Raw genomic sequence first — 60,948 nt, forward strand, 5'->3', positions numbered from 1 at the left:
CAAATAGTGTTCCTAATATTGAACCAGCCCTGCATTCCTGGTATAAATCCCACTTGGCCATAGTTTATCATCCTGGGGAGGGTTTTCTGTAGTCTTTTGGATAATATTTTATTTAAGATTTTAGCATCATTAGGGAGATTGGTCTATAATTTTGTTTCTCTGTTTTCAGCCTACCTGGTTTAGGTATCAGTACCATGTCTGTGTCATAAAAGGAATTTGGTAGGACTCCTTCAATCCCTATTTTTTCAAATAGTTTCTATAACATTGGAGTTGTTTTTTTAAATTTTTGGTAGAATTCACATGTAAATCCATCTGGTGCTGGGGATTATTTTTTCTTAGGGAGTTGGTTAATAGCTTCTTTTATTGCTTTTTCAGACTATTTCCTTCTTCCTCTGTTAGTCTGGGCAAGCTTATTTTTGAAGGTATTTTTCCACTTCATTTAAGTTATCGAATTTATTGCCGTAAAGTTGGGCAAAGTAGCTCCTAACTATTGTTCTAATTTCCTCTTCATTAGGGGTGAGTTCTCCCTTTTCATTTTTAAGACTAACAATTTTTGTTTCAAATACAGACAACTACAGGCACACAGTAGTAGACAGAGTCTAAAGTCGAGTCCTGACTTCTTTTAATCATCTTTTCTTTCTTAACTTTTTTGGATCATGGACTTTTTTGACTTACTGCTGAATGCCTCTTCTAGGAATAGACGTTTTTAAATGCTTAAAACAAAGGAACAGGATAACGAGGGAATCACTATTACTGAAATGCTGTTTTAAAATGTTTTTTTCTCAATAGTGTTTTATTTTTTCCAAATACAGGTAAAGACAGTTTTCGACATTCATTATTAAAATTAGTTTTGAAAATAAACGTGATATATCCCAGGTTGAGAACCTGTGCACTAGGAACTTGGAATTTTCCCCCTCTCTCCACTCCTGGAAATGTCTCCATTCTTTATGAGGACACTCTGTTCCAAGCTGAAGTTGCTCTGAATTCCTTGGGAAACTGAAGGAGGAATAGACCTGGCTGAGTCTCCCCAGGCCTACTCCTTGGTTACTTGAACTGTGGTTCTGTGAGGAACCCATACAGAACTATCAGCCTCCACCTTGGAGCTGGTGAAGAACCAGTTCTATTTCTGTGGGCAATGCCAGAGGCACTTGTTGCTTCTCTGTTGCCAATTACTTCTTTAAAAGCCTGGGTCTATTTATTAATACAGACAGAATAATTTCTCATAGATCCACCGAATGCACTCCCTGGGATGTAAGGCACACACAGACAAACAAAGGGAGGCCTTGCATCCCACAGCACCAAGCTCTAATCCCTCTTAGTCTGCAAACTCAAAAATTCCATTACTCAGGACAATCATGAAGCATAAAAGAATGGTCAATAATTGTAGGGAGTCACCCTGGCACCCTTTAAGGAGGGTATCTGCAAACAGCTTAGAGCCCCTTCCTCAACCTGGAAGGCTCTAAATCTTACCCATGCTCACTGATCAGAGAAGGAGCTCCCCGGCTGCCGGGATACTAGCATGGGAAGGCGCTGAGTGCTTTTCCTTCATTGTGCATTGCTTACCAGGAGATGTAGCCGCTCCAGTGTTCATGGCACACTCTTGGGCTTCACGGGGCAGAGACAGGTTACTGAGGGGAGGGGTAAGTTGGAGGTCTGAGCCAGTGAGGCAATGGTAATGTTCTTGGGTTTTAGTCACCAAGCATTCATCAAATGCCCAGTGCAGCAGACAGATCCCAGGCCTGAAGCCAGATGTGGCCTCAGGCTCACTGGCCTTGTCACCAAGGGAGAGGGGGCCCAGCTAGCTCATTTTTGAAAGGGGGAAAAAAAGAATACCTCCACTTCCAGGTTTGAGAGGAGGATCCAATTGGGATACATGCAAAGTTTAGCAGACATCCTGGCCTGTTCCTAGCCTTGGATTTAAATTGGTTGGATTTATTCAGGGAACTCGGCTGCTTGACGATTGGAACACATCGTTTTATTTCATTGAAAAGGGTCTTTACCCTACAATTTCTCAAAGCAAATGCTTCTGTTTAATGTGAGCTTCAATCTCTTCCCCCAGTTGTTGCAACATTAGATTTATTGGTGTATTAAGCAGATGTTGTTCTCAGGGCATGTTGCTCGTGACCTCTTCCAGACTTACTATCCTATGGATCTAACATGATAACCTTGGCCTAAGATTGGATGTGTCTTGTACAGACAACCCTGGCCTAATTAACAAAAGGATCCAAGATCTGCAGTGTTCAAATTGTCCAAGATGAAAGGTACCTGATGAAGAGGTCCAGGGACATAAACTTGGCCCTAGGCTCCATCCCAAGAGCAATATGTGGGCTTAGCTCCCTTTCCCGCTGGCTGCTTCTACTCATGTCCCCAGATTCTGGTCCCTGTGTCTTTTGTGACTGTATCATTCCTTTGGTAGTCCACCTCATCCATCAGGCCTTAGACTACTCAATAAGCAAAGCACAATTAAACAAGGAGCAAACATATATTACATATACTTACTAGGGGTCAGATATTACACTAGACCCTGGAGACATAAAGATAAAAACAAAATGGTCTTGCCCTCAAAGTTTATATATTATTGCGGAAAATGATGTCAACAAAAAAAAAGTAGGAAGAAAATCTCTGCATAAGCAAGATAATTGCATAAATATTTTTATATACATTGGATTTATCCTATATTTTCACATATATAACATGTAATAACTGGTCATCTAGGGAAGGAGGTGGAAGGAAGGAGGGGGAATGTTGGAACATGAGGTTTCGCAAGGCTCAGTGTTGTAAACTTGCCCCTTCATATGTTTTCTACATAAAGAGGTTTCCTAAAAAATATTGTTAAAAGAAAACTTCCGCATAAAGCCTGAGCACAATCCTCATCAGATGAGCAGTTGACTTGCTTACCTTGGCCATGGAGACCTCATTGTGTCATGCCCATTGTGACACGCCTGAGAACACCCAAGGTTTTCTGACTTAAAGGTGATGTTCTCTCCCCAACCACCCAGTTGGATCCTGACAGCAAAGGGAGTAGTACGTGAATAGAAGAATGGATGAGTGGACTAATAGACTGATAGACTAGATACATAGATTATTGGTGATGGATGGATGGGATAGAGAAGATAAACAAATAGATTGAATAGATACACTTAATGCATAGTTAAAAAGATAATGATGGATAGATAAGTGAAAAGATAGATTTATAGTAGAAAAGTTTATAGGTAGAAAAGTGATTTATAGGTAGAAAAGAAATTTTTAGATTAAAAAAAGGGATTTAGAAGTAGAAAAGAGATTTATAGGCAGAAGAGAATGAATAGCTGGATTAAAATATACATACACCCCCCCAAAATATTGCAGTTTGTGGATGGTTTTTCCAGTATATGAAATGGACACATATCTTTCACTTATGCTGTAACATTTTACCTTTTCAGGCAACCTATAAGCCAATACTGAAGCAAAGGATATACTGAAGTCAGAGTGACCAGATTCTGGCGATATTGCTACGATCTACTTAAAATGGGATTTAGATTGTTGTTGGGGAGTTTTGATCTACACTTTGGAGTTTATTGCACTGGTGGGGGGAAGGGAAGAGATGATGTTTCTGAGTTTGATTGTTGGGGAGTTTTGATATCTATACTTTGGAGTTTATTGTACTGGTGGGCAGAAGGGGAGAGATGATGTTTCTGAGTTTGATGTGGTTTTAAAAATAAAAAATGTTTTTTTTTTTTTTTTTCTGTTTCCAAAAGTGTCAAGTTGTCATTCTTTCAGCTCCCACATGATTAGTGATATTTCCCAGTTTCTTCTGTACTATCTGGTGATTACATTTGCCAGCTAGTTAATCCTAAAGAAATACTTCTTGGCAAACTTATTGGGTAAACTACCTTTTTCCCTTATTTCCAGCTAGCCCATACTGCTGATGGGTAAAGCTATGGGCTAAGCTGGCTATCCTATCTGGGTTTGGGAATAAGAGAGGCAGGCAGATTTGTTCTTCTTTGAGATTGTGAAAAAAACTGTAAGTAGGACCTTTGCCATCAGAGGCTGGGGACCATCTGAAAGTCTGGGAACAAAGAGGTAGTGGGGGTTAACAAGCAGCAGGGCTATTGTGTTCTAGCCAGAGAAGTTCCAGAGAAGCTCGGAACTGGCCCTGCTGAAGTCTTTTGGATCTTCCTGGAGGAGCAGAGCAGCCATTCTCCACCAGGAGGGCAATTCAGAATGACAAGGGACTGGCTTAGAGATTTGCATCCAGGTGCTTCCCCTCAGCTCTAGGGGAAGGCTGAGCCAGAAAATAATTGGTGTCCCCACAGGCTTGTGCTAGAGCCCCCCATTCCCCCTTTGAAGTTTCTTCTGCCTGACTTGTGCTCATTATAATCTATATAAGTGAAATGTCAAACTTCTGTTTCTGAAAATAACCTTTCTACAGAAGCTGGGAACCTAAATCCCCTGGATGAAGAAGAGGGATAGTAAGAGTGCTAGAAAAGCAAATGGGTGCTCTGGAGACAGCTAGATTGGAGATGGGAAAACCCCATCTGATTTGATTCCATAGATAGTGGCAAACGTCAGGTTAGCCACAAAGGATGTTTGCACTGATTGATAAAGCTGGAACAATACCTCTTGGGAATTGATGTACAGGCCCTGGCAAGAAAATGAAACCAAACTAACTCCCAAGCAGGATGCAGCCTTAATTGGCTGAAGGACCCCAGAAGACCCTGGACAAGCCAGTCAAGCCGGCTTCCAGAGCTAGTCCTTAGCTTGGCCTTGGGAATCCTCCCAGGGGGTGGAAGAGGAGGAGGTCTGGATTGCTCTCTGACAGCACCTTCTCATCCTCCATCTTGGGCTTTCCACTTCTGGGCTTGGGCTTGGAGGGTCTCATCTACAGAAAACCACCTTCTTGAGGGCAAGAACTGTTGGAGTTTTTCCTTGGTAGCTCTGCCATTTTTCCACTTCGAATCACTTCCGATTTACCAATATTTATTAAGGAAACAAGCATTTATTAAACTCTTTTGTACTAAGCACTGTGCTAAGCACTTTACACATATTCTCTCCTTAACATCACTGGGAGGTAGGTGCTAACTGAGGCAACAGGTCAGCAAAATAGAGGCGAGATTGAAACAGATCTTGTCTTGTACAGACAACCCTGGCCTAATTAACAAGGGGATTCTAGATCTGCAGCGTTCAATGGGGTGTTTTCCAAATTCTACATGATGAAAGGTACCTGATGAAGCGGTCTGGGGCCTTAACCGTGGCCCTAGCTCCTTCTGCTTTCCAGCCAAACCCTAGGCTCCATCCCAAGAGCAATATGTGGGCTTGGCTCCCTTTCCCGCTGGCGCTTCTCTTCATGTCCCCAGTTTCTGGTCCCTGTGTCTTTTGTGACCATATCATTCATCTGGTAGCTCACCTCATCCATCTTCCTTAGACTACTCAATCAGCAAAGCTCAATTAAACAAGGAGCAAACATACATTACATACTTACTAGGGGTCATATATTTCACTAGACCCTGGAGACATAAAGGTAAAAACAAAATGGTCTTGCCCGCAAAGTTTATATTCTATTGGGGAAAATGATGTCAACAAAAAGAACTAGGAAGAAAATCTATGCATAAGCAAGATAATTGTATAAATATTTTTACATACATTGGATTAAGCATATATTTTCACATATTTAACATGTAATTACCTGTCATCTAGGGGAAGAGGTGGAAGGAAAGAGGGGAAAAGTTGGAAGAGAAGGTTTTGCAAGGGTCAGTGTTAAAAACTTACCCCTTCATATGTTTTGTAAATAAAAAGCTTTCCTCAAATAATTTTTTAAAAGAAAAAACTCCATAATACCATGTAGCGTGTTGTCGTCTCCAGAAGCTGCTGGATCACTCTCTGGGAAGAGATCTGCTGTGTCTACTCACATCTCTCAGACAGATTCTTCTTCCTGTAGTGAACTGTTGTCTCCAGGTAGTTGCTGTTAACTCTTGTCCAGAGAAGTGACTCCCCTTCCTGCAGAGAGCTGCATCAAGCCAGACTTAATGCAGAGTCTTCTCCTTGAATCCTGGCTCTGAATCTCTTCCAGCTCTTATCCTTCTCCAGGCAGACTGACTTTCCAGGCCCACTGTTGCCTCTTTTATCCTCCCAGAGAAAGGGCGTGGCATAATGCAAGGGCTTCTGGGAAGAACCACTTTAGCCAATGAGCTTGCTCCTTCTATCAAGGCATCCTGAGTTCTCACCTTGTAATTGTCTAGACAACCTGAATTCTCACCTTGTCACTGTCCAGACAATGTGAGTTCTCACCTAGTAATCCTAACATCTCCCCCTTTCTTTTGATTTAGAACATAGGACAGTCATGACCTTGAAACCTAAAGCCATCAATATGGGAAGTATTACAGATAATTACATAATTTACATAAGCACATAGTAACATAGTAACATAACACATGCTAGAAGTATATAACATAATCAAATAATCATAAATTGAAAATTTATAAATGTCCATAAATCCATTGTCCATTAGTCTCATCTTGTGTGAGGAAGTCCAATGATTCCTGCTGGTTTTAAACTTCTTTAACAGTCTTTTTATTAGCCATGCTCTTTCGGTGTAAGATGTTTCTTAGATCTTCTCCTTTATTTTGAGGTCTTTCTCTTTTTCTGTCTCTCTCTGATGGACAAGGCGAATATGACTCGTTGGCACCCATCTGATTCCTTCTCCTGCTGAAGAAATACAAGCAAACCCTCTCCCCCAGGCAGTTAACCTACCTGGTCCCTTCCATTCACCACTTTCTGGATCTCTCCACATCACCTGGCGATTATCTAAGGACAGTGGAGCTGCTCGCACTGGACACTGCCCTTCTGGTGGGTTATAAAACCTGTCTGCCGGAGCCAGTGCATCTTTGTCAAAAATTAGAAAATTAATGGTATAGAGAACTAAATTTAGAAGTTCTCTAGGGTTACCTGTGGCTCCCCCTTTCTTTTGTTTTTGGAGGAGTGTCTTAATATCTCTGTTTCTTCTCTCTACTCTTGCCTGCCCTTGAGGATTAAAGGGTATGCCCGTGGTATGTAAAATCTTATACTGTGCACAAAAGTGTGTAAAATGTTTGGACGTATATGCAGGTCCATTGTCTGTTTTTATTGCTTGTGGCACACCCATAATTGCAAATGCTTGTATAAGGAATTCAGTGACCACTCGGGCTGTCTCTTTTGCTGCTGGCACTGCAAATGTGAATCCTGAAAAGGTGTCTACCACGACATGGATAAAAGATAGACGACCAAAAGATTTATAATGGGTCACATCCATTTGCCAGATTTCATTGGGTCTCAAACCACGAGGATTCTTCACTGGAGGGAGTGTAGGAGCATGGCAAGGAAGACAAGCTGTACAGCTTTTTACTATGCTCCTAGCTTCCTCTCTTGTGATTCCAAATTGTAAACGTAAAGCTCGAGCAGCCTGATGATATTTAGAATGAGATTCTTGTGCTTCCTGAAATAAAGGACTACTGGCTAACATCGTTAGAAGGCTATCTGCCTTTGAATTTCCAACAAAAATGGGACCTGGAAGTCCACTATGTGAGTGGACATGCAAGATATAAATCTTGCCTGGATGTTTTCTCACTTGCTCTTGAAGTTCCTTAAAGAGCTGATAAATATTAGAGGCTGCAAATTTTATTTGGGCTGTGGCAATTCTTTGTACTACACCTACAGAATAAGCTGAATCAGTAATTATATTTACGTCTCCTGGGTAATAAGTAAGAGCTAGCATGATAGCAAATAATTCATTCTGTTGAGTGGATTGAAAAGGAGTCCTGATTACTCTCTTTATGGTTAAATCATGAGAGTATACAGCACAAATATTTTCTTTGGAGGCGTCTGTAAAGATTGTTGGTCCTTTAAGAGGAACCTTGGAAACCTTTTCTTCAAAGATCCATCGCCAATTATGTAGTAGCCGGGTAATCTTTAATGGAGATCCATGTGCAAAATTTGGAGCGGTGGCCAATAAAATTTGCCATTCTGGGATGGTCTCACAGCATACATTAATTTGTGCGTTAGTATAGAATGTGTATATTTTTTCAGGACTTATTCCAGATAATTGTGTTACTCTCTTAATAGCCTTTAATAAAATCCTAGCCACAAGCACTGGGTAAGGTGTAAGGCTTTGTTCTGGTTGTGCTGGGAGGTTCATTCACTCAATCACTCTGTCTCCTTGATGAAGGACTGCTGTGGGTGCCTCTTTTGTAGCAAAAACTGATATTTCCAAGGGTTTTTGAGTGACTCTTTCAACCACATTTTGTGCTTCTTTTGTAAGCTGGCGTGGTGAATTTAAAGCACTGTCTCCCCTTAAAATGTCATATAGAGGTTGTAGTTGATTGGTAGTTAAGCCTAACACTGGACGCATCCATTGGATATCTCCTATTGATTTTTGAAAGTCATTTAAGGTGTTCAACTTCTCTGTTCTTAAAGAAAGCTTTTGTACTGTGAGTGTCTTAGGATATACTTGATATCCTAAATATTGAAAAGGAGCCTGTCTTTGAATTTTTTCTGTAGCTATATGCAGTTTGTAGTACTTTAATGTTTCCATGGTCCTTTGTAGACATGCTTCTAACATTTGTTCCTCAGGTACACATCCCAAAATATCATCCATATAATGTAACAATATTACTTTTGGAAAGGCTTTTCTTACTGGAGCAAGAGCAGCAGCAACATACATTTGGCACATAGTAGGGCTGTTTTTCATTCCCTGTGGCAAAACTGTCCATTCATATCTTTTATAAGGCTCAGCCAAATTAACACTAGGCACTGAAAAAGCACATCTTTTCATACCCTCCTTATCTAGAGGGATAGAATAGAAACAATCCTTAATGTCTATAACCCATAGAGGCCATTCTCTTGGCAACTGAGTAGGAGATGGAAGTCCAGGCTGAAGAGTTCCCATAGTTTCCATCTGTTCATTTACTCTTCTTAGATCAGTTAACATCCTCCATTTTCCAGATTTCTTTTTCACCACAAATACTGGGGAATTCCAAGGACTTAGAGAAGGCCGCAAGTGTCCTTGGTCAAGTTGTTCTTGCACTATGTCTAATAAGGCCTGAATTTTATCACTTCTTAAGGGCCACTGTTCTACCCACACTGGTGAATCAGTCTTCCACTGAATAGGAACTGGTGAAAGTGCAGGTAGGCCTTCAACAGCAGCCCTGCCTAAAAAGCTGAAGTGCTTATTTGTAATCCTATCTGCTGTAAAATGTCTCTTCCCCACAGATTGATGGGGATTTTTTCAACCACAAAAGGAGTAAAAGCTCCTGTTTCTCCTTCAAATACCTATCTCAAAGGCCTAGCACTAACTTCTGGGGCTATTGATCCTCCCACCCCAGACATATAGCAGACATGTCTGCTTTAATCTTTGGCCAGTGACCGGGCCAATTGGCACCTCTAATAACTGTACGATCTGCACCCGTGTCTACCGATCCTTCAAATGGTATTCCGTTTATATAAATAGTAAGCATAGGTCGGTCAGCTGTCACAGCTGCTGTCCAATATATTCCTGGATTTTGTTCATTGGAGTCAAAATCTAGGCGACTATCACGAGGTTGCTTATTAGGGGTACGTAACAATATGCCTGATGCTACTACTTCTCCTGGTTGATAAATCACACGTTGTCTGCCTGTGTTAGTGACTGGGATATTAGATACACGTTCTCCAGTTTCCCACATCAGTGTATGGATGGACACTGTTTTGTAGGCACTCTCAGAAGGTGAAATGGTCAAGCCTACTGTGCCTGGAGGCAAAGGATCCATAGGCTCAACAGGAACAGATTTCACTTCTCCAGGGAGTATCTCGGTAGTCTCTACTGCACACAAGTCTATTTTTCCTAATTTCAATCCCTTTCTTCCATCTGATTGCCTTTTGGCTGATTGATCATGTCTTAAAATTCTCTGGATGTAACCTCGGTTGCCATCATGCCCCACTTCGGGGGCTGAAGCTGGGCCCCACCTGTCATTTCCCTGTGTCAATCTACATTCGGAGGCCCAGTGGAGGCCCTTGTGACATTTTGGACATGGAGTTTTAGGTCTTCTCTCACCCTGTCTTCTCACTGTATCTCCATATCTACACTGAGCTCTTAGATGCCCAATTTTTCCACATTGAAAACATCGCCGAGTTTCTCTAGAAGGCCCTTGCCAGGAGGGACCCTGTCTTTCCACGTTCATCATTGTCCGGGTGTAAAAAGCATTTGTTCCCACTGTAGCACAGCGTCTTATGATCTCCTCTAAAGGAGCATCTTTGTCTAATCCCCATATAATTCTTTTGCAAATCTCATTGGCATTTTCCTTAGCCAGATGTCTGGTCATTATTTCTGTAGCTGAATTTTCTCCAATAGTTCTTTTGACAGCAGTTTGCAAATGTCCCACAAAATCTGCAAAAGGTTCATTGGGACCTTGCTGTATTTTAGTGAAAGCCTCTCCACGATCTTTCTGTCCAGGAAGGACACCCCAAGCTTTTATTGCAGCCTTAGCAATTTGCTCATATATTGTCATGGTATAATTAATCTGTTCTGAATTCTCTCCATAACAACCTTCACCAGCCAAGTGCTCAAAAGTGAATTGTGTGTTAACTCCTATTTCCAAATTGCATCTGTCTTGAATTTTACATAATTCATGAAATTCCACAAGCCATAATAAATTTTCTCCAGGTTCCAGGCATGTCCTTGCTATGGATTTCCAATCATTTGGGGTTAGGACTTCATAAGACAAACCATCTAGTAACATTTTAACATAAGCTGATGTAGCCCCATAAAGGGTACAACCTTTTTTCAAATCTTTAATTTTATTCAAATCTAAAGGTGCATATCTTCTCCTTTTTTGACCTACAGAGTCAATATTTTCAATCACAGGATATGCATGTATAAAATCACTTATATCCTGTCCTTCTCTCTTAGCTTTAACCAATGCTTTTTCTAATCTTGTCATAGGCTTAGGCTGCTTCACAGGCAATTCTGTTTGTGTTTCTGCCTCTTCCCCTCCTTCTTCCTCCACCTCTGAAGGTGGGGTGGATGTGGGCCTGCCAATAATCTGTTCTCTAGGCAGGGTTGAAGCTTCTTCAAGAGAATCATACCATAATTCCTCATTTAAATCCTCTTGCTCTAAGGCAAGATCTTGATCTTTCCTTTTTTCCTCACACTTCCTCCTCTGTTCCTTTTTAAAACTTTTCCTTCTCCAACAACTTGCTTGATAGTTTAAGGTTAATTGAACTATGTTGTAGATATAAAATACTTCTGCAGAAATTGAACGAGGCCCATTTTTTGCATAAAATTCTTTCATTTCAAATCCCACTAGCTTCCATTTATCTACATCTATCTTTTCTTCCTCTAAGAACCAAGGGGATGTGCGTCTTAATGCAGCCAAGAGTTTAGCAATCTGTACCCATGTTACAAGTAAACTCTGCTCCTCAATTATCTTGATTATACTCTCTATAGTACCACTCCTGAATGGGGGTGGAGCTGAGGTTGCTTCTGGGGCTGGGGATGAGTCGGCTGAGGTCCAGGGATTGAATATAGCTAACATCTGCCCCATTTCAGCTATAAGAGATTCCTGGTTTAGCCCTTAACAAGTTAAGTTCCTTATTTATCTATTAGCACGCTCACTTAATCTTTAACAAAGTTTCCTCGTTACTCACAGTTCTGGCTCAGAGAGACTGAGATCTGGATGGGAGGCTTTTCCACTGGAATCAGGACCGTGTCTGTCCCTGTTCGGGCGCCAAATTGCGAAGGTCTGGTCTAGCTCCTCTTGTCAGGATAAGCAAAAGTCCTTGCCCCACGTGTGGACGCCAAATGTAGCGTGCTGTCGTCTCCAGAAGCTGCTGGATCGCTCTCTGGGAAGAGATCTGCTGTGTCTACTCAAATCTCTCAGACAGATTCTTCTTCCTGTAGTGAACTGTTGTCTCCAGGGAGTTGCTGTTAACTCTTGTCCAGAGAAGTGACTTCCCTTCCTGCAGAGAGCTGCATCAAGCCAGATGTAGTGCAGAGTCTTCTCCTTGAATCCTGGCTCTGAATCACCTGCAGCTCTTATCCTTCTCCAGGCAGACTGACTTTCCAGGCCCACTGTTGCCTCCTTTATCCTCCCAGAGAATGGGCGTGGGATAATGCAAGGGCTTCAGGGAAGAACCACTTCAGCCAATGAGTTTGCTCCTTCTATCAAGTAAACCTGAGTTCTCACCTTGTAATTGTCCAGACAACCTGAATTCTCACCTTGTCACTGTCCAGACAACGTGAGTTCTCACCTAGTAATCCTAACAATACCAAGTGAGCACTACCCTCATCTGATGAGCATTTGCTTTGCTTACCTTCTCCATGGAGACCTCATTGTGTCATGCCCATTGTGACACGCCTGAGAACACCCAAGGTTTTCTGACTTAAAGGGGATGTTCTCTCCCCAACAACCCAGTTGGATCCTGACAGCCAAGGGGGTAGTATGTGAATAGAAGAATAGATGAGTGGACAAATAGACTAATAGACTAGATACATAGATAAGTGCTGATAGATAGATGGGATAGATAGGGTAAACAAATAGATTCAATAGATACACTTGATGCATAGTTAAATAGATAATGATGGGTAGATAAGTGAAAAGATAGATTTATAGTAGAAAAGTTTATAGCTATCAAAGATATTTATAGGAAAAAAAGTGATTTATAGTTAGAAAAGAGATTTATATGAAAAAAGCGATACATAGGTAGAAAAGAGATATATATAGTTAAAAAAGTGATTTAGGAGAAGAAACGAGATTTATAGGTAGAAAAGAGATTTATAGGCAGAAGAGAATGAATAGCTGCCTTAAATTATACATAGATAATGAAGGAGTCAATGGAGGGTTAGGTAAATCAGTAAATAAATTACTGGAGAGAGAGATCCATTTGGGCCCTCATCAGCATGATACCAAGGGCTGCTGTCATAGATTGAGACTGCCTTCACGTCAGTATTAAACTATTATATTTTATTCTTCAATATTATAGAAGCTAAAATGGTTGCTTTCTATCTGGCTTGGGAAATTGTTGACTTCTCTTTCTTCCCCTCTTCCCCCACGCCCCCCCAAAATTGCATTTTGTGGATGGTTATTCTAGTAGATCAATTGGACACATATCTTTCACTTATGCTGTAACATTTTACCTTTTCAGGCATCCTATAAGCCACTGCTGAAGCAGAGGAGATACTGAACCAGTTGTGACCAGATGCTGGCGATATTGAACGCATCTTAAGCCACGGGATCGACTTAAAACGGGATTTAACCTGTTCATGAAGGTAAAGCATCTACATAGAGATAATGTACCTGCAGCTTCCCTCCTGCAGTCAGTGTTAATAGGAGATCAAGGTAGGGCCTGGTTGCTGACTAGCCCTATATATAAACTAGAAGTACAAATAATCTGGGAAATAGAGAGCCTACACTTAAAAGCAAACAAACAAACAAAAGCAAATTCTTTTAGTTCGGAAACTATTTTCTTTTTCCTCATCCTATGGCTGGTTCCCAGAAAAAAGATGACTTGCTCATATTAGAGGTTTCATAAATGCTTGTTAAATTCAATTACATATAGATGAAGACTTTTTCTAAAATTATAGGCAGCTGGCTGGTTCAGTGGATAACACTGTTGGACCTCCCTTGAATCAGCAACTGATTTCAAACACCAGCTGTAGGACTCTGGGCAAATCACTTAATCTGTGTTTGCCTCAATTTCCTCCTCTGTAAATTGGGAATGATACAATCATGTTTGCTCCACAGAGGATAAGGCTCTGAGAACTATTTGTTTTCAAGTAGAGTCACAGCATCGTGGATTTTGAGCTGGCAGCAATATTTCAGGGTTTCTACTTCCATATTTTACAAAGAAAGTCACTGAGACACAAGGAGGTTTAGTATAGTTAATATATTGTTCAAGCGCATACAAGTTGTAAGTGGCAGAGACAAGATTCAAACAGATCCTGTTAATACTATCGTGTTACCTCTAAGTGTTCATTATATATGGGTGTATGGGTGTCCATATATGTGTGTGTATATTTCCATACTCCAATCTTCTAACCTATAACTAAACATATTTACTCTTAAAAAAAAAAAAAAAGTGGTGGGATGGGGTAGGGGAAAGACACTGTAATAAAGTAACATTAAACAAGTGGTATTTTGCTCTGCTGTTTATTTCTTACTTTCATGACTTTATATTATCACTTTAAACTCCCTGAGCCTCAGTTTCCTCACATGTTAAATGAGATAGTTGAGCTCCATGACCACTAGGAAACTACATTTCCAGTTCTAAAATTGTGATTCCACAGTGAAAATCTAGCAACATTGTGTCCTAATGTAAGATCTGTATTTGATCATTAATGAGTCATATATTTTCTCTTGGATTTTATATAGTTCATTTGTAGCAACATTAACCTGGCATTCCCTTCTGAGGGCTGACCCCATCCTTGTTGTGGTGACTGTTAGAGGTGGGCCGCCCTCATCCCGGTGACCATCCACTCCAGATCCTCTTTGTGGTTGGTGGGGTGACAATATCAGAAGCCAAAATGTTGAAAGATCTCGTTTCTTCCCTGAAGCCTGGAACACAGGTACCGAACCCGAAATAACAGGACATTCATCTCCCTGGCCCAAGGATGGGAGAGTCTGGCTGTTCCCACAAGACTTGGTCTGAGCCTTAGGGGTAGCATTTGAGGAGATGATCTATAGAATTCGGGAGATGGTGAAGCACTGTGTAAAGGTCAGATAATTCTCTTACTACTACCATTATTACTTGTACTCTTACCCCTATTATTATTACTACTATTTCTACTATTACTCCTCTTCCTACTCCTATTAGTATTACTCCTACGATTACTACTATTACTCTTCCACCAACTACTACAATTACTGCCACTCTTATTATTGTTATTATTCCTTCTAGATCTCTTCCTCCTGCTACTAGTACTATCATTGCTCCTATTACTATTAATACTCCTTTTACTACCACTACTACTATTATTTCTACTACCACTTTTACTATTTCTATTACTCCTACTAGTACTGCTACTCCTACTCCTACTCCTACTAGTGTCACTCCTATTCCTATCATTATTACTGTTGCTATTACTACTTCTTCTACTACTATTATTCCTACTCCTATTATTATTAATACTACTACCATTACTATTACTTTTATCATTACTACTCTTTTTACTACTTCTATCACTACTTTTATTCCTCTTCCTATTACTGTTACTACTCATAATACTCCTACTTCTTCTACGCCTCCACCTCCTACTACTGCCACTACTCCTTTGTCCGGAAGTCCATATGTTTTCTAAATAAAGAGGTTTCCTAAAAAATATTGTTAAAAGAAGACTTGCGCATAAAGCCTGAGCACAATCCTCATCAGATGAGCAGTTGACTTGCTTACCTTGGCCATGGAGACCTCATTGTGTGATGCTCATTGTGACATGCCGGAGAACACCCAAAGTTTTCTGACTTAAAGGTGATGTTCTCTTCCCAACAACCCAGTTGGATCCTGACAGCAAAGGGAGTAGTATGTGAATAGAAGAATGGATGAGTGGACTAATAGACTGGTAGACTAGATACATAGATTCCTGGTGATGGATGAATCAGATAGAGAAGATAAACAAATAGATTGAATAGATACACTTAATGCATAGTTAAAAAGATAATGATGGATAGATAAGTGAAAAGATAGATTTATAGTAGAAAAGTTTATAGGTAGAAAAGTGATTTATAGGAAGAAAAGTGATTTATAGGTAGCAAACAGCTCTATAGGAAGAAAAGCCATTTATAGGTAGAAAAGAGATATTTAGATTAAAAAAAGGGATTTAGAAGTAGAAAAGAGATTTATAGGCAGAAGAGAATGAATAGCTGGATTAAAATATACATACAACCCCCCCCCCAAAATATTGCAGTTTGTGGATGGTTTTTCCAGTATATCAAATGGACACATATCTTTCACTTATGCTTTCACATTTTATCTTTTCAGGCAACCTATAAGCCAATACTGAAGCAAAGGAGATACTGAAGCCAGAGTGACCAGATTCTGGCGATATTGAAAACATGTCTTTGGAAATCTACTTGAAACGGGATTTAGATTGTTGTTGGGGAGTTTTGATCTATACTTTGGAATTTATTGCACTGGTGGGGGGAAGGGGAGAGAGGATGTTTCTGAGTTTGATTGTTGGGGAGTTTTGATATCTATACTTTGGAGTTTATTGTACTGGTGGGGGGAAGGGGAGAGATGATGTTTCTGAGTTTGATGTGTTTTTAAAAATAAAAAATGTTTTTTTTTCTGTTTCCAAAAGTTTCAAGTTGTCATTCTTTCAGCTCCCACATGATTAGTGATATTTCCCAGTTTCTTCTTTACTATCTGATGATTATATTTGCCAGCTGGTTAATCCTAAAGAAATACTTGTTGGCAAACTTATTGGGTAAACAACATTTTTCCCTTATTTGCAGCTAGCCCATACTGCTGATGGGTAAATCTGGCTATCCTATCTGGGTTTGGGAATAAGAGAGGGAGGCAGATTTGTTCTTCTTTGAGATTGTGAAAAAACTGTAAGCAGGCCCTTTGCCATCAGAGGCTGGGGACCGTCTGAAAATCTGGGAGCAAAGAGGTAGTGGGGGTTAACAAGCAGCAGGGCTGTTGTGTTCTAGCCAGAGAAGTTCCAGAGAAGCTCGGAACTGGCCCTGCTGAAGTCTTTTGGATCTTCCTGGAGGAGCAGAGCAGCCATTCTACACCAGAAGGGCAATTCAGAATGACAAGGGACTGGCTTAGAGATTTGCATCCAGGTGCTTCCCCTCAGCTCTAGGGGAAGGCTGAGCCAGAAAATAATTGGTGTCCCCACAGGTTTGTGCTAGAGCCCCCCATTCCCCCTTTGAAGTTTCTTCTGCCTTACTTGTGCTCATTATAATCTATATGACTGAAATGTCAAACTTCGGTTTCTGAAAATCTAACCTTTCTTCAGAAGCTGGGAACCTAAATCCCCTGGATGAAGAAGGGGGATAGTAAGAGTGCTAGAAAAGCAAATGGGTGCTCTGGAGACGGCAAGATTGGAGATGGGAAAACCCCGTCTGATTTGATTCCATAGATAGTGGCAAAGGTCAGGTTAGCCACAAAAGATGTTTGCACTGATTGATAAAGCTGGAACAATACCTCTTGGGAATTGATGTACAGGCTCTGGCAAGAAAATGAAACCAAACTAACTCCCAAGCAGGATGCAGCCTTAATTGGCTGAAGGGCCCCAGAAGACCCTGGACAAGCCAGTCAAGCCGGCTTCCAGAGCTAGTCCTTAGCTTGGCCTTGGGAATCCTCCTAGGGGGTGGAAGAGGAGGAGGTCTGGATTGCTCTCTGACAGCACCTTCTCATCCTCCATCTTGGGCTTTCCACTTCTGGGCTTGGGCTTGGAGGGTCTCATCTACAGAAAACCACCTTCTTGAGGGCAAGAACTGTTGGAGTTTTTCCTTGGTAGCTCTGCCATTTTTCCACTTCGAATCACTTCCGATTTACCAATATTTATTAAGGAAACAAGCATTTATTAAACTCCTATGTACCAAGCACTGTGCTAAGCACTTTACACATATTCTCTCCTGAACATCACTGGGAGGTAGGTGCTAATATCCACTCTCTCAGTTAAAGAAACTGAGGCAACAGGTCAGCAAAATAGAGGCGAGATTGAAACAGATCTTGTCTTGTACAGACAACCCTGGCCTAATTAACAAGGGGATTCTAGATCTGCAGCGTTCAATGGGGTGTTTTCCAAATTCTACATGATGAAAGGTACCGGATGAAGCGGTCTGGGGTCTTAACCGTGGCCCTAGCTCCTTCTGCTTTGCAGCCAAACCCTAGGCTCCATCCCAAGAGCAATATGTGGGCTTGGCTCCCTTTCCCGCTGGTGCTTCTACTCATGTCCCCAGTTTCTGGTCCCTGTGTCCTTTGTGACCATATCATTCATCTGGTAGCCCACCTCATCCATCTTCCTTAGACTACTCAATCAGCAAAGCTCAATTAAACAAGGAGCAAACATATATTACATACTCACTAGGGGTCGTATATTTCACTAGACCCTGGAGACATAAAGGTAAAAACAAAATGGTCTTGCCCGCAAAGTTTATATTCTATTGGGGAAAATGATGTCAACAAAAAGAACTAGGAAGACAATCTATGCATAAGCAAGATAATTGTATAAATATTTTTACATACATTGGATTATGCATATATTTTCATATATTTAACATGTGAATCCCCTGTCATCTTCCCTGTCATCTAGGGGAAGAGGTGGAAGGAAGGAGGGGAAAAGTTGGAAGAGAAGGTTTTGCAAGGGTCAGTGTTAAAAACTTACCCCTTCATATGTTTTGTAAATAAAAAGCTTTCCTCAAACAATTTTTAAAAAGAAAAAAACCCACATACCAGGTGAGCACTACCCTCATCTGATGAGCATTTGCTTTGCTTACCTTCTCCATGGAGACCTCATTGTGTCATGCCCATTGTGACACGCCTGAGAACACCCAAGGTTTTCTGACTTAAAGGGGATGTTCTCTCCCCAACAACCCAGTTGGATCCTGACAGCCAAGGGAGTAGTATGTGAATAGAAGAATAGATGAGTGGACAAATAGACTAATAGACTAGATACATAGATAAGTGCTGATAGATAGATGGGATAGATAGGGTAAACAAATAGATTCAATAGATACACTTGATGCATAGTTAAATAGATAATGATCGGTAGATAAGTGAAAAGATAGATTTATAGTAGAAAAGTTTATAGCTATCAAAGATATTTATAGGAAAAAAAAGTGATTTATAGTTAGAAAAGAGATTTATATGAAAAAAGCGATACATAGGTAGAAAAGAGATATATATAGTTAAAAAAGTGATTTAGGAGAAGAAACGAGATTTATAGGTAGAAAAGAGATTTATAGGCAGAAGAGAATGAATAGCTGCCTTAAATTATACATAGATAATGAAGGAGTCAATGGAGGGTTAGGTAAATCAGTAAATAAATTACTGGAGAGAGAGATCCATTTGGGCCCTCATCAGCATGATACCAAGGGCTGCTGTCATAGATTGAGACTGCCTTCACGTCAGTATTAAACTATTATATTTTATTCTTCAATATTATAGAAGCTAAAATGGTTGCTTTCTATCTGGCTTGGGAAATTGTTGACTTCTCTTTCTTCCCCTCTTCCCCCACGCCCCCCCAAAATTGCATTTTGTGGATGGTTATTCTAGTAGATCAATTGGACACATATCTTTCACTTATGCTGTAACATTTTACCTTTTCAGGCATCCTATAAGCCACTGCTGAAGCAGAGGAGATACTGAACCAGTTGTGACCAGATGCTGGCGATATTGAACGCATCTTAAGCCACGGGATCGACTTAAAACGGGATTTAACCTGTTCATGAAGGTAAAGCATCTACATAGAGATAATGTACCTGCAGCTTCCCTCCTGCAGTCAGTGTTAATAGGAGATCAAGGTAGGGCCTGGTTGCTGACTAGCCCTATATATAAACTAGAAGTACAAATAATCTGGGAAATAGAGAGCCTACACTTAAAAGCAAACAAACAAACAAAAGCAAATTCTTTTAGTTCGGAAACTATTTTCTTTTTCCTCATCCTATGGCTGGTTCCCAGAAAAAAGATGACTTGCTCATATTAGAGGTTTCATAAATGCTTGTTAAATTCAATTACATATAGATGAAGACTTTTTCTAAAATTATAGGCAGCTGGCTGGTTCAGTGGATAACACTGTTGGACCTCCCTTGAATCAGCAACTGATTTCAAACACCAGCTGTAGGACTCTGGGCAAGTCACTTAATCTGTGTTTGCCTCAATTTCCTCCTCTGTAAATTGGGAATGATACAATCATGTTTGCTCCACAGAGGATAAGCCTCTGAGAACTATTTGTTTTCAAGTAGAGTCACAGCATCGTGGATTTTGAGCTGGCAGCAATATTTCAGGGTTTCTACTTCCATATTTTACAAAGAAAGTCACTGAGACACAAGGAGGTTTAGTATAGTTAATATATTGTTCAAGCGCATACAAGTTGTAAGTGGCAGAGACAAGATTCAAACAGATCCTGTTAATACTATCGTGTTACCTCTAAGTGTACATTATATATGGGTGTATGGGTGTCCATATATGTGTGTGTATATTTCCATACTCCAATCTTCTAACCTATAACTAAACATATTTACTCTTAAAAAAAAAAAAAGTGGTGGGATGGGGTAGGGGAAAGACACTGTAATAAAGTAACATTAAACAAGTGGTATTTTGCTCTGCTGTTTATTTCTTACTTTCATGACTTTATATTATCACTTTAAACTCCCTGAGCCTCAGTTTCCTCACATGTTAAATGAGATAGTTGAGCTCCATGACCACTAGGAAACTACATTTCCAGTTCTAAAATTGTGATTCCACAGTGAAAATCTAGCAACATTGTGTCCGAATGTAAGATCTGTATTTGATCATTAATGAGTCATATATTTTCTCTTGGATTTTATATAGTTCATTTGTAGCAACATTAACCTGGCATTCCCTTCTGAGGGCTGACCCCATCCTTGTTGTGGTGACTGTTAGAGGTGGGCCGCCCTCATCCCGGTGACCATCCACTCCAGATCCTCTTTGTGGTTGGTGGGGTGACAATATCAGAAGCCAAAATGTTGAAAGATCTCGTTTCTTCCCTGAAGCCTGGAACACAGGTACCGAACCCGAAATAACAGGACATGCATCTCCCTGGCCCAAGGATGGGAGAGTCTGGCTGTTCCCACAAGACTTGGTCTGAGCCTTAGGGGTAGCATTTGAGGAGATGATCTATAGAATTCGGGAGATGGTGAAGCACTGTGTAAAGGTCAGATAATTCTCTTACTACTACCATTATTACTTGTACTCTTACCCCTATTATTATTACTACTATTTCTACTATTACTCCTCTTCCTACTCCTATTAGTATTACTCCTACGATTACTACTATTACTCTTCCACCAACTACTACAATTACTGCCACTCTTATTATTGTTATTATTCCTTCTAGATCTCTTCCTCCTGCTACTAGTACTATCATTGCTCCTATTACTATTAATACTCCTTTTACTACCACTACTACTATTATTTCTACTACCACTTTTACTATTTCTATTACTCCTACTAGTACTGCTACTCCTACTCCTACTCCTACTAGTGTCACTCCTATTCCTATCATTATTACTGTTGCTATTACTACTTCTTCTACTACTATTATTCCTACTCCTATTATTATTAATACTACTACCATTACTATTACTTTTATCATTACTACTCTTTTTACTACTTCTATCACTACTTTTATTCCTCTTCCTATTACTGTTACTACTCATAATACTCCTACTTCTTCTACGCCTCCACCTCCTACTACTGCCACTACTCCTTTGTCCGGAAGTCCATATGTTTTCTAAATAAAGAGGTTTCCTAAAAAATATTGTTAAAAGAAGACTTGCGCATAAAGCCTGAGCACAATCCTCATCAGATGAGCAGTTGACTTGCTTACCTTGGCCATGGAGACCTCATTGTGTGATGCTCATTGTGACATGCCGGAGAACACCCAAAGTTTTCTGACTTCAAGGTGATGTTCTCTTCCCAACAACCCAGTTGCATCCTGACAGCAAAGGGAGTAGTATGTGAATAGAAGAATGCATGAGTGGACTAATAGACTGGTAGACTAGATACATAGATTCCTGGTAATGGATGAATCAGATAGAGAAGATAAACAAATAGATTGAATAGATACACTTAATGCATAGTTAAAAAGATAATGATGGATAGATAAGTGAAAAGATAGATTTATAGTAGAAAAGTTTATAGGTAGAAAAGTGATTTATAGGAAGAAAAGTGATTTATAGGTAGCAAACAGCTCTATAGGAAGAAAAGCCATTTATAGGTAGAAAAGAGATATTTAGATTAAAAAAAGGGATTTAGAAGTAGAAAAGAGATTTATAGGCAGAAGAGAATGAATAGCTGGATTAAAATATACATACAACCCCCCCCCAAAATATTGCAGTTCGTGGATGGTTTTTCCAGTATATCAAATGGACACATATCTTTCACTTATGCTTTCACATTTTATCTTTTCAGGCAACCTATAAGCCAATACTGAAGCAAAGGAGATACTGAAGCCAGAGTGACCAGATTCTGGCGATATTGAAAACATGTCTTTGGAAATCTACTTGAAACGGGATTTAGATTGTTGTTGGGGAGTTTTGATCTATACTTTGGAGTTTATTGCACTGGTGGGGGGAAGGGGAGAGAGGATGTTTCTGAGTTTGATTGTTGGGGAGTTTTGATATCTATACTTTGGAGTTTATTGTACTGGTGGGGGGAAGGGGAGAGATGATGTTTCTGAGTTTGATGTGTTTTTAAAAATAAAAAATGTTTTTTTTTCTGTTTCCAAAAGTTTCAAGTTGTCATTCTTTCAGCTCCCACATGATTAGTGATATTTCCCAGTTTCTTCTTTACTATCTGATGATTATATTTGCCAGCTGGTTAATCCTAAAGAAATACTTGTTGGCAAACTTATTGGGTAAACAACATTTTTCCCTTATTTGCAGCTAGCCCATACTGCTGATGGGTAAATCTGGCTATCCTATCTGGGTTTGGGAATAAGAGAGGGAGGCAGATTTGTTCTTCTTTGAGATTGTGAAAAAACTGTAAGCAGGCCCTTTGCCATCAGAGGCTGGGGACCGTCTGAAAATCTGGGAGCAAAGAGGTAGTGGGGGTTAACAAGCAGCAGGGCTGTTGTGTTCTAGCCAGAGAAGTTCCAGAGAAGCTCGGAACTGGCCCTGCTGAAGTCTTTTGGATCTTCCTGGAGGAGCAGAGCAGCCATTCTACACCAGAAGGGCAATTCAGAATGACAAGGGACTGGCTTAGAGATTTGCATCCAGGTGCTTCCCCTCAGCTCTAGGGGAAGGCTGAGCCAGAAAATAATTGGTGTCCCCACAGGCTTGTGCTAGAGCCCCCCATTCCCCCTTTGAAGTTTCTTCTGCCTGACTTGTGCTCATTATAATCTATATGACTGAAATGTCAAACTTCTGTTTCTGAAAATCTAACCTTTCTTCAGAAGCTGGGAACCTAAATCCCCTGGATGAAGAAGGGGGATAGTAAGAGTGCTAGAAAAGCAAATGGGTGCTCTGGAGACGGCAAGATTGGAGATGGGAAAACCCCGTCTGATTTGATTCCATAGATAGTGGCAAAGGTCAGGTTAGCCACAAAAGATGTTTGCACTGATTGATAAAGCTGGAACAATACCTCTTGGGAATTGATGTACAGGCTCTGGCAAGAAAATGAAACCAAACTAACTCCCAAGCAGGATGCAGCCTTAATTGGCTGAAGGGCCCCAGAAGACCCTGGACAAGCCAGTCAAGCCGGCTTCCAGAGCTAGTCCTTAGCTTGGCCTTGGGAATCCTCCCAGGGGGTGGAAGAGGAGGAGGTCTGGATTGCTCTCTGACAGCACCTTCTCATCCTCCATCTTGGGCTTTCCACTTCTGGGCTTGGGCTTGGAGGGTCTCATCTACAGAAAACCACCTTCTTGAGGGCAAGAACTGTTGGAGTTTTTCCTTGGTAGCTCTGCCATTTTTCCACTTCGAATCACTTCCGATTTACCAATATTTATTAAGGAAACAAGCATTTATTAAACTCCTATGTACCAAGCACTGTGCTAAGCACTTTACACATATTCTCTCCTGAACATCACTGGGAGGTAGGTGCTAATATCCACTCTCTCAGTTAAAGAAACTGAGGCAACAGGTCAGCAAAATAGAGGCGAGATTGAAACAGATCTTGTCTTGTACAGACAACCCTGGCCTAATTAACAAGGGGATTCTAGATCTGCAGCGTTCAATGGGGTGTTTTCCAAATTCTACATGATGAAAGGTACCGGATGAAGCGGTCTGGGGTCTTAACCGTGGCCCTAGCTCCTTCTGCTTTGCAGCCAAACCCTAGGCTCCATCCCAAGAGCAATATGTGGGCTTGGCTCCCTTTCCCGCTGGTGCTTCTACTCATGTCCCCAGTTTCTGGTCCCTGTGTCCTTTGTGACCATATCATTCATCTGGTAGCCCACCTCATCCATCTTCCTTAGACTACTCAATCAGCAAAGCTCAATTAAACAAGGAGCAAACATATATTACATACTTACTAGGGGTCGTATATTTCACTAGACCCTGGAGACATAAAGGTAAAAACAAAATGGTCTTGCCCGCAAAGTTTATATTCTATTGGGGAAAATGATGTCAACAAAAAGAACTAGGAAGACAATCTATGCATAAGCAAGATAATTGTATAAATATTTTTACATACATTGGATTAAGCATATATTTTCATATATTTAACATGTGAATCCCCTGTCATCTTCCCTGTCATCTAGGGGAAGAGGTGGAAGGAAGGAGGGGAAAAGTTGGAAGAGAAGGTTTTGCAAGGGTCAGTGTTAAAAACTTACCCCTTCATATGTTTTGTAAATAAAAAGCTTTCCTCAAACAATTTTTAAAAAGAAAAAAAACCCACATACCAGGTGAGCACTACCCTCATCTGATGAGCATTTGCTTTGCTTACCTTCTCCATGGAGACCTCATTGTGTCATGCCCATTGTGACACGCCTGAGAACACCCAAGGTTTTCTGACTTAAAGGGGATGTTCTCTCCCCAACAACCCAGTTGGATCCTGACAGCCAAGGGAGTAGTATGTGAATAGAAGAATAGATGAGTGGACAAATAGACTAATAGACTAGATACATAGATAAGTGCTGATAGATAGATGGGATAGATAGGGTAAACAAATAGATTCAATAGATACACTTGATGCATAGTTAAATAGATAATGATCGGTAGATAAGTGAAAAGATAGATTTATAGTAGAAAAGTTTATAGGTAGAAAAGATATTTATAGGAAAAAAAAAGTGATTTATAGTTAGAAAAGAGATTTATATGAAAAAAGCGATACATAGGTAGAAAAGAGATATATATAGTTAAAAAAGTGATTTAGGAGAAGAAACGAGATTTATAGGTAGAAAAGAGATTTATAGGCAGAAGAGAATGAATAGCTGCCTTAAATTATACATAGATAATGAAGGAGTCAATGGAGGGTTAGGTAAATCAGTAAATAAATTACTGGAGAGAGAGATCCATTTGGGCCCTCATCAGCATGATACCAAGGGCTGCTGTCATAGATTGAGACTGCCTTCACGTCAGTATTAAACTATTATATTTTATTCTTCAATATTATAGAAGCTAAAATGGTTGCTTTCTATCTGGCTTGGGAAATTGTTGACTTCTCTTTCTTCCCCTCTTCCCCCACGCCCCCCCAAAATTGCATTTTGTGGATGGTTATTCTAGTAGATCAATTGGACACATATCTTTCACTTATGCTGTAACATTTTACCTTTTCAGGCATCCTATAAGCCACTGCTGAAGCAGAGCAGATACTGAACCAGTTGTGACCAGATGCTGGCGATATTGAACGCATCTTAAGCCTCGGGATCGACTTAAAACGGGATTTAACCTGTTCATGAAGGTAAAGCATCTACATAGAGATAATGTACCTGCAGCTTCCCTCCTGCAGTCAGTGTTAATAGGAGATCAAGGTAGGGCCTGGTTGCTGACTAGCCCTATATATATACTAGAAGTACAAATAATCTGGGAAATAGAGAGCCTACACTTAAAAGCAAACAAACAAACAAAAGCAAATTCTTTTAGTTCAGAAACTATTTTCTTTTTCCTCATCCTATGGCTGGTTCCCAGAAAAAAGATGACTTGCTCATATTAGAGGTTTCATAAATGCTTGTTAAATTCAATTACATATAGATGAAGACTTTTTCTAAAATTATAGGCAGCTGGCTGGTTCAGTGGATAACACTGTTGGACCTCCCTTGAATCAGCAACTGATTTCAAACACCAGCTGTAGGACTCTGGGCAAGTCACTTAATCTGTGTTTGCCTCAATTTCCTCCTCTGTAAATTGGGAATGATACAATCATGTTTGCTCCACAGAGGACAAGCCTCTGAGAACTATTTGTTTTCAAGTAGAGTCACAGCATCGTGGATTTTGAGCTGGCAGCAATATTTCAGGGTTTTTACTTCCATATTTTACAAAGAAAGTCACTGAGACACAAGGAGGTTTAGTATAGTTAATATATTGTTCAAGCGCATACAAGTTGTAAGTGGCAGAGACAAGATTCAAACAGATCCTGTTAATACTATCGTGTTACCTCTAAGTGTTCATTATATATGGGTGTATGGGTGTCCATATATGTATGTGTATATTTCCATACTCCAATCTTCTAACCTATAACTAAACATATTTACTCTTAAAAAAAAAAAAGTGGTGGGATGGGGTAGGGGAAAGACACTGTAATAAAGTAACATTAAACAAGTGGTATTTTGCTCTGCTGTTTATTTCTTACTTTCATGACTTTATATTATCACTTTAAACTCCCTGAGCCTCAGTTTCCTCACATGTTAAATGAGATAGTTGAGCTCCATGACCACTAGGAAACTGCATTTCCAGTTCTAAAATTGTGATTCCACAGTGAAAATCTAGCAACATTGTGTCCTAATGTAAGATCTGTATTTGATCATTAATGAGTCATATATTTTCTCTTGGATTTTATATAGTTCATTTGTAGCAACATTAACCTGGCATTCCCTTCTGAGGGCTGACCCCATCCTTGTTGTGGTGACTGTTAGAGGTGAGCCGCCCTCATGCCGGTGACCATCCACTCCAGATCCTCTTTGTGGTTGGTGGGGTGACGATATCAGAAGCCAAAATGTTGAAAGATCTCGTTTCTTCCCTGAAGCCTGGAACACAGGTACCGAACCCGAAATAACAGGACATGCATCTCCCTGGCCCAAGGATGGGAGAGTCTGGCTGTTCCCACAAGACTTGGTCTGAGCCTTAGGGGTAGCATTTGAGGAGATGATCTATAGAATTCGGGAGATGGTGAAGCACTGTGTAAAGGTCAGATAATTCTCTTACTACTACTATTATTACTTGTACTCTTATCCCTATTATTATTACTACTATTTCTACTATTACTCCTCTTCCTACTCCTATTAGTATTACTCCTACAATTACTACTATTACTCTTCCAACCACTACTACAATTACTGCCACTCTTATTATTGTTATTATTCCTTCTAGATCTCTTCCTCCTGCTACTAGTACTATCATTGCTCCTATTCCTATTCATACTCCTTTTACTACCACTACTACTATTATTTCTACTACCACTTTTACTATTACTATTACTCCTACTGCTACTGCTACTCCTACTCCTACTAGTGTCACTCCTATTCCTATCATTATTACTGTTGCTATTACTACTTCTTCTACTACTATTATTCCTACTCCTATTATTATTAGTACTACTACCATTACTATTACTTTTATCATTACTACTCTTTTTACTACTTCTATCACTACTTTTATTCCTCTTCCTATTACTGTTACTACTCATACTACTCCTACTTCTTCTACGCCTCCACCTCCTACTACTGCCACTACTCCTTTGTCCGGAAGTCCATATGTTTTCTAAATAAAGAGGTTTCCTAAAAAATATTGTTAAAAGAAGACTTGCGCATAAAGCCTGAGCACAATCCTCATCAGATGAGCAGTTGACTTGCTTACCTTGGCCATGGAGACCTCATTGTGTGATGCTCATTGTGACATGCCGGAGAACACCCAAAGTTTTCTGACTTCAAGGTGATGTTCTCTTCCCAACAACCCAGTTGGATCCTGACAGGAAAAGGGAGTAGTATGTGAATAGAAGAATGCATGAGTGGACTAATAGACTGATAGACTAGATACATAGATTCCTGGTGATGGATGAATGGGATAGAGAAGATAAACAAATAGATTGAATAGATACACTTAATGCATAGTTAAAAAGATAATGATGGATAGATAAGTGAAAAGATAGATTTATAGTAGAAAAGTTTATAGGTAGAAAAGTGATTTATAGGAAGAAAAGTGATTTATAGGTAGCAAACAGCTCTATAGGAAGAAAAGCCATTTATAGGTAGAAAAGAGATATTTAGATTAAAAAAAGGGATTTAGAAGTAGAAAAGAGATTTATAGGCAGAAGAGAATGAATAGCTGGATTAAAATATACATACAACCCCCCCCAAAAAAATATTGCAGTTCGTGGATGGTTTTTCCAGTATATCAAATGGACACATATCTTTCACTTATGCTTTCACATTTTATCTTTTCAGGCAACCTATAAGCCAATAATGAAGCAAAGGAGATACTGAAGCCAGAGTGACCAGATTCTGGCGATATTGAAAACATGTCTTTGGAAATCTACTTGAAACGGGATTTAGATTGTTGTTGGGGAGTTTTGATCTATACTTTGGAGTTTATTGCACTGGTGGGGGGAAGGGGAGAGAGGATGTTTCTGAGTTTGATTGTTGGGGAGTTTTGATATCTATACTTTGGAGTTTATTGTACTGGTGGGGGGAAGGGGAGAGATGATGTTTCTGAGTTTGATGTGTTTTTAAAAATAAAAAATGTTTTTTTTCTGTTTCCAAAAGTTTCAAGTTGTCATTCTTTCAGCTCCCACATGATTAGTGATATTTCCCAGTTTCTTCTTTACTATCTGATGATTATATTTGCCAGCTGGTTAATCCTAAAGAAATACTTGTTGGCAAACTTATTGGGTAAACAACATTTTTCCCTTATTTGCAGCTAGCCCATATGGCTGATGGGTAAAGCTGGCTATCCTATCTGGGTTTGGGAATAAGAGAGGGAGGCAGATTTGTTCTTCTTTGAGATTGTGAAAAAACTGTAAGCAGGCCCTTTGCCATCAGAGGCTGGGGACCGTCTGAAAATCTGGGAGCAAAGAGGTAGTGGGGGTTAACAAGCAGCAGGGCTGTTGTGTTCTAGCCAGAGAAGTTCCAGAGAAGCTTGGAACTGGCCCTGCTGAAGTCTTCTGGATCTTCCTGGAGGAGCAGAGCAGCCATTCTACACCAGGAGGGCAATTCAGAATGACAAGGGACTGGCTTAGAGATTTGCATCCAGGTGCTTCCCCTCAGCTCTAGGGGAAGGCTGAGCCAGAAAATAATTGGTGTCCCCACAGGCTTGTGCTAGAGCCCCCCATTCCCCCTTTGAAGTTTCTTCTGCCTGACTTGTGCTCATTATAATCTATATGACTGAAATGTCAAACTTCTGTTTCTGAAAATCTAACCTTTCTTCAGAAGCTGGGAACCTAAATCCCCTGGATGAAGAAGGGGGATAGTAAGAGTGCTAGAAAAGCAAATGGGTGCTCTGGAGACGGCAAGATTGGAGATGGGAAAACCCCGTCTGATTTGATTCCATAGATAGTGGCAAAGGTCAGGTTAGCCACAAAAGATGTTTGCACTGATTGATAAAGCTGGAACAATACCTCTTGGGAATTGATGTACAGGCTCTGGCAAGAAAATGAAACCAAACTAACTCCCAAGCAGGATGCAGCCTTAATTGGCTGAAGGGCCCCAGAAGACCCTGGACAAGCCAGTCAAGCCGGCTTCCAGAGCTAGTCCTTAGCTTGGCCTTGGGAATCCTCCCAGGGGGTGGAAGAGGAGGAGGTCTGGATTGCTCTCTGACAGCACCTTCTCATCCTCCATCTTGGGCTTTCCACTTCTGGGCTTGGGCTTGGAGGGTCTCATCTACAGAAAACCACCTTCTTGAGGGCAAGAACTGTTGGAGTTTTTCCTTGGTAGCTCTGCCATTTTTCCACTTCGAATCACTTCCGATTTACCAATATTTATTAAGGAAACAAGCATTTATTAAACTCCTATGTACCAAGCACTGTGCTAAGCACTTTACACATATTCTCTCCTGAACATCACTGGGAGGTAGGTGCTAATATCCACTCTCTCAGTTAAAGAAACTGAGGCAACAGGTCAGCAAAATAGAGGCGAGATTGAAACAGATCTTGTCTTGTACAGACAACCCTGGCCTAATTAACAAGGGGATTCTAGATCTGCAGCGTTCAATGGGGTGTTTTCCAAATTCTACATGATGAAAGGTACCGGATGAAGCGGTCTGGGGTCTTAACCGTGGCCCTAGCTCCTTCTGCTTTGCAGCCAAACCCTAGGCTCCATCCCAAGAGCAATATGTGGGCTTGGCTCCCTTTCCCGCTGGTGCTTCTACTCATGTCCCCAGTTTCTGGTCCCTGTGTCCTTTGTGACCATATCATTCATCTGGTAGCCCACCTCATCCATCTTCCTTAGACTACTCAATCAGCAAAGCTCAATTAAACAAGGAGCAAACATATATTACATACTTACTAGGGGTCGTATATTTCACTAGACCCTGGAGACATAAAGGTAAAAACAAAATGGTCTTGCCCGCAAAGTTTATATTCTATTGGGGAAAATGATGTCAACAAAAAGAACTAGGAAGACAATCTATGCATAAGCAAGATAATTGTATAAATATTTTTACATACATTGGATTAAGCATATATTTTCATATATTTAACATGTGAATCCCCTGTCATCTTCCCTGTCATCTAGGGGAAGAGGTGGAAGGAAGGAGGGGAAAAGTTGGAAGAGAAGGTTTTGCAAGGGTCAGTGTTAAAAACTTACCCCTTCATATGTTTTGTAAATAAAAAGCTTTCCTCAAACAATTTTTAAAAAGAAAAAAAACCCACATACCAGGTGAGCACTACCCTCATCTGATGAGCATTTGCTTTGCTTACCTTCTCCATGGAGACCTCATTGTGTCATGCCCATTGTGACACGCCTGAGAACACCCAAGGTTTTCTGACTTAAAGGGGATGTTCTCTCCCCAACAACCCAGTTGGATCCTGACAGCCAAGGGAGTAGTATGTGAATAGAAGAATAGATGAGTGGACAAATAGACTAATAGACTAGATACATAGATAAGTGCTGATAGATAGATGGGATAGATAGGGTAAACAAATAGATTCAATAGATACACTTGATGCATAGTTAAATAGATAATGATGGGTAGATAAGTGAAAAGATAGATTTATAGTAGAAAAGTTTATAGGTAGAAAAGATATTTATAGGAAAAAAAGTGATTTATAGTTAGAAAAGGGATTTATATGAAAAAAGCGATACATAGGTAGAAAAGAGATATATATATAGTTAAAAAAGTGATTTAGGAGAAGAAACGAGATTTATAGGTAGAAAAGAGATTTATAGGCAGAAGAGAATGAATAGCTGCCTTAAATTATACATAGATAATGAAGGAGTCAATGGAGGGTTAGGTAAATCAGTAAATAAATTACTGGAGAGAGAGATCCATTTGGGCCCTCATCAGCATGATACCAAGGGCTGCTGTCATAGATTGAGACTGCCTTCACGTCAGTATTAAACTATTATATTTTATTCTTCAATATTATAGAAGCTAAAATGGTTGCTTTCTATCTGGCTTGGGAAATTGTTGACTTCTCTTTCTTCCCCTCTTCCCCCACGCCCCCCCAAAATTGCATTTTGTGGATGGTTATTCTAGTAGATCAATTGGACACATATCTTTCACTTATGCTGTAACATTTTACCTTTTCAGGCATCCTATAAGCCACTGCTGAAGCAGAGGAGATACTGAACCAGTTGTGACCAGATGCTGGCGATATTGAACGCATCTTAAGCCTCGGGATCGACTTAAAACGGGATTTAACCTGTTCATGAAGGTAAAGCATCTACATAGAGATAATGTACCTGCAGCTTCCCTCCTGCAGTCAGTGTTAATAGGAGATCAAGGTAGGGCCTGGTTGCTGACTAGCCCTATATATATATACTAGAAGTACAAATAATCTGGGAAATAGAGAGCCTACACTTAAAAGCAAACAAACAAACAAAAGCAAATTCTTTTAGTTCGGAAACTATTTTCTTTTTCCTCATCCTATGGCTGGTTCCCAGAAAAAAGATGACTTGCTCATATTAGAGGTTTCATAAATGCTTGTTAAATTCAATTACATATAGATGAAGACTTTTTCTAAAATTATAGGCAGCTGGCTGGTTCAGTGGATAACACTGTTGGACCTCCCTTGAATCAGCAACTGATTTCAAACACCAGCTGTAGGACTCTGGGCAAGTCACTTAATCTGTGTTTGCCTCAATTTCCTCCTCTGTAAATTGGGAATGATACAATCATGTTTGCTCCACAGAGGATAAGCCTCTGAGAACTATTTGTTTTCAAGTAGAGTCACAGCATCGTGGATTTTGAGCTGGCAGCAATATTTCAGGGTTTCTACTTCCATATTTTACAAAGAAAGTCACTGAGACACAAGGAGGTTTAGTATAGTTAATATATTGTTCAAGCGCATACAAGTTGTAAGTGGCAGAGACAAGATTCAAACAGATCCTGTTAATACTATCGTGTTACCTCTAAGTGTTCATTATATATGGGTGTATGGGTGTCCATATATGTGTGTGTATATTTCCATACTCCAATCTTCTAACCTATAACTAAACATATTTACTCTTAAAAAAAAAAAAAGTGGTGGGATGGGGTAGGGGAAAGACACTGTAATAAAGTAACATTAAACAAGTGGTATTTTGCTCTTCTGTTTATTTCTTACTTTCATGACTTTATATTATCACTTTAAACTCCCTGAGCCTCAGTTTCCTCACATGTTAAATGAGATAGTTGAGCTCCATGACCACTAGGAAACTACATTTCCAGTTCTAAAATTGTGATTCCACAGTGAAAATCTAGCAACATTGTGTCCTAATGTAAGATCTGTATTTGATCATTAATGAGTCATATATTTTCTCTTGGATTTTATATAGTTCATTTGTAGCAACATTAACCTGGCATTCCCTTCTGAGGGCTGACCCCATCCTTGTTGTGGTGACTGTTAGAGGTGGGCCGCCCTCATCCCGGTGACCATCCACTCCAGATCCTCTTTGTGGTTGGTGGGGTGACGATATCAGAAGCCAAAATGTTGAAAGATCTCGTTTCTTCCCTGAAGCCTGGAACACAGGTACCGAACCCGAAATAACAGGACATGCATCTCCCTGGCCCAAGGATGGGAGAGTCTGGCTGTTCCCACAAGACTTGGTCTGAGCCTTAGGGGTAGCATTTGAGGAGATGATCTATAGAATTCGGGAGATGGTGAAGCACTGTGTAAAGGTCAGATAATTCTCTTACTACTACTATTATTACTTGTACTCTTACCCCTATTATTATTACTACTATTTCTACTATTACTCCTCTTCCTACTCCTATTAGTATTACTCCTATGATTACTACTATTACTCTTCCACCAACTACTACAATTACTGCCACTCTTATTACTGTTATTATTCCTTGTAGATCTCTTCCTCCTGCTACTAGTACTATCATTGCTCCTATTCCTATTAATACTCCTTTTACTACCACTACTACTATTATTTCTACTACCACTTTTATTATTACTATTACTACTACTACTCCTCCTCCTACTCCTACTATAGTGTAACTCCTATTCCTATCATCATTACTGTTGCTATTACTACTACTTCTACTACTATTATTCCTACTCCTATTCCTGTTACTACTCATACTACTCCTACTTCTTCTACTCCTCCACCTCCTACTACTAAAACTACTCCTTGGTCCCTACTATTACTATAATTACTACTAGCACTACCACTACTACTACTACTACTACTACTACTACTACTACTACTACTACTACTACTACTACTATTGCTACTCTTACTTCTATTACTATTATTACTCCTACTGTGAGTACTGTTAAATTTTTCTAGTGCCATGACCAATTTCTTCTCCTAGAAGGGAGCCGACAACTTAACTATTACAACACCAGAAAGGGTGAAAGTGAGATTGTACAGCTGATAGAGGGCAGGGGCTTCAAGGCAGGAAGACTTAGAGTTCCAATTTTTCTTCCAAAACTTACTATATATTTTGACCTTAAACAAGTCATTTTACATCTGCTCTCAGTTTGCTCAATAGTGAAACGTTGTTTACCATAATCTCTATTGCCTAAGTTGTTGTGAGAGTCAAATGAGATTATAATTATAAAATAGTACAAATGCCAGCAAGTTATCATTATTTTTTATTGATTTTTGATTATAGCACATTTTTTTTGACAGTACACTGGCATATTTTTCTTTACAACATTATCCCTTGTACTCCTTTCTGTTCTGAATTATTCCCGTACTTCCCCACTAGGCCCTCCCATAGAGGGCAGGCATTGCCATACATATTTAAATATCTTATAGTATATTCTTGGTACAATATATATGTGCAGAACCAAATTTTATTGTTGTTGTTATTGCAAAGGAAGAATTGTATTCGGAAGGTAAAAATAATCTGTGAAGAAAAATAAAAAGCAAACAAACAAAATGCTCTCACTTTACATATCCCAGTGTTCAGGTTCTGGGTGTAGCTGATTCTCTCCATCATTGATCAAGTGGACTTGTATTAGCTATTGTCTATGTTGAAGATATCCACTTCCATTCGAACACAACCTCATACAGTATCATTGTTGAAGTGTATAATGATCTCCTAGTTCTGCTCGTTTGACTCAGCATCAGTTGATGTAAGTCTCTCCAAGCCTCTCTGTTTTCCTCCTGTTGGTCATTTCTTACAGAACAAGAATATTGCATAACATTCTTATACCATAATTTACCCAACCATTCTCCAATTGATGGACATCCATTCATTGTCCAGTTTCTAGCCACTACAAAAAGTGCTGCCACAAACATTTTGGCACATACAAGTCATTTTCCCTTCTTTAGGATTTCTTTGGGATATAAGCCCCGTAGTAGCACTGCTAGGTCAACGGATTGGCAGATTTTGATAACTTTTGGGGCATAATTCCAGATTGCTCTGCAGAATGGTTGGATTCTTTCACAACTCCACCAGCAAGGCATCATTTTCCCAATTTTCTCACAGCCCCTCCAACATTCATCATTGTTTTTTCCTGTCATCTTAACGAATGTGACAGATGTGTAGTGGTATCTCACACTTGTGATTTGGAACTTGTGAGTGGAAATAGTTTTAATTTCATCATCTGAAAATTGTCCATATCCTTTCACCCTTTTTCAATTTGAGAATGGCTTGTTTTCTTATAAATTAGCATCAATTCTCTCTATATCTTGGAAGTGAGGCCTTTCTCAGAACCTTTAACTGTAAAAATGTTTTCCCAATTGGTTACTTCCCTTCTAATCTTCCTGGCATTAGTTTTCCCCCCCCTGTGATAACTTTTTAATTTGATGTAACCTAAATTTTCTATTTTGTGATCAATAATGATCTCTAGGTCTCCTTTGGTCACATAATCCTTCCTCCTCCACAAGTCTGAGATGTAAACTATCCTATGTTCCTCTAATTTATTTATGACCTCGTTCTTTATGCCTAAATCATGGACCCATTTTGATCTTAAGTGTGGGTCCATGCCTAGTTTCTCCCATACTAATTTCCAGTTTTTCCAGCAGTTTTTGTCAAATAATGAATTCTTATGCCAAAAGTTGGGATCTCTGGGTTTGTCAAACACTAGATTGCTATTTTTATTCACTATCTTGCCCTGTGAACCTATGCTACTCCACTGAACAACTAGTCTATTTCTTAAGCAATACCAAATGGTTTTGGTGACTGTTGCTTTATAATATAGTTCTATATCAGGTACAGCTAGACAGCTAGACCACCTTCCTTTTTTTTTTCATTACTTACCTTGAAATTCTTGAACTTCTGTTGTTCCATATGAATTCTGTTATTTTTTCTAGGTCTTTAAAAAAGTTCCTTGGGAGTCAGATTGGTATAGCACTGAATAAATAGATTAGTTTAGGGAGTATTGTCATCTTCATTATATTCTCTCGGCCTATCCAAAAGCATTGAACGTCTTTCTAATTATTTAAATCTGACTTCATTTTTCTGGCAAGTGTTTCGTAATTTTGCTCCTGACTTTCCTTTGTTAGATATATTCCCAAATATTTTGTACTATCGACAGTTATTTTGAATGGAATTTCTCTTTGTGTCTCTTGCTGTTGGATTGTGTTGCTAATGTATAAAAATGCTGAGGATTTCTGTGGATTTATTTTGTATCCTGCAATTTTGCTAAAGTTCTGAATTGTTTATAATAGCTTTTTTAGCAGAGTCTTTGGGGTTCTCTAAGTATACCATAATGTCATCTGCAAAGATTGATAGTTTTATTTCCTCATTTCCTACTCTTAATTTTTGAATCTCTTTCTCGGCTCTTTTTGCCGAGGCTAGCGTTTGTAGTACTATATTGAATAGTAATGGTGATAGTGGGAAACCTTGTTTCACTCCTTATCTTACAGGGAAAAGTTCCTAAGATATTTGCTGACGGTTTTAAATATAGGTTCCTTATCATTTTAAGGAATAGTTCATTTATTCCTATACTCTCAAGTCTTTTTTTGTAGGAATGGATGTTGGATTTGATCAAATGCTTTTTCTGCATCTATTGAGAAGATCATATGGTTTTTAGTAATTTGATTATTAATATGGACAATTATACTAATAGTTTTCCCAATATTAAACCAACCCAGCACTGCTGGTATAAATCCTGCTTGATCGTAGTGTATTATCCTGGGGATGATTCTCTGAAGTCTTTTTGCTAATATCTTATTTAAGATTTTAGCATCAATATTCAAGAAGGAAAATGGTCTTTAGTTTTCTTTCTCTGTTTACAATCTACCTGGTTTTAGGTATCAGTACCATGTCTGGGGCATAAAAGGAATTTGGTAGGCCTCCTTCAATTCATTTTTTTTTCAAATAGTTTATATAGTATTAGAGTTAGTTGTTCTTTAAATGTTTGGTAGAATTCATATGTCAATCCATCTCTTCCTGAGGATTTTTTCTTAGGGTGTTGGTTGATAAATTGTTCTATTTCTTTTTCCGAAATGGGACTATTTAGACTTCTTACTTCTTCCTCTGTTAATCTGCGCAAGTTATATTTCCTCCACAAGTCTGAGAGATAAACTATCCTTTGTTCCTCTAATTTATTTATGATCTCATTCTTTATTCCTAACTCATGGACCCATTTTGATCTTTTCTCCCTATTTGCTGTTAAGTGTGGGTCCATGCCTAGTTTCTACCATAATAATTTCCAGTTTTCCCAGCAGTTTCTGTCAAATAATGAATACGTATTCCAAAATCTGGGATCTTTGGGTTTGTCAAAAACTAGATTGCTATTTTTATTCAATATCTTGCCCTGTGAAGCTAACCTATTCCACTGATCAACTAGTCTATTTATTAGCCAACACCCAATGGTTTTGGTGACTGCTGCTTTATAATATACTTTAGATCAGGTACAGCTAGGCTACCTTCATTTGATTATTTTTTTTTTCTCATTACTTCCCTTGCAATTCTCAACCTTTTGTTCTTTCCTATGAATGTTGTTGTTATTTTTTCTAGGTCATTAAAATAGTTTCTGATTGGTGTAGCACTAAATAAATAGATTAATTTAGAGAGTATTGTCATCTTGATAATATTCGCTCTGCTTATCCAAGAGCACTGAATGTCTTTCCAATTATTTAAATCTGACTTCATTTTTGTGGCAAGTGTTTTGTAATTTTTCTCATATAATTCCTGACTATTCTTTGGTAGATGGATTCCCAAATACTTTATACTCTCAACATTTGTTTGGAATGGAATTTCTCTTTGTATCTCTTGCTGTTGGATTGTGTTGGTAATATGTAAAAATGCTGAGGATTTAGGTGGATTTATTTTGTATCTTGAAACTTTGCTAAAGTTCTGAATTAATTCTAATAGCTTTTTAGCAGAGTCTTAGGGGTTCTCTAAGTATACCATCATGTCATCTGCAAAGAGTGATAGTTTGATTTCCTCATTAGCTACTCTAATTCCTGGAATCTCTCTGGGCTCTTATTGCCCAGGCTAGCATTTCTAATACAATATGGAATAGTAATGGTGATAGTGAGCAACCGTTGTTTCACTCCTTATCTTACTGGGAAAGGTTCCAGTGTATCACCATTACATATGATGTTTACTGACAGTTTTAAATATATAATCATGATTTTAAGGAATAGTCCATTTATTCCTGTACTCTCAAAGGTTTGTAGTAGGAATGGATGTTGGATTTTATGAAATGCTTTTTCTTCATCTATTGAGATGATCATATGGTTTTTGTTAATTTGGTTATTGATATAGTTGATTATACAAATAGTGTTCCTAATATTGAACCAGCCCTGCATTCCTGGTATAAATCCCACTTGGCCATAGTTTATCATCCTGGGGAGGGTTTTCTGTAGTCTTTTGGATAATATTTTATTTAAGATTTTAGCATCATTAGGGAGATTGGTCTATAATTTTGTTTCTCTGTTTTCAGCCTACCTGGTTTAGGTATCAGTACCATGTCTGTGTCATAAAAGGAATTTGGTAGGACTCCTTCAATCCCTATTTTTTCAAATAGTTTCTATAACATTGGAGTTGTTTTTTAAATTTTTGGTAGAATTCACATGTAAATCCATCTGGTGCTGGGGATTATTTTTTCTTAGGGAGTTGGTTAATAGCTTCTTCTATTGCTTTTTCTGAAATGGGACTATTCAGACTATTTCCTTCTTCCTCTGTTAGTCTGGGCAAGCTTATTTTTGAAGGTATTCTTCCACTTCATTTAAGTTATCGAATTTATTGCCGTAAAGTTGGGCAAAGTAGCTCCTAACTATTGTTCTAATTTCCTCTTCATTAGGGGTGAGTTCTCCCTTTTCATTTTTAAGACTAACAATTTTTGTTTCAAATACAGACAACTACAGGCACACAGTAGTAGACAGAGTCTAAAGTCGAGTCCTGACTTCTTTTAATCATCTTTTCTTTCTTAACTTTTTTGGATCATGGACTTTTTTGACTTACTGCTGAATGCCTCTTCTAGGAATAGACGTTTTTAAATGCTTAAAACAAAGGAACAGGATAACGAGGGAATCACGATTACTGAAATACTGTTTTAAAATGTTTTTTTCTCAATAGTATTTTATTTTTTCCAAATACAGGTAAAGACAGTTTTCGACATTCATTATTAAAATTAGTTTTGAAAATAAACGTGATATATCCCAGGTTGAGAACCTGTGCACTAGGAACTTGGAATTTTCCCCCTCTCTCCACTCCTGGAAATGTCTCCATTCTTTATGAGGACACTCTGTTCCAAGCTGAAGTTGCTCTGAATTCCTTGGGAAACTGAAGGAGGAATAGACCTGGCTGAGTCTCCCCAGGCCTACTCCTTGGTTACTTGAACTGTGGTTCTGTGAGGAACCCATACAGAACTATCAGCCTCCACCTTGGAGCTGGTGAAGAACCAGTTCTATTTCTGTGGGCAATGCCATGCCAGAGGCACTTGTTGCTTCTCTGTTGCCAATTACTTCTTTAAAAGCCTGGGTGTATTTATTAATACAGACAGAATAATTTCTCATAGATCCACCGAATGCACTCCCTGGGATGTAAGGCACACACAGACAAACAAAGGGAGGCCTTGCATCCCACAGCACCAAGCTCTAATCCCTCTTAGTCTGCAAACTCAAAAATTCCATTACTCAGGACAATCATGAAGCAGAGAAGAATGGTCAATAATTGTAGGGAGTCACTCTGGCACCCTTTAAGGAGGGTATCTGCAAACAGCTTAGAGCCCCTTCCTCAACCTGGAAGGCTCTAAATCTTACCCATGCTCACTGATCAGAGAAGGAGCTCCCCGGCTGCCGGGATACTAGCATGGGAAGGCGCTGAGTGCTTTTCCTTCATTGTGCATTGCTTACCAGGAGATGTAGCCGCTCCAGTGTTCATGGCACACTCTTGGGCTTCACGGGGCAGAGACAGGTTACTGAGGGGAGGGGTAAGTTGGAGGTCTGAGCCAGTGAGGCAATGGTAATGTTCTTGGGTTTTAGTCACCAAGCATTCATCAAATGCCCAGTGCAGCAGACAGATCCCAGGCCTGAAGCCAGATGTGGCCTCAGGCTCACTGGCCTTGTCACCAAGGGAGAGGGGGCCCAGCTAGCTCATTTTTGAAAGGGGGAAAAAAAGAATACCTCCACTTCCAGGTTTGAGAGGAGGATCCAATTGGGATACATGCAAAGTTTAGCAGACATCCTGGCCTGTTCCTAGCCTTGGATTTAAATTGGTTGGATTTATTCAGGGAACTCGGCTGCTTGACGATTGGAACACATCGTTTTATTTCATTGAAAAGGGTCTTTACCCTACAATTTCTCAAAGCAAATGCTTCTGTTTAATGTGAGCTTCAATCTCTTCCCCCAGTTGTTGCAACATTAGATTTATTGGTGTATTAAGCAGATGTTGTTCTCAGGGCATGTTGCTCGTGACCTCTTCCAGACTTACTATCCTATGGATCTAACATGATAACCTTGGCCTAAGATTGGATGTGTCTTGTACAGACAACCCTGGCCTAATTAACAAAAGGATCCAAGATCTGCAGTGTTCAAATTGTCCAAGATGAAAGGTACCTGATGAAGAGGTCCGGGGACATAAACTTGGCCCTAGGCTCCATCCCAAGAGCAATATGTGGGCTTAGCTCCCTTTCCCGCTGGCTGCTTCTACTCATGTCCCCAGATTCTGGTCCCTGTGTCTTTTGTGACTGTATCATTCTTTGGTAGTCCACCTCATCCATCAGGCCTTAGACTACTCAATAAGCAAAGCACAATTAAACAAGGAGCAAACATATATTACATATACTTACTAGGGGTCAGATATTACACTAGACCCTGGAGACATAAAGATAAAAACAAAATGGTCTTGCCCTCAAAGTTTATATATTATTGCGGAAAATGATGTCAACAAAAAAAAAGTAGGAAGAAAATCATTGCATAAGCAAGATAATTGCATAAATATTTTCATATACATTGGATTTATCCTATATTTTCACATATATAACATGTAATGACTGGTCATTTAGGGAAGGAGGTGGAAGGAAGGAGGGGGAATGTTGGAACATGAGGTTTCGCAAGGCTCAGTGTTGTAAACTTGCCCCTTCATATGTTTTCTACATAAAGAGGTTTCCTAAAAAATATTGTTAAAAGAAAACTTCCGCATAAAGCCTGAGCACAATCCTCATCAGATGAGCAGTTGACTTGCTTACCTTGGCCATGGAGACCTCATTGTGTCATGCCCATTGTGACACGCCTGAGAACACCCAAGGTTTTCTGACTTAAAGGTGATGTTCTCTCCCCAACCACCCAGTTGGATCCTGACAGCAAAGGAAGTAGTACGTGAATAGAAGAATGGATGAGTGGACTAATAGACTGATAGACTAGATACATAGATTATTGGTGATGGATGGATGGGATAGAGAAGATAAACAAATAGATTGAATAGATACACTTAATGCATAGTTAAAAAGATAATGATGGATAGATAAGTGAAAAGATAGATTTATAGTAGAAAAGTTTATAGGTAGAAAAGTGATTTATAGGTAGAAAAGAAATTTTTAGATTAAAAAAAGGGATTTAGAAGTAGAAAAGAGATTTATAGGCAGAAGAGAATGAATAGCTGGATTAAAATATACATACACCCCCCCCAAAATATTGCAGTTTGTGGATGGTTTTTCCAGTATATGAAATGGACACATATCTTTCACTTATGCTGTAACATTTTACCTTTTCAGGCAACCTATAAGCCAATACTGAAGCAAAGGATATACTGAAGTCAGAGTGACCAGATTCTGGCGATATTGCTACGATCTACTTAAAATGGGATTTAGATTGTTGTTGGGGAGTTTTGATCTACACTTTGGAGTTTATTGCACTGGTGGGGGGAAGGGAAGAGATGATGTTTCTGAGTTTGATTGTTGGGGAGTTTTGATATCTATACTTTGGAGTTTATTGTACTGGTGGGCAGAAGGGGAGAGATGATGTTTCTGAGTTTGATGTGGTTTTAAAAATAAAAAAAGGTTTTTTTTTTTTTTTTTTCTGTTTCCAAAAGTGTCAAGTTGTCATTCTTTCAGCTCCCACATGATTAGTGATATTTCCCAGTTTCTTCTGTACTATCTGGTGATTACATTTGCCAGCTCGTTAATCCTAAAGAAATACTTCTTGGCAAACTTATTGGGTAAACTACCTTTTTCCCTTATTTCCAGCTAGCCCATACTGCTGATGGGTAAAGCTATGGGCTAAGCTGGCTATCCTATCTGGGTTTGGGAATAAGAGAGGCAGGCAGATTTGTTCTTCTTTGAGATTGTGAAAAAACTGTAAGTAGGACCTTTGCCATCAGAGGCTGGGGACCATCTGAAAGTCTGGGAACAAAGAGGTAGTGAGGGTTAACAAGCAGCAGGGCTGTTGTGTTCTAGCCAGAGAAGTTCCAGAGAAGCTCGGAACTGGCCCTGCTGAAGTCTTTTGGATCTTCCTGGAGGAGCAGAGCAGCCATTCTCCACCAGGAGGGCAATTCAGAATGACAAGGGACTGGCTTAGAGATTTGCATCCAGGTGCTTCCCCTCAGCTCTAGGGGAAGGCTGAGCCAGAAAATAATTGGTGTCCCCACAGGCTTGTGCTAGAGCCCCCCATTCCCCCTTAGAAGTTTCTTCTGCCTGACTTGTGCTCATTATAATCTATATGAGTGAAATGTCAAACTTCTGTTTCTGAAAATAACCTTTCTACAGAAGCTGGGAACCTAAATCCCCTGGATGAAGAAGAGGGATAGTAAGAGTGCTAGAAAAGCAAATGGGTGCTCTGGAGACAGCAAGATTGGAGATGGGAAAACCCCATCTGATTTGATTCTATAGATAGTGGCAAACGTCAGGTTAGCCACAAAGGATGTTTGCACTGATTGATAAAGCTGGAACAATACCTCTTGGGAATTGATGTACAGGCCCTGGCAAGAAAATGAAACCAAACTAACTCCCAAGCAGGATGCAGCCTTAATTGGCTGAAGGGCCCCAGAAGACCCTGGACAAGCCAGTCAAGCCGGCTTCCAGAGCTAGTCCTTAGCTTGGCCTTGGGAATCCTCCCAGGGGGTGGAAGAGGAGGAGGTCTGGATTGCTCTCTGACAGCACCTTCTCATCCTCCATCTTGGGCTTTCCACTTCTGGGCTTGGGCTTGGAGGGTCTCATCTACAGAAAACCACCTTCTTGAGGGCAAGAACTGTTGGAGTTTTTCCTTGGTAGCTCTGCCATTTTTCCACTTCGAATCACTTCCGATTTACCAATATTTATTAAGGAAACAAGCATTTATTAAACTCTTTTGTACTAAGCACTGTGCTAAGCACTTTACACATATTCTCTCCTTAACATCACTGGGAGGTAGGTGCTAACTGAGGCAACAGGTCAGCAAAATAGAGGCGAGATTGAAACAGATCTTGTCTTGTACAGACAACCCTGGCCTAATTAACAAGGGGATTCTAGATCTGCAGCGTTCAATGGGGTGTTTTCCAAATTCTACATGATGAAAGGTACCTGATGAAGCGGTCTGGGGCCTTAACCGTGGCCCTAGCTCCTTCTGCTTTGCAGCCAAACCCTAGGCTCCATCCCAAGAGCAATATGTGGGCTTGGCTCCCTTTCCCGCTGGCGCTTCTATTCATGTCCCCAGTTTCTGGTCCCTGTGTCTTTTGTGACCATATCATTCATCTGGTAGCTCACCTCATCCATCTTCCTTAGACTACTCAATCAGCAAAGCTCAATTAAACAAGGAGCAAACATACATTACATACTTACTAGGGGTCATATATTTCACTAGACCCTGGAGACATAAAGGTAAAAACAAAATGGTCTTGCCCGCAAAGTTTATATTCTATTGGGGAAAATGATGTCAACAAAAAGAACTAGGAAGAAAATCTATGCATAAGCAAGATAATTGTACAAATATTTTTACATACATTGGATTAAGCATATATTTTCACATATTTAACATGTAATTACCTGTCATCTAGGGGAAGAGGTGGAAGGAAAGAGGGGAAAAGTTGGAAGAGAAGGTTTTGCAAAGGTCAGTGTTAAAAACTTACCCCTTCATATGTTTTGTAAATAAAAAGCTTTCCTCAAATAATTTTTTAAAAGAAAAAACTCCATAATACCATGTAGCGTGTTGTCGTCTCCAGAAGCTGCTGGATCACTCTCTGGGAAGAGATCTGCTGTGTCTACTCACATCTCTCAGACAGATTCTTCTTCCTGTAGTGAACTGTTGTCTCCAGGTAGTTGCTGTTAACTCTTGTCCAGAGAAGTGACTCCCCTTCCTGCAGAGAGCTGCATCAAGCCAGACTTAGTGCAGAGTCTTCTCCTTGAATCCTGGCTCTGAATCTCTTCCAGCTCTCATCCTTCTCCAGGCAGACTGACTTTCCAGGCCTACTGTTGCCTCTTTTATCCTCCCAGAGAAAGGGCGTGGCATAATGCAAGGGCTTCTGGGAAGAACCACTTTAGCCAATGAGCTTGCTCCTTCTATCAAGGCATCCTGAGTTCTCACCTTGTAATTGTCTAGACAACCTGAATTCTCACCTTGTCACTGTCCAGACAACGTGAGTTCTCACCTAGTAATCCTAATATCTCCCCCTTTCTTTTGATTTAGAACATAGGACAGTCATGACCTTGAAACCTAAAGCCATCAATATGGGAAGTATTACAGATAATTACATAAATTACATAAGCACATAGTAACATAGTAACATAACACATGCTAGAAGTATATAACATAATCAAATAATCATAAATTGAAAATTTATAAATGTCCATAAATCCATTGTCCATTAGTCTCATCTTGTGTGAGGAAGTCCAATGATTCCTGCTGGTTTTAAACTTCTTTAACAGTCTTTTTATTAGCCATGCTCTTTCGGTGTAAGATGTTTCTTAGATCTTCTCCTTTATTTTGAGGTCTTTCTCTTTTTCTGTCTCTCTCTGATGGACAAGGCGAATATGACTCGTTGGCACCCATCTGATTCCTTCTCCTGCTGAAGAAATACAAGCAAACCCTCTCCCCCAGGCAGTTAACCTACCTGGTCCCTTCCATTCACCACTTTCTGGATCTCTCCACATCACCTGGCGATTATCTAAGGACAGTGGAGCTGCTCGCACTGGACACTGCCCTTCTGGTGGGTTATAAAACCTGTCTGCCGCAGCCAGTGCATCTTTGTCAAAAATTAGAAAATTAATGGTATAGAGAACTAAATTTAGAAGTTCTCTAGGGTTACCTGTGGCTCCCCCTTTCTTTTGTTTTTGGAGGAGTGTCTTAATATCTCTGTTTCTTCTCTCTACTCTTGCCTGCCCTTGAGGATTAAAGGGTATGCCCGTGGTATGTAAAATCTTATACTGTGCACAAAAGTGTGTAAAATGTTTGGACGTATATGCAGGTCCATTGTCTGTTTTTATTGCTTGTGGCACACCCATAATTGCAAATGCTTGTATAAGGAATTCAGTGACCACTCGGGCTGTCTCTTTTGCTGCTGGCACTGCAAATGTGAATCCTGAAAAGGTGTCTACCACGACATGGATAAAAGATAGACGACCAAAAGATTTATAATGGGTCACATCCATTTGCCAGATTTCATTGGGTCTCAAACCACGAGGATTCTTCACTGGAGGGAGTGTAGGAGCATGGCAAGGAAGACAAGCTGTACAGCTTTTTACTATGCTCCTAGCTTCCTCTCTTGTGATTCCAAATTGTAAACGTAAAGCTCGAGCAGCCTGATGATATTTAGAATGAGATTCTTGTGCTTCCTGAAATAAAGGACTACTGGCTAACATCGTTAGAAGGCTATCTGCCTTTGAATTTCCAACAAAAATGGGACCTGGAAGTCCACTATGTGAGTGGACATGCAAGATATAAATCTTGCCTGGATGTTTTCTCACTTGCTCTTGAAGTTCCTTAAAGAGCTGATAAATATTAGAGGCTGCAAATTTTATTTGGGCTGTGGCAATTCTTTGTACTACACCTACAGAATAAGCTGAATCAGTAATTATATTTACGTCTCCTGGGTAATAAGTAAGAGCTAGCATGATAGCAAATAATTCATTCTGTTGAGTGGATTGAAAAGGAGTCCTGATTACTCTCTTTATGGTTAAATCATGAGAGTATACAGCACAAATATTTTCTTTGGAGGCGTCTGTAAAGATTGTTGGTCCTTTAAGAGGAACCTTGGAAACCTTTTCTTCAAAGATCCATCGCCAATTATGTAGTAGCCGGGTAATCTTTAATGGAGATCCATGTGCAAAATTTGGAGCGGTGGCCAATAAAATTTGCCATTCTGGGATGGTCTCACAGCATACATTAATTTGTGCGTTAGTATAGAATGTGTATATTTTTTCAGGACTTATTCCAGATAATTGTGTTACTCTCTTAATAGCCTTTAATAAAATCCTAGCCACAAGCACTGGGTAAGGTGTAAGGCTTTGTTCTGGTTGTGCTGGGAGGTTCATCCACTCAATCACTCTGTCTCCTTGATGAAGGACTGCTGTGGGTGCCTCTTTTGTAGCAAAAACTGATATTTCCAAGGGTTTTTGAGTGACTCTTTCAACCACATTTTGTGCTTCTTTTGTAAGCTGGCGTGGTGAATTTAAAGCACTGTCTCCCCTTAAAATGTCATATAGAGGTTGTAGTTGATTGGTAGTTAAGCCTAACACTGGACGCATCCATTGGATATCTCCTATTGATTTTTGAAAGTCATTTAAGGTGTTCAACTTCTCTGTTCTTAAAGAAAGCTTTTGTACTGTGAGTGTCTTAGGATATACTTGATATCCTAAATATTGAAAAGGAGCCTGTCTTTGAATTTTTTCTGTAGCTATATGCAGTTTGTAGTACTTTAATGTTTCCATGGTCCTTTGTAGACATGCTTCTAACATTTGTTCCTCAGGTACACATCCCAAAATATCATCCATATAATGTAACAATATTACTTTTGGAAAGGCTTTTCTTACTGGAGCAAGAGCAGCAGCAACATACATTTGGCACATAGTAGGGCTGTTTTTCATTCCCTGTGGCAAAACTGTCCATTCATATCTTTTATAAGGCTCAGCCAAATTAACACTAGGCACTGAAAAAGCACATCTTTTCATACCCTCCTTATCTAGAGGGATAGAATAGAAACAATCCTTAATGTCTATAACCCATAGAGGCCATTCTCTTGGCAACTGAGTAGGAGATGGAAGTCCAGGCTGAAGAGTTCCCATAGTTTCCATCTGTTCATTTACTCTTCTTAGATCAGTTAACATCCTCCATTTTCCAGATTTCTTTTTCACCACAAATACTGGGGAATTCCAAGGACTTAGAGAAGGCCGCAAGTGTCCTTGGTCAAGTTGTTCTTGCACTATGTCTAATAAGGCCTGAATTTTATCACTTCTTAAGGGCCACTGTTCTACCCACACTGGTGAATCAGTCTTCCACTGAATAGGAACTGGTGAAAGTGCAGGTAGGCCTTCAACAGCAGCCCTGCCTAAAAAGCTGAAGTGCTTATTTGTAATCCTATCTGCTGTAAAATGTCTCTTCCCCACAGATTGATGGGGATTTTTTCAACCACAAAAGGAGTAAAAGCTCCTGTTTCTCCTTCAAATACCTATCTCAAAGGCCTAGCACTAACTTCTGGGGCTATTGATCCTCCCACCCCAGACATATAGCAGACATGTCTGCTTTAATCTTTGGCCAGTGACCGGGCCAATTGGCACCTCTAATAACTGTACGATCTGCACCCGTGTCTACCGATCCTTCAAATGGTATTCCGTTTATATAAATAGTAAGCATAGGTCGGTCAGCTGTCACAGCTGCTGTCCAATATATTCCTGGATTTTGTTCATTGGAGTCAAAATCTAGGCGACTATCACGAGGTTGCTTATTAGGGGTACGTAACAATATGCCTGATGCTACTACTTCTCCTGGTTGATAAATCACACGTTGTCTGCCTGTGTTAGTGACTGGGATATTAGATACACGTTCTCCAGTTTCCCACATCAGTGTATGGATGGACACTGTTTTGTAGGCACTCTCAGAAGGTGAAATGGTCAAGCCTACTGTGCCTGGAGGCAAAGGATCCATAGGCTCAACAGGAACAGATTTCACTTCTCCAGGGAGTATCTCGGTAGTCTCTCCTGCACACAACTCTATTTTTCCTAATTTCAATCCCTTTCTTCCATCTGATTGCCTTTTGGCTGATTGATCATGTCTTAAAATTCTCTGGATGTAACCTCGGTTGCCATCATGCCCCACTTCGGGGGCTGAAGCTGGGCCCCACCTGTCATTTCCCTGTGTCAATCTACATTCGGAGGCCCAGTGGAGGCCCTTGTGACATTTTGGACATGGAGTTTTAGGTCTTCTCTCACCCTGTCTTCTCACTGTATCTCCATATCTACACTGAGCTCTTAGATGCCCAATTTTTCCACATTGAAAACATCGCCGAGTTTCTCTAGAAGGCCCTTGCCAGGAGGGACCCTGTCTTTCCACGTTCATCATTGTCCGGGTGTAAAAAGCATTTGTTCCCACTGTAGCACAGCGTCTTATGATCTCCTCTAAAGGAGCATCTTTGTCTAATCCCCATATAATTCTTTTGCAAATCTCATTGGCATTTTCCTTAGCCAGATGTCTGGTCATTATTTCTGTAGCTGAATTTTCTCCAATAGTTCTTTTGACAGCAGTTTGCAAATGTCCCACAAAATCTGCAAAAGGTTCATTGGGACCTTGCTGTATTTTAGTGAAAGCCTCTCCACGATCTTTCTGTCCAGGAAGGACACCCCAAGCTTTTATTGCAGCCTTAGCAATTTGCTCATATATTGTCATGGTATAATTAATCTGTTCTGAATTCTCTCCATAACAACCTTCACCAGCCAAGTGCTCAAAAGTGAATTGTGTGTTAACTCCTATTTCCAAATTGCATCTGTCTTGAATTTTACATAATTCATGAAATTCCACAAGCCATAATAAATTTTCTCCAGGTTCCAGGCATGTCCTTGCTATGGATTTCCAATCATTTGGGGTTAGGACTTCATAAGACAAACCATCTAGTAACATTTTAACATAAGCTGATGTAGCCCCATAAAGGGTACAACCTTTTTTCAAATCTTTAATTTTATTCAAATCTAAAGGTGCATATCTTCTCCTTTTTTGACCTACAGAGTCAATATTTTCAATCACAGGATATGCATGTATAAAATCACTTATATCCTGTCCTTCTCTCTTAGCTTTAACCAATGCTTTTTCTAATCTTGTCATAGGCTTAGGCTGCTTCACAGGCAATTCTGTTTGTGTTTCTGCCTCTTCCCCTCCTTCTTCCTCCACCTCTGAAGGTGGGGTGGATGTGGGCCTGCCAATAATCTGTTCTCTAGGCAGGGTTGAAGCTTCTTCAAGAGAATCATACCATAATTCCTCATTTAAATCCTCTTGCTCTAAGGCAAGATCTTGATCTTTCCTTTTTTCCTCACACTTCCTCCTCTGTTCCTTTTTAAAACTTTTCCTTCTCCAACAACTTGCTTGATAGTTTAAGGTTAATTGAACTATGTTGTAGATATAAAATACTTCTGCAGAAATTGAACGAGGCCCATTTTTTGCATAAAATTCTTTCATTTCAAATCCCACTAGCTTCCATTTATCTACATCTATCTTTTCTTCCTCTAAGAACCAAGGGGATGTGCGTCTTAATGCAGCCAAGAGTTTAGCAATCTGTACCCATGTTACAAGTAAACTCTGCTCCTCAATTATCTTGATTATACTCTCTATAGTACCACTCCTGAATGGGGGTGGAGCTGAGGTTGCTTCTGGGGCTGGGGATGAGTCGGCTGAGGTCCAGGGATTGAATATAGCTAACATCTGCCCCATTTCAGCTATAAGAGATTCCTGGTTTAGCCCTTAACAAGTTAAGTTCCTTATTTATCTATTAGCACGCTCACTTAATCTTTAACAAAGTTTCCTCGTTACTCACAGTTCTGGCTCAGAGAGACTGAGATCTGGATGGGAGGCTTTTCCACTGGAATCAGGACCGTGTCTGTCCCTGTTCGGGCGCCAAATTGCGAAGGTCTGGTCTAGCTCCTCTTGTCAGGATAAGCAAAAGTCCTTGCCCCACGTGTGGACGCCAAATGTAGCGTGCTGTCGTCTCCAGAAGCTGCTGGATCGCTCTCTGGGAAGAGATCTGCTGTGTCTACTCAAATCTCTCAGACAGATTCTTCTTCCTGTAGTGAACTGTTGTCTCCAGGGAGTTGCTGTTAACTCTTGTCCAGAGAAGTGACTTCCCTTCCTGCAGAGAGCTGCATCAAGCCAGATGTAGTGCAGAGTCTTCTCCTTGAATCCTGGCTCTGAATCACCTGCAGCTCTTATCCTTCTCCAGGCAGACTGACTTTCCAGGCCCACTGTTGCCTCCTTTATCCTCCCAGAGAATGGGCGTGGGATAATGCAAGGGCTTCAGGGAAGAACCACTTCAGCCAATGAGTTTGCTCCTTCTATCAAGTAAACCTGAGTTCTCACCTTGTAATTGTCCAGACAACCTGAATTCTCACCTTGTCACTGTCCAGACAACGTGAGTTCTCACCTAGTAATCCTAACAATACCAAGTGAGCACTACCCTCATCTGATGAGCATTTGCTTTGCTTACCTTCTCCATGGAGACCTCATTGTGTCATGCCCATTGTGACACGCCTGAGAACACCCAAGGTTTTCTGACTTAAAGGGGATGTTCTCTCCCCAACAACCCAGATGGATCCTGACAGCCAAGGGGGTAGTATGTGAATAGAAGAATAGATGAGTGGACAAATAGACTAATAGACTAGATACATAGATAAGTGCTGATAGATAGATGGGATAGATAGGGTAAACAAATAGATTCAATAGATACACTTGATGCATAGTTAAATAGATAATGATGGGTAGATAAGTGAAAAGATAGATTTATAGTAGAAAAGTTTATAGCTATCAAAGATATTTATAGGAAAAAAAGTGATTTATAGTTAGAAAAGAGATTTATATGAAAAAAGCGATACATAGGTAGAAAAGAGATATATATAGTTAAAAAAGTGATTTAGGAGAAGAAACGAGATTTATAGGTAGAAAAGAGATTTATAGGCAGAAGAGAATGAATAGCTGCCTTAAATTATACATAGATAATGAAGGAGTCAATGGAGGGTTAGGTAAATCAGTAAATAAATTACTGGAGAGAGAGATCCATTTGGGCCCTCATCAGCATGATACCAAGGGCTGCTGTCATAGATTGAGACTGCCTTCACGTCAGTATTAAACTATTATATTTTATTCTTCAATATTATAGAAGCTAAAATGGTTGCTTTCTATCTGGCTTGGGAAATTGTTGACTTCTCTTTCTTCCCCTCTTCCCCCACGCCCCCCCAAAATTGCATTTTGTGGATGGTTATTCTAGTAGATCAATTGGACACATATCTTTCACTTATGCTGTAACATTTTACCTTTTCAGGCATCCTATAAGCCACTGCTGAAGCAGAGGAGATACTGAACGAGTTGTGACCAGATGCTGGCGATATTGAACGCATCTTAAGCCTCGGGATCGACTTAAAACGGGATTTAACCTGTTCATGAAGGTAAAGCATCTACATAGAGATAATGTACCTGCAGCTTCCCTCCTGCAGTCAGTGTTAATAGGAGATCAAGGTAGGGCCTGGTTGCTGACTAGCCCTATATATAAACTAGAAGTACAAATAATCTGGGAAATAGAGAGCCTACACTTAAAAGCAAACAAACAAACAAAAGCAAATTCTTTTAGTTCGGAAACTATTTTCTTTTTCCTCATCCTATGGCTGGTTCCCAGAAAAAAGATGACTTGCTCATATTAGAGGTTTCATAAATGCTTGTTAAATTCAATTACATATAGATGAAGACTTTTTCTAAAATTATAGGCAGCTGGCTGGTTCAGTGGATAACACTGTTGGACCTCCCTTGAATCAGCAACTGATTTCAAACACCAGCTGTAGGACTCTGGGCAAGTCACTTAATCTGTGTTTGCCTCAATTTCCTCCTCTGTAAATTGGGAATGATACAATCATGTTTGCTCCACAGAGGATAAGCCTCTGAGAACTATTTGTTTTCAAGTAGAGTCACAGCATCGTGGATTTTGAGCTGGCAGCAATATTTCAGGGTTTCTACTTCCATATTTTACAAAGAAAGTCACTGAGACACAAGGAGGTTTAGTATAGTTAATATATTGTTCAAGCGCATACAAGTTGTAAGTGGCAGAGACAAGATTCAAACAGATCCTGTTAATACTATCGTGTTACCTCTAAGTGTTCATTATATATGGGTGTATGGGTGTCCATATATGTGTGTGTATATTTCCATACTCCAATCTTCTAACCTATAACTAAACATATTTACTCTTAAAAAAAAAAAAAAGTGGTGGGATGGGGTAGGGGAAAGACACTGTAATAAAGTAACATTAAACAAGTGGTATTTTGCTCTGCTGTTTATTTCTTACTTTCATGACTTTATATTATCACTTTAAACTCCCTGAGCCTCAGTTTCCTCACATGTTAAATGAGATAATTGAGCTCCATGACCACTAGGAAACTACATTTCCAGTTCTAAAATTGTGATTCCACAGTGAAAATCTAGCAACATTGTGTCCTAATGTAAGATCTGTATTTGATCATTAATGAGTCATATATTTTCTCTTGGATTTTATATAGTTCATTTGTAGCAACATTAACCTGGCATTCCCTTCTGAGGGCTGACCCCATCCTTGTTGTGGTGACTGTTAGAGGTGGGCCGCCCTCATCCCGGTGACCATCCACTCCAGATCCTCTTTGTGGTTGGTGGGGTGACAATATCAGAAGCCAAAATGTTGAAAGATCTCGTTTCTTCCCTGAAGCCTGGAACACAGGTACCGAACCCGAAATAACAGGACATGCATCTCCCTGGCCAGAGGATGGGAGAGTCTGGCTGTTCCCACAAGACTTGGTCTGAGCCTTAGGGGTAGCATTTGAGGAGATGATCTATAGAATTCGGGAGATGGTGAAGCACTGTGTAAAGGTCAGATAATTCTCTTACTACTACCATTATTACTTGTACTCTTACCCCTATTATTATTACTACTATTTCTACTATTACTCCTCTTCCTACTCCCATTAGTATTACTCCTACGATTACTACTATTACTCTTCCACCAACTACTACAATTACTGCCACTCTTATTATTGTTATTATTCCTTCTAGATCTCTTCCTCCTGCTACTAGTACTATCATTGCTCCTATTACTATTAATACTCCTTTTACTACCACTACTACTATTATTTCTACTACCACTTTTACTATTTCTATTACTATTACTCCTACTGCTACTGCTACTCCTACTCCTACTAGTGTCACTCCTATTCCTATCATTATTACTGTTGCTATTACTACTTCTTCTACTACTATTATTCCTACTCCTATTATTATTAGTACTACTACCATTACTATTACTTTTATCATTACTACTCTTTTTACTACTTCTATCACTACTTTTATTCCTCTTCCTATTACTGTTACTACTCATACTACTCCTACTTCTTCTACGCCTCCACCTCCTACTACTGCCACTACTCCTTTGTCCGGAAGTCCATATGTTTTCTAAATAAAGAGGTTTCCTAAAAAATATTGTTAAAAGAAGACTTGCGCATAAAGCCTGAGCACAATCCTCATCAGATGAGCAGTTGACTTGCTTACCTTGGCCATGGAGACCTCATTGTGTGATGCTCATTGTGACATGCCGGAGAACACCCAAAGTTTTCTGACTTCAAGGTGATGTTCTCTTCCCAACAACCCAGTTGGATCCTGACAGCAAAGGGAGTAGTATGTGAATAGAAGAATGCATGAGTGGACTAATAGACTGATAGACTAGATACATAGATTCCTGGTGATGGATGAATGGGATAGAGAAGATAAACAAATAGATTGAATAGATACACTTAATGCATAGTTAAAAAGATAATGATGGATAGATAAGTGAAAAGATAGATTTATAGTAGAAAAGTTTATAGGTAGAAAAGTGATTTATAGGAAGAAAAGTGATTTATAGGTAGCAAACAGCTCTATAGGAAGAAAAGCCATTTATAGGTAGAAAAGAGATATTTAGATTAAAAAAAGGGATTTAGAAGTAGAAAAGAGATTTATAGGCAGAAGAGAATGAATAGCTGGATTAAAATATACATACAACCCCCCCCCAAATATTGCAGTTCGTGGATGGTTTTTCCAGTATATCAAATGGACACATATCTTTCACTTATGCTTTCACATTTTTTCTTTTCAGGCAACCTATAAGCCAATACTGAAGCAAAGGAGATACTGAAGCCAGAGTGACCAGATTCTGGCGATATTGAAAACATGTCTTTGGAAATCTACTTGAAACGGGATTTAGATTGTTGTTGGGGAGTTTTGATCTATACTTTGGAGTTTATTGCACTGGTGGGGGGAAGGGGAGAGAGGATGTTTCTGAGTTTGATTGTTGGGGAGTTTTGATATCTATACTTTGGAGTTTATTGTACTGGTGGGGGGAAGGGGAGAGATGATGTTTCTGAGTTTGATGTGTTTTTAAAAATAAAAAATGTTTTTTTTTTCTGTTTCCAAAAGTTTCAAGTTGTCATTCTTTCAGCTCCCACATGATTAGTGATATTTCCCAGTTTCTTCTTTACTATCTGATGATTATATTTGCCAGCTGGTTAATCCTAAAGAAATACTTGTTGGCAAACTTATTGGGTAAACAACATTTTTCCCTTATTTGCAGCTAGCCCATACTGCTGTTGGGTAAAGCTGGCTATCCTATCTGGGTTTGGGAATAAGAGAGGGAGGCAGATTTGTTCTTCTTTGAGATTGTGAAAAAACTGTAAGCAGGCCCTTTGCCATCAGAGGCTGGGGACCGTCTGAAAGTCTGGGAGCAAAGAGGTAGTGGGGGTTAACAAGCAGCAGGGCTGTTGTGTTCTAGCCAGAGAAGTTCCAGAGAAGCTCGGAACTGGCCCTGCTGAAGTCTTCTGGATCTTCCTGGAGGAGCAGAGCAGCCATTCTACACCAGGAGGGCAATTCAGAATGACAAGGGACTGGCTTAGAGATTTGCACCCAGTTGCTTCCCCTCAGCTCTAGGGGAAGGCTGAGCCAGAAAATAATTGGTGTCCCCACAGGCTTGTGCTAGAGCCCCCCATTCCCCCTTTGAAGTTTCTTCTGCCTGACTTGTGCTCATTATAATCTATATGACTGAAATGTCAAACTTCTGTTTCTAAAAATCTAACCTTTCTTCAGAAGCTGGGAACCTAAATCCCCTGGATGAAGAAGGGGGATAGTAAGAGTGCTAGAAAAGCAAATGGTTGCTCTGGAGACGGCAAGATTGGAGATGGGAAAACCCCGTCTGATTTGATTCCATAGATAGTGGCAAATGTCAGCTTAGCCACAAAAGATGTTTGCACTGATTGATAAAGCTGGAACAATACCTCTTGGGAATTGATGTACAAGCTCTGGCAAGAAAATGAAACCAAACTAACTCCCAAGCAGGATGCAGCCTTAATTGGCTGAAGGGCCCCAGAAGACCCTGGACAAACCAGTCAAGCCCGCTTCCAGAGCTAGTCCTTAGCTTGGCCTTAGGAATCCTCCCAGGGGGTGGAAGAGGAGGAGGTCTGGATTGCTCTCTGACAGCACCTTCTCATCCTCCATCTTGGGCTTTCCACTTCTGGGCTTGGGCTTGGAGGGTCTCATCTACAGAAAACCACCTTCTTGAGGGCAAGAACTGTTGGGGTTTTTCCTTGGTAGCTCTGCCAGTTTTCCACTTCGAATCACTTCCGATTTACCAATATTTATTAAGGAAACAAGCACTTATTAAACTCCTATGTACCAAGCACTGTGCTAAGCACTTTACACATATTCTCTCCTGAACATCACTGGGAGGTAGGTGCTATTATCCACTCTCTCAGATAAAGAAACTGAGGCAACAGGTCAGCAAAATAGAGGCGAGATTGAAACAGATCTTGTCTTGTACAGACAACCCTGGCCTAATTAACAAGGGGATTCTAGATCTGCAGCGTTCAATGGGGTGTTTTCCAAATTCTACATGATGAAAGGTACCGGATGAAGCGGTCTGGGGTCTTAACCGTGCCCCTAGCTCCTTCTGCTTTCCAGCCAAACCCTAGGCTCCATCCCAAGAGCAATATGTGGGCTTGGCTCCCTTTCCCGCTGGTGCTTCTACTCATGTCCCCAGTTTCTGGTCCCTGTGTCTTTTGTGACCATATCATTCATCTGGTAGCCCACCTCATCCATCTTCCTGAGACTACTCAATCAGCAAAGCTCAATTAAACAAGGAGCAAACATATATTACATACTCACTAGGGGTCATATATTTCACTAGACCCTAGAGACATAAAGGTAAAAACAAAATGGTCTTGCCCGCAAAGTTTATATTCTATTGGGGAAAATTGTTGGGATTACTAGGTGAGAACTCGGGTTGTCTGGATAGTGACAAGGTGAGAATTCAGGTTGGACAATTACAAGGTGAGAACTCAGGTTGACTTGATGGAAGGAGCAGGCTCATTGGCTGAGGTGGTTCTTCCCAGAAGCCCTTGCATTATCCCACGCCCATTCTCTGGGAGGATAAAAGAGACAGCACTGGGCCCAGAGAGCAGATCGGCCTGGAGAAGGATAAGAGCTGGAGGAGATTCAGAGCCAGGATTCAAGAAGAAGACTCTCAATTGCATCAGGCTTGACAGGGCTCTCTGCAGGAAGGAAAGTCACTTCTTTGGACAAGAGTTAACAGCAACTGCCTGGAGACAACGGTTCGTTACAGGAAGAAGAATCTGTCTGAGAGATTTGAGTAGACACAGCAGATCTCTTCCCAGAGAGCGATCCAGCAGCTTCTGGAGACGACAGCTCGATACAGAAAATGATGTCAACAAAAAGAACTAGGAAGAAAATCTATGCATAAGCAAGATAATTGTATAAATATTTTTACATACATTGGATTAAGCATATATTTTCATATATTTAACATGTGAATCCCCTGTCATCTTCCCTGTCATCTAGGGGAAGAGGTGGAAGGAAGGAGGGGAAAAGTTGGAAGAGAAGGTTTTGCAAGGGTCAGTGTTAAAAACTTACCCCTTCATATGTTTTGTAAATAAAAAGCTTTCCTCAAACAATTTTTAAAAAGAAAAAAAACCCACATACCAGGTGAGCACTACCCTCATCTGATGAGCATTTGCTTTGCTTACCTTCTCCATGGAGACCTCATTGTGTCATGCCCATTGTGACACGCCTGAGAACACCCAAGGTTTTCTGACTTAAAGGTGATGTTCTCTCCCCAACAACCCAGTTGGATCCTGACAGCCAAGGGAGTAGTATGTGAATAGAAGAATAGATGAGTGGACAAATAGACTAATAGACTAGATACATAGATAAGTGCTGATAGATAGATGGGATAGATAGGGTAAACAAATAGATTCAATAGATACACTTGATGCATAGTTAAATAGATAATGATGGATAGATAAGTGAAAAGATAGATTTATAGTAGAAAAGTTTATAGGTAGAAAAGATATTTATAGGAAAAAAAAGTGATTTATAGTTAGAAAAGAGATTTATATGAAAAAAGCGATACATAGGTAGAAAAGAGATATATATAGTTAAAAAAGTGATTTAGGAGAAGAAACGAGATTTATAGGTAGAAAAGAGATTTATAGGCAGAAGAGAATGAATAGCTGCCTTAAATTATACATAGATAATGAAGGAGTCAATGGAGGGTTAGGTAAATCAGTAAATAAATTACTGGAGAGAGAGATCCATTTGGGCCCTCATCAGCATGATACCAAGGGCTGCTGTCATAGATTGAGACTGCCTTCACGTCAGTATTAAACTATTATATTTTATTCTTCAATATTATAGAAGCTAAAATGGTTGCTTTCTATCTGGCTTGGGAAATTGTTGACTTCTCTTTCTTCCCCTCTTCCCCCACGCCCCCCCAAAAATTGCATTTTGTGGATGGTTATTCTAGTAGATCAATTGGACACATATCTTTCACTTATGCTGTAACATTTTACCTTTTCAGGCATCCTATAAGCCACTGCTGAAGCAGAGGAGATACTGAACCAGTTGTGACCAGATGCTGGCGATATTGAACGCATCTTAAGCCTCGGGATCGACTTAAAACGGGATTTAACCTGTTCATGAAGGTAAAGCATCTACATAGAGATAATGTACCTGCAGCTTCCCTCCTGCAGTCAGTGTTAATAGGAGATCAAGGTAGGGCCTGGTTGCTGACTAGCCCTATATATAAACTAGAAGTACAAATAATCTGGGAAATAGAGAGCCTACACTTAAAAGCAAACAAACAAACAAAAGCAAATTCTTTTAGTTCGGAAACTATTTTCTTTTTCCTCATCCTATGGCTGGTTCCCAGAAAAAAGATGACTTGCTCATATTAGAGGTTTCATAAATGCTTGTTAAATTCAATAACATATAGATGAAGACTTTTTCTAAAATTATAGGCAGCTGGCTGGTTCAGTGGATAACACTGTTGGACCTCCCTTGAATCAGCAACTGATTTCAAACACCAGCTGTAGGACTCTGGGCAAGTCACTTAATCTGTGTTTGCCTCAATTTCCTCCTCTGTAAATTGGGAATGATACAATCATGTTTGCTCCACAGAGGATAAGCCTCTGAGAACTATTTGTTTTCAAGTAGAGTCACAGCATCGTGGATTTTGAGCTGGCAGCAATATTTCAGGGTTTCTACTTCCATATTTTACAAAGAAAGTCACTGAGACACAAGGAGGTTTAGTATAGTTAATATATTGTTCAAGCGCATACAAGTTGTAAGTGGCAGAGACAAGATTCAAACAGATCCTGTTAATACTATCGTGTTACCTCTAAGTGTTCATTATATATGGGTGTATGGGTGTCCATATATGTGTGTGTATATTTCCATACTCCAATCTTCTAACCTATAACTAAACATATTTACTCTTAAAAAAAAAAAAGTGGTGGGATGGGGTAGGGGAAAGACACTGTAATAAAGTAACATTAAACAAGTGGTATTTTGCTCTGCTGTTTATTTCTTACTTTCATGACTTTATATTATCACTTTAAACTCCCTGAGCCTCAGTTTCCTCACATGTTAAATGAGATAGTTGAGCTCCATGACCACTAGGAAACTACATTTCCAGTTCTAAAATTGTGATTCCACAGTGAAAATCTAGCAACATTGTGTCCTAATGTAAGATCTGTATTTGATCATTAATGAGTCATATATTTTCTCTTGGATTTTATATAGTTCATTTGTAGCAACATTAACCTGGCATTCCCTTCTGAGGGCTGACCCCATCCTTGTTGTGGTGACTGTTAGAGGTGGGCCGCCCTCATCCCGGTGACCATCCACTCCAGATCCTCTTTGTGGTTGGTGGGGTGACGATATCAGAAGCCAAAATGTTGAAAGATCTCGTTTCTTCCCTGAAGCCTGGAACACAGGTACCGAACCCGAAATAACAGGACATGCATCTCCCTGGCCCAAGGATGGGAGAGTCTGGCTGTTCCCACAAGACTTGGTCTGAGCCTTAGGGGTAGCATTTGAGGAGATGATCTATAGAATTCGGGAGATGGTGAAGCACTGTGTAAAGGTCAGATAATTCTCTTACTACTACTATTATTACTTGTACTCTTACCCCTATTATTATTACTACTATTTCTACTATTACTCCTCTTCCTACTCCTATTAGTATTACTCCTATGATTACTACTATTACTCTTCCACCAACTACTACAATTACTGCCACTCTTATTACTGTTATTATTCCTTGTAGATCTCTTCCTCCTGCTACTAGTACTATCATTGCTCCTATTCCTATTAATACTCCTTTTACTACCACTACTACTATTATTTCTACTACCACTTTTATTATTACTATTACTACTACTACTACTCCTCCTACTCCTACTCCTACTCCTACTATAGTGTAACTCCTATTCCTATCATCATTACTGTTGCTATTACTACTACTTCTACTACTATTATTCCTACTCCTATTCCTGTTACTACTCATACTACTCCTACTTCTTCTACTCCTCCACCTCCTACTACTAAAACTACTCCTTGGTCCCTACTATTACTATAATTACTACTAGCACTACCACTAGTACTACTACTACCACTACTACTACTACTACTACTACTACTACTACTACTACTACTACTACTACTACTATTGCTACTCTTACTTCTATTACTATTATTACTCCTACTGTGAGTACTGTTAAATTTTTCTAGTGCCATGACCAATTTCTTCTCCTAGAAGGGAGCCAACAACTTAACTATTACAACACCAGAAAGGGTGAAAGTGAGATTGTACAGCTGATAGAGGGCAGGGGCTTCAAGGCAGGAAGACTTAGAGTTCCAATTTTTCTTCCAAAACTTACTATATATTTTGACCTTAAACAAGTCATTTTACATCTGCTCTCAGTTTGCTCAATAGTGAAACGTTGTTTACAATAATCTCTATTGCCTAAGTTGTTGTGAGAGTCAAATGAGATTATAATTATAAAATAGTACAAATGCCAGCAAGTTATCATTTGTTGGGATTACTAGGTGAGAACTGAGGTTGTCTGGATGGTGACAAGGTGAGAATTCAGGTTTTCTGGACAATTACAAGGTGAGAACTCAGGTTGACTTGATAGAGGGGGCAAGCTCATTGGCTGGGGTGGTTCTTCCCAGAAGCCCTTGCATTATCCCACGCCCATTCTCTGGGAGGATAAAAAGAGACAGCAATGGGCGCAGAGGGCAGATCGGCCTGGAGAAGGATAAGAGCTGGAGGAGATTCAAGAAGAAAGACTCTGAATTGCATCAGGCTTGACGGGGCTCTCTGCAGGAAGGGAAGTCACTTCTTTGGACAAGAGTTAACAGCAACTGCCTGGAGACAACGGTTCGTTACAGGAAGAAGAATCTGTCTGAGAGATTTGAGTAGACACAGCAGATCTCTTCCCAGAGAGCGATCCAGCAGCTTCTGGAGACGACAGCACGTTACATTTGGCGTCCACACGTGGGGCAAGGACTTTTGCTTATCCTGACAAGAGGAGCTAGACCAGACCTTCGCAATTTGGCGCCCGAACAGGGACAGACACAGTCCTGATTCCAGTGGAAAAGCTTCCAATCTAGATCTCAGTCTCTCT

The 60,948-nt window shown here is 39.9% G+C and overlaps 3 long non-coding RNA genes across 3 annotated transcripts; 1 reads left to right on the plus strand and 2 right to left on the minus strand.

Annotated features, from left to right (window-relative positions):
- Positions 1-26,482: 26,482 nt before the first annotated feature.
- Positions 26,483-30,710, minus strand: LOC141546687 (uncharacterized). Its single transcript, XR_012483396.1, has 3 exons — positions 30,679-30,710; positions 27,624-27,731; positions 26,483-26,917 (listed from the first exon to the last, which is right to left on the minus strand). It is a non-coding gene; the product is annotated as an uncharacterized LOC141546687 (long non-coding RNA).
- Positions 30,711-30,779: 69 nt separating this feature from the next.
- On the plus strand, positions 30,780-54,382 carry LOC141546685 (uncharacterized). The gene is made up of 4 exons (XR_012483394.1): positions 30,780-31,308; positions 31,512-31,635; positions 32,920-33,080; positions 54,069-54,382. It is a non-coding gene; the product is annotated as an uncharacterized LOC141546685 (long non-coding RNA).
- LOC141546686 (uncharacterized) lies at positions 52,232-57,036 on the minus strand. The gene is made up of 3 exons (XR_012483395.1): positions 57,004-57,036; positions 53,486-53,593; positions 52,232-52,773 (listed from the first exon to the last, which is right to left on the minus strand). It is a non-coding gene; the product is annotated as an uncharacterized LOC141546686 (long non-coding RNA).
- Positions 57,037-60,948: the final 3,912 nt, after the last annotated feature.

Source organism: Sminthopsis crassicaudata, chromosome 6 (genome assembly GCF_048593235.1).
Source record: "Sminthopsis crassicaudata isolate SCR6 chromosome 6, ASM4859323v1, whole genome shotgun sequence".
NCBI lineage: Eukaryota > Metazoa > Chordata > Mammalia > Dasyuromorphia > Dasyuridae > Sminthopsis > Sminthopsis crassicaudata.